Source organism: Tachypleus tridentatus, chromosome 9 (assembly GCF_004210375.1).
Source record: "Tachypleus tridentatus isolate NWPU-2018 chromosome 9, ASM421037v1, whole genome shotgun sequence".
NCBI lineage: Eukaryota > Metazoa > Arthropoda > Merostomata > Xiphosura > Limulidae > Tachypleus > Tachypleus tridentatus.
Window position 1 is genome coordinate 59,494,882 of NC_134833.1, and position 72,089 is coordinate 59,566,970.

The 72,089-nt window shown below is 32.8% G+C and overlaps 1 long non-coding RNA gene across 1 annotated transcript; it reads left to right on the forward strand.

Moving 5' to 3' along the window:
- The first annotated feature begins 23,096 nt into the window (after positions 1-23,096).
- Positions 23,097-30,289, forward strand: LOC143227085 (uncharacterized). Its single transcript, XR_013014865.1, has 5 exons — positions 23,097-23,236; positions 24,394-24,470; positions 26,150-26,253; positions 29,232-29,330; positions 30,025-30,289. It is a non-coding gene; the product is annotated as an uncharacterized LOC143227085 (long non-coding RNA).
- Positions 30,290-72,089: the final 41,800 nt, after the last annotated feature.

A 72,089-nucleotide genomic window follows, 5' to 3' on the forward strand; every position in this document is an offset into this window, starting at 1 on the left:
TATTTGAGAGTTATTTCATAAAAAAATTGTAGAAAAAATGAATTTTTTTTAAAAGCTTGTGAATTTTAGAAGTATTTAGATATGTTTTATTTACATTTTATTTTTATTGGTATTAAATGATGTAACTATATTTCTATTATAATATTACGCTGTTTATGAATAAGAAGTAACATAATTGTTATATACATCTTTGTTAAAGTATTTAACATATTTTTTACCTACTAAGTATTATGTATTATATTTAAATAGGCTAGTTGAAGTGTAATGCAAAATGTGAAAACACTTCCAATCAACTAAAAATATAAGAAATACAGTATTTCGAAATAAGTGGTTCTTTTAAAAATTTTGATATATATATATAAATTAGTTACTTATTTCAATGAGCCATACTCAGATAACAGTCAGTAACCTACGCAAAAGAAAGTTGCCATTCTCTAGATTAATTCTATATCTTAACTAAGGAAAATTTTCTCTTTTTATTAAACTATAAACGCTATATACATATACATATGCAATATTAAATTATTGTCATTATTTCACGATAATTTATAGTTTGCTTTCTTTATAGGGAAATCCATAACATTCTCACAATAAAAATGATTTTGAAGTATCTGACAAAACGTATAAGGCCTTTACACTGACGAAGATTGAAAGTTTGTTTTTGAACGAAAAACTCCAAGGTGACTCAGTGATCAGTAATCGGACTGTAACGCTAGATTTATCACAGGTACACCACCGATTTTCAAGCAACTGATGGTTCGTCACATCCTTTGATCCAGACAAAATTACGACAGCGTACTTGAAATTCATGCGACCACCAGACTCGTTCCCTGGGCGGTAACAGGTAGTATTGCATATTGCGCGCTCTTTCAGGACAGATTATATACTGACTTCACGGGATTTAATATATAAAACGAAAATCAATCCTCAGTTATTTGAGTATGTAAAAACGTTTACGGGACCTGCTAGTAAGGGTATAGCAGAAAGCTTAACAAACAAAGTTTGCCCAAGTTAATGAATGCTGTCAAAGAAGCACCTGCTGTTCATTACTATACTGACTCTGAAGTTGGAGATATTGTTCTGATTCCTAATAAGAACACGCAGGGGTATTCTTACTTTGTCAGAAGTGTACAACAGAATTATTATTACGTGACCTCTATTGTTCTGGCAAAACGCATAATTCGGCAAAACTCTGGAAACAAGGGTGTCAGAAAATTGGTAGTGCACACGTGTCAGCTGTCGTAAGGCTCTGGCACCTGAGAATACGTGTTCCGAATGTCCATTTGGTGTATTAAAAAAATCAAAAAAGAAAACCATGATCGATAATATACTGAAATGCCGAAAACTCCTACCCCTATATGCACAAGCCTGTACACTTTTAATCACCTACTGACACCTGTGGTCTTAAGATATTACAATATTTGTAATTAATTAAATTTTAAAGTAATTTGCTAATACGTATTAAGTGCGAATAAAAATGGCTTCTGACATAAACTATCTGGCCCAGCATGGCCTGGTGGTTAAGTCATTCGACCCTTAATATGAAAGTCGCAGTTTCGAAGCCCCGTCACACCAAATATGCTCGCCCTCTCAGCCATGGGGACGTTATAATATTACGATCAATTCCACTATTCGTTGGTAGAAGAGTAACCAAAGAGTTGGCGGTGGGTGGTGATGACTAGCTGCCTTCATGCAATACCAGTACTGAGATTTACTTCTCTATATATAAGAAGTAACGAGTGTCTTTACAAAGATTTAGCCATTAAGATTGGATGTCAAATTATTTAAATTGTTTAAAAATCATTTTATGTTTCAGAGTGACAGGAAGAAGATAGTTATCACAACATTTGAATATATTAAAAGTTATGATTTATATTTATAGACAAAATTTGTTTAATCAAATTGACATACAAGAATGAATGAATGTTATATGCTTAATGGACACAAAATATAAATATGTCCTCTTCACGTTTTATACATTTATAACGACTATTAGTTGACGAATGAAATACGACATTCACTGAAGAAATATTAAACGGTACATACATAGAATCTGAATCATGAACTAAAACATTGTAACTCAAATATCTAGAAAAAGACAAGATTCATTTACTCCAAGAAGGAAAATATTTTAAAATAACCAAGTTTTGTCACTATTTTAGAACGCTGATCAGTATTATGTGACTTTTCTACCATATTTGGTATTATCTAATTAGACTGGTATACGAAATGTTATTGGATTTATTCGATGTAATTGACATAATACTTAATCATTTTAATGTTATTTATATTTACAGCTTCAACGGATCATTTAACAGCTAAAATGAGAATCAGCATCTACATATTACTTATAATAACCTGAATCTGTCATGATTTCCTTTTCTTTTAAATGTGTTTAACTCTTAAATACGTTTATTTTGAAAATAAAACTGTCAAAACAATAACATTGTTGAGTTCTTAGTGATTTGTGAAATATCAGCTTGAGGTTGTGATGAAGCAAAGGGTACAGTGTGATTTTGATAAGCAACTTACTTATATGTTATTTGTTTCAGTATTTTGTTTGCAGGGAAAAAAAAAACCCAGTGGGTATATTTTATAAAATAAAAAGAAATATCTTAGATTATTTTTAAACATAAAGGTTCAATGAAGAAAACTGCCATCATTTTCAAGTACTAAAAAAAAATCAAAATAAAACATTTTCCAAATTACACGAGTTCAAAGTAGTAATTCATTCTTCAAGCTTGTTAATTTGGTATAGAAACTTTCTTCAGACAGAAAGAAACCATAGCTATAGTGGTCACGTGTTATTAAATAATTTTGTGTTTGTTGTTTAGTGCAAAGCTAAACAGTGACGTGTCTGCAATCTAACTACCGTAGGTATCGAAATCTGACATTTATTTCTATAAGAATAGTTCATTCGTTTGTTTATTTTAGAGCAAAAGTGAAACTGTATTATCTTTCATGTCCATCGCGCAGAATGTCATTCATGGTTATAGCGTTGTAAATCCATAAATTAAAGACTGTTGTATCAGTAAACCTAATAGTAGTTGCAACTTATAGTTAAACTTGTAAAACATAAACAAGATATTGACGTTACATTAAACTCCCAAGAGGGTAGAATTCAGTGTTAAATCCTTCCAAAATTTTTCTTTTCATTTATACATATCGAATATTCTAATAGTGTTACTACGATAAATAAGAAAATATTTAACTGATGATAAAAGTTGGTTGGACACTTTATCAGAAACAGCAATGTAAGTGATGAGTTGATACTGAGAGAAATGTGTACTTTGTGTCAGTGAATTTTTATTTATAGAAAAAAGTTGTGGCTCAAAACGTTAAATCTTAAATTGTTTTGAATTATTATGATAAATCAAATAAATATATACATTTCAGTCGTGGGGCGTTATAATGTGACGGTCAAACCCACTATTCGTTGGTAAAAGAGTAGCCAAAGAGTTGGCGGTGGGTGGTGATGACTAGCTGCCTTTTCTCTAGTCTTACACTGCTAAATTAGGGACGGCTAGCACAGATAGCCTTCGAGTAGCTTTGTGCGAAATTCAAAACAAATAAACAATTTAACACGTTGTGTTAAAACAAGGCCAGAAAACACATGATAAAAATAACATATTGATTGATAAATCACCCTTCATATAAAATATATGTCGAAACAATCAATATCTCACTAGAACTTAGTTATTAATTTCCTTCATTTTTACATGTTCAAAATTTTTAACTTTTAACGATATATGTTTAACTGAAATGACTAACAAATATTATACAATAGCAGAAATAAAGAAAATGTACCAGCATTTACATTTTTATATACAGTTTCATACTTGTCAAAGAAACCAGTCACACTGGTAATTATGAGACGTTTTTATACAAAATGACGTAGGTAACCTTCATTACAAAATTTCAGGGCCACTATATTTTAAAATAGTTATTTATTTACACCAAAAAGTTAATGTAAGCTGTTTAGATATTATAAATGTTTATATATATATAGTAACACTTTGTATTAAGGAATGGTTTTCGACCATTAAAGAAATATTACACAAATGTTGAAAAAGATGGAAGTATGCTCACTCCAATATGGAAAACTGACTAACTTTTTATTTTAATGATTATCAGGCTAAGATTTGTGAAATAAAGATAGCAAAGCAATGTCCTTGTTTTATCACATTGATTAGTATTTTGTAATTTTCTAAAACATTTAGTGTTGAACGATTTGAGTAATATATTAAATGATATGTTACTAATTCCTTTCTAAGAGAATTGAAATACGTTTTAAATTATTTTCATGTTATTTATATTATACAGTTTCAACGGATCACTTAAGAACTGAGGAGGATCAGCATTTATATATTACCTATAATAAAATAACCTGTCGTGGTTTCCTTATTTTTAAAATATATTTAACTCTCAATTTCCTTTATTCGAAATATAACTCTTATAAAAGAATTACATTGTTGAATTTGTAATAAATTATTTAGTGTGATATTCAGTTGTGGTTCTAGGAAAGAGATCCTCTATATCAGATTCTATAAGAAGTTGGAAATAATTTTGACATCCTGATATGAAAATATATTTTCATTTTTGAATTCAAAAGCATTAGTGTTTGGCATTAGCCATAGAACAAGGAACAACATATCCACTTCTTTCCTATAGATAATGAAACAGATGTGTCTATAGTAGAACAACTTGTGTTACTGCGATAAAAAAAACAATCAATCGCCAATATGTGGTTTCATACTAGATTACAAATAAAGAAATATTTAACTTCAAGTGTAAGGTGTATAAATATATATATTGTTGTTGTTTTCCCTAAGGAATTTTTCACATAGTTTCTCGAGGATTATCTGCTATAACCGATCATAATTAGTGATGTGAGAGACAAGGGAGAATTTAGCAAGTTAATGCTATCAACCGCCAAATCGTGTGTTATACTTTTTCAGCGAATACTGGGATTAAACATCACATTTTTAACATTTCTACAGCTGAAAGGATGAGATGTTTGTTAAAGGGACTCGAATCCGCGAACTACTTATTAAGTGCCTGAACCATAAGGTTATAATTTATAACGTATGAAATACAACCTTTGTGATGTTTATCAGTAGTGGAAATGTATCACTCAAAGTGTAACATACTAATCTGGTAACAATGACATTTCGTCCATAAAATGGCTAAACTTGAAATTAACTAAAATACACACGCTATTAAACACTATAATAAGTAGCTACTGTCGTCTGAAATACATTCATAAAATGTATGAGAATAAATAGGAAGTCAAGGGTCAAATTAAATCATTCTATAAACAGCTAGTGATGATAATGACTTAAATAAATGTATAGAAGACTTAATTAAAAATTCTATGAATATGGTTATGACAATAATTTAATTAGAAAAACTAACACCTTACAGAAAAGATCAAATAAAGGTAAACATTTTGTGTGCAAAATCGTTTTTGACGTACATATTAATTAAGTGACATAAATTACTTGTAATCAAATAAGTTTTGTTATACCTCCACTGTAGCAATCATAAACATTTTTTTCTTTCCTTTACGAGGCTGTTGTTTTCAGCGCGAAGTTAGTTTCTCACTGTGCATCGGACGGAATCTAACCCCTGTTATGGAGTTGCAACTTATGTTACCACTGATGCACCAAGAACCTACGTTCAAGAAACACTGTTATTATGTACAAAATAATAAACTTCTAAAAGCTACAACTGTACTCGTACATTATCCAGTTCAAACATACTTTACTGTTATCAGCATTTAGATGCACCCATGTGAAACTGAAATAAAGACAAAATTATATCTTTACGTATTATTCTGATATTAAATTACAGAAAACCAAACAAAGTTGAAAGTAAAATTATGTGTACAACTGAAAATAAAAATATAGAAATGTACCTTAATATATGAACGTTACGTATATGTGATAGATCGAATATACTCAAAACATTTGAGTGCTGCGACCACACATATGACTCAATGTTGACAACTGGGATTTATGTTGTAAAATAATTGTTTAAGTTTAGGTTTGTTTGTTATAAGTTACTAATATCTTTGAACTCTTCTATATCTTCACCCAAATTATTTTTTACCGATGTCATGAGTTCAAAGGTCATTCTTCTAGATGTAATTTTACAGATAATATATAATAAATGAACGTTCAAGTGCGACATCTCAACTGAACATAAATTATGAAGGAAATAAAATTCGATAAATTGTTATTGAAATACACTGCTGGCCAAAATCTCAGGTGCATGGAACTTTAATGTTTTGCAACAATAGTACAAAAAGAAGATTCAGTTAGATACACATGATCACTATTCAAATTAAATCAAGCGTTAATAAATTATCGGTATTTATGTGTTTTTGGTAAAACATAAAATACACATGTAACTGAGCTAAATTATATTAAATAATTGACTTCCTCTCTTAAAATTTCTTTTTTACAGTTGTCAAAAATGTTTGTTACTTAACAGTTATTTCATAAGAAATGTAGAAGGAAATTGAATTATGTGTAAGCAGTTTCAAAATTTTATAAGTATATAGATATGTGTTATTAACATTTTATTTTTATCGGTATTAAATGATATAAGTATTTTTCTCTTATAATATCACACTGTTAATAATTCGAAGTAACATAAACGTAATTTAGATCTTTGTTAAGTATTTTTAGTGTGATGTATTTATTGTTTAACATTTTTATTTTTCAACTAGTAGTATGTATTTATATAATTAGGTTAGTTGAAGTGTAAAGCAAGATGTGAAAGCGCTTGCAACCAACTAAAAATATTAAAAGTACAGTATTTGGAAATTAGTGGTCCTTTTAAAACTTTTGACTTGTATACATATACATATATATATATATAGGAAGGAGTTACTTATTTCAATAAGCCATATTTAACTAATGGTGCTTAACCTATGCAAAAGAAGGTTTCCAATATTCTAGTTAATTCTATATCTTAGCTATAAAAATATTTTCTCTTTTTATTAAACTATAAATACTATGATGCAATATTAAAATATCACCATTATTCCACGATAATTTATAGTTTGCTTTTCTTACAGGGAAATCCATAAGGTTCTCACAGAAAAAAAGATTTTGAAGTGTCTGACAGAACCACGGGCGAAATAAGTCATAATCGTAATAATGATTTCATAAACGTAAAGCCTGTTTGATTAGATTATTATGATAAATTATATACAAAACTTTTAATATTTTAATTTGTTTACAGTTTATTTTAAAACGTAACCTAATGCATCCTGATATTAATTTGACAGTTAAAATGTAAGAAGTTTAAAATACTTTTTAACGTTTATTGTTGAAAGAAAATGTAATAATAAACCAGTTGAATTTAATGAATTTTCACAGTTATGTCTGACCACTAAGATTTTTAAAACATAAAATATGGTTAAATTAGGTAAAGGATCAGAAATAAATCTAAAAAAAACGAGTTTATCTCTCGTTCTTAAACATTTATTTTTGACAAACGTACTGAGAGACCCGTATTTGAGCTTTCCTGTGAAAAACATAAAAATATCTATCGTGGAGAAAAAATATCGCTTGTTTGAACACATTTGGTAACAGTACTAGCCTGCCAGAGGTTAATATTATTAATCGCAAAATATCAAAGAGCGAAAGAGTAAAAAATTGTTTTGTTAAAATAAAATAAAACAAACATTTATAGGTATACTTGTTACATCTGATTTCTTTTCTCTAATTTTTCTCCATGTGGTAATCTGCTGGACTTAGAATAACAAATGACAGGTTTTTAACAACACGTTAAAGAAGTGTCAAATACTTATTAAACCTTTTTATTGACGAAGTTTGAAAGTTTGTTTTTGAACGAGAAGTTCTCAGGTGACTCAGCGGTAAGTAGTCGGACTGTAAAGGTAAATTTATCAAGGTACACCATCGATTATCAAGCAACTGATGGTCCGTCACATCCTTATATCCGGACAAAATTACGAGAGCGTACTTGAAATTTATGCGACCACCAGACTCGTTCCCTGGGCGGTAACAGATGGCATTGCATATGGCGCGCGCGCTTTTTCAGCACAGGTTATTTACTGACTTCACGGGATTTAATATATAAAACGAAAATCATTCCTCAGTTCTTTGAGTATGTAAAAACGTTTACGGGACCTGCTGGCAAGAGTATAGGAGAAAGCAAAGTTTGCCCAAGTTAATGAATGCTGTCAAAGAAGCACCTGCTGTTCATTACTATACTGACTCTGAAGTTGGAGATATTGTTCTGATTCCTAATAAGAACACGCAGGGGTATTCTTACTTTGTCAGAAGTGTACAACAGAATTATTATTACGTGACCTCTATTGTTCTGGCAAAACGCATAATTCGGCAAAACTCTGGAAACAAGGGTGTCAGAAAATTGGTAGTGCACACGTGTCGTAAGGCTCTGGCACCTGAGAATACGTGTTCCGAATGTCCGTTTGGTGTATTAAAAAAATCAGAAAAGAAAACCATGATCGATAATATACTGAAATGCCGAAAACTCCTACCCCTATATGCACAAGCCTGTACACTTTTAATCACCTACTGACACCTGTGGTCTTAAGATATTACAATATTTGTAATTAATTAAATTTTAAAGTCATTTGCTAATACGTATTAAGTGCGAATAAAAAGGGCTTATGACATAAACTATCTGGCCCAGCATGGGCTGGTGGTTAAGTCATTCGACCCTTAATATGAAAGTCGCAGTTTCGAAGCCCCGTCACACCAAATATGCTCGCCCTCTCAGCCATGGGGACGTTATAATATTACGATCAATTCCACTATTCGTTGGTAGAAGAGTAACCAAAGAGTTGGCGGTGGGTGGTGATGACTAGCTGCCTTCATGCAATACCAGTACTCAGATTTACTTCTCTATATATAAGAAGTAACGAGTGTCTTTACAAAGATTTAGCCATTAAGATTGGATGTCAAATTATTTAAATTGTTTAAAAATCATTTTATGTTTCAGAGTGACAGGAAGAAGATAGTTATAACAACATTTGAATATATTAAAAAGTTATGATTTATATTTATAGACAAAATTTGTTTAATCAAATTGACATACAAGAATGAATGAATGTTATATGCTTAATGGACACAAAAGATAAATATGTCCTCTTCACGTTTTATACATTTATAACGACTATTAGTTGACGAATGAAATACGACATTCATGAAGAAATATTAAACGGTACATACATAGAATCTGAATCATGAACTAAAACATTGTAATTCAAATATCTGGAAAAAGACAAGATTCATTTACTCCAAGAAGGAAAATATTTTAAAATAACCAAGTTTTGTCACTATTTTAGAACGCTGGTCAGTATTATGTGACTTTTCTACCATATTTGGTATTAACTAATTAGACTGGTATACGAAATGTTATTGGATTTATTCGATGTAATTGACATAATACTTAATCATTTTAATGTTATTTATATTTACAGATTCAACGGATAATTTAACAGCTAAAATGAGAATCAGCATCTACATATTACTTATAATAACCTGAATCTGTCATGATTTCCTTTTCTTTTAAATGTGTTTAACTCTTAAATACGTTTATTTTGAAAATAAAACTGTCAAAACAATAACATTGTTGAGTTCTTAGTGATTTGTGAAATATCAGCTTGAGGTTGTGATGAAGCAAAGGTTACAGTGTGATTTTGATAAGCTACTTAATTATATGTTATTTGTTTCAGTATTTTGTTTGCAGGAAAAAAAAAAACCCAGTGGGTATATTTTATAAAATAAAAAGAAATATCTTAGAGTATTTTTAAACATAAAGGTTCAATGAAAAAAACTGCCGTCATATTCAAGTACTAAAGAAAATCAAAATAAGAAATTTTCCAAATTACACGAGTTCAAAGTAGTAATTCATTCTTCAAGCTTGTTAATTTGTTATAGAAACTTTCTTCAGACGGAAAGAAACCATAGCTATAGTGGTCACGTGTTATTAAATAATTTTGTGTTTGTTGTTTAGTGCAAAGCTAAACAGTGACGTGTCTGCAATCTAACCACCGTAGGTATCGAAATCTGACATTTATTTCTATAAGAATAGTTCATTCGTTTGTTTATTTTAGAGCAAAAGTGAAACTGTATTATCTTTCATGTCCATCGCGCAGAATGTAATTCATGGTTATAGCGTTGTAAATCCATAAATTAAAGACTGTTGTATCAGTAAACCTAATAGTAGTTGCAACTTATAGTTAAAATTGTAAAACATAAACAAGATATTGACGCTACATTAAACTCCCAAGAGGGTAGAATTCAGTGTTAAATCCTTCCAAATTTTTTCTTTTCATTTATACATATCGAACATTCTAATAGTGTTACTACGATAAATAAGAAAATATTTAACTGATGATAAAAGTTGGTTGGACACTTTATCAGAAACAGCAATGTAAGTGATGAGTTGATAATGAGAGAAATGTGTACTTTGTGTCAGTGAATTTTTATTTATAGAAAAAAGTTGTGGCTCAAAACGTTAAACCTTAAATTGTTTTGAATTATTGTGATAAATCAAATAAATATATACTAGGAATAGTGAGAAACTGTAGCAACACGAAAGGAAAGAAAATAAATTTAATAGGAAATATTCATATTTTTGAGAAAGTAGTTATTAGACGCCAGATTATAGAAGTTTTATCAACACACACAAGAAATAAGCAAAATAATTAAATTATTTTCAATTACGTTTTTAAAAATACAATCACGAACTGTACTACAAAGTTCGTTATAACTCGAGTGTAGTCACCGTCTCTATCAACATCTGTAATCTTGCATGTATTTTAGTAGCTTTCTATATTTTAATTCTAGCCATCTTCAATTTGTGTTGCACATTTTGTATTCCTGTTTTTTTCTGAACTTGAATCTGAACATAATTTATACAATGATACTTTTGTTTGCATTTCAGTTTTTACACAAGAACATCTATTGCTTATAACAGTGTGGTAGTTTTAAAACATAGCAAGGACAATAACACTGCGAAAATAAACAGAAAAATTACGTTTGTACAAGAGTGTTGCACTAATCACTGTGCGAAAACGTTGCACCTTTATTTGTACAAACATTCTACATGGCCAAAATTAAAATATAGAAATCTACTTAAATATATGCAGATGATGTCAACACTGTAACAAGGACTATGGAAATAAAGATTACTGATGTTGATCTAGACGGTGACATTGCCTTATACTTTAAATTGTAAACTGATTTATTTCGTATATTTTTTGCACAAAATGTAGAAATATTAAAACTCTTTAAAACGTTCATTTATAAATTTTCTCATTCTGTCTTTTCATGAATTATTTGCCTGTCACTTGATCTCTGAATCAACCTGTATAGTTCACCTTTTTGCATTGTATTACTAATGGTATTTCATTACCAATAATACCATTGATTTATGAAAGAGAATACCATAAAATAAAAGTCAATTAATGGAGTAATTCACAGTAAAGGGCTATAACACAAAACGATATAGGTGAAGAAAAGGGTTAAAACAGACATTATGCGACTCCTTATCCCAGTTAGAAATGCAGTTATTTGAAACAGCACCGTTTCTCTACATTAAGAACACGCCGACTTGCGTGCTACATCTGACAGAACAAACACAATAAGCAATACTATATAAACACATGTGAGCTATTGTTTCTGTTAGCAAACAAATGGTACAGTTACCCACGAAACATGTTTGAATTTAAGTACTGATTAAAGTTTTGCTGACTGAAGTTAAATGATGATTAAATACTTCTACACTAGGTACAAATGTGCACACATTATCTGTATGGTCTTGTACGGAAAATAAACCGGAGTTTGGAATAATCCCAAATATTTTGTACCAGAAAAATTAAAATGTTGAAGGAATTTTAATTTTGTTTTGCCTTTTGCGCAAAGATATACGAGGGCTATTTGCGCTAGCGATCCCTAATTTTGCAGTCGGATTACGAGTCGAATGCCTTAACCACTTGGCCATACCGGGCTACGTTGAAGGAAATGTAAAGCATTATCGATCAGGTTATTATGAATCACGTGGGAATAACAGTTGTTATTTATGCACGATGTCATCAACAGGGTAATTAGAAAATAATAAATGATATATTTTCCTTCTACGTTACTCTTCAACGTAAAATAATTTTCATGATTGCTTTTTTTCATGCCAACCCAGCCGAGCTAAAGGTAGCACAAACACAAATATTTAAACAACAAAATACAGGAAATTATATACTAACAAAGGCTTAAAGAGGTACAGGATAAACAAACGCGGCATTCTTATAAACTATTCAAATAGTAAGAGCAATACTTTAGGAAACATATGAGAAAAAGCATACTTCAGTGCAACGGCAATAGTACCCTGCTAGTACAGCGGTATGTCTACAGATTTACAACACTAAAACCAAAGGGTTCGATTCCCCTCGCTGGGCTCACTAGATGGCGCGATGTGACTTTGCTATGAGAAAAACACAGACACGCAATGACAAAATACTTGACCTAGGTATATTTCTCTTTAAATGTTATTAAGAATAATCTAGAAAACTTATTAGCGGGGGCAGGTTTAGTTATATTTATGTTGAATAAGTTTAATTGTGTATGTACATGAGCAATAGATGTAACAGTAGTGAGTATAGGACTATATGTGCAATCTTACAAAGAGTAAACTGTGATGTAAGTGTACAAGATGCTACAACGAGTAAATAGACATGGCTGAAAAGGGTATATTAAAGAAAACATCAGCGTATACTTGCACATAAAGTAGCATAACGCAAGTAAAGCAACGAAAATAGGATATATTATCATAGAATCTATGAAAAGAAACAACTTGTTAAGAAAGGAGCAAGACGTATGCCTAGCACCTAACCGCCCCTCGTATAAGACACGTGATGTAAATTTAATTCCAGTGCTGTAGGTTGTTTATGAGACGGTTTATAGTGTAATGTATTATATCGTTCATTTCACGAGTTCAGTGTACCTAACCTATTTATATTTCAAGGCATCGCGTTTACTGCATATGGAAAACATTTCATTCAACGTCCTCTTGTGGCACAATGGCATCTTAGAAAACTCACACCGTGGTCGGAAGGGCAGAGATAGCCCATTATGTAAGCTTTATTCTATATTCAAAATGAACTCGTTCAACAATTTCACAATTTTTGTGGAGATGTAACCTATAAAAATGTCCGTATTCCAAACATTTGATTGAACAGTTGCTTAGGGGAAGTAGGAATAGCAGTGAAAGTGACACTGTTAAATGTCGGCCTATAAAGTTTGTGATTTGTGATTTTGTTGTAGCAAAACCACATCGGGCTATCTGCTGAGCCCAACGAGGGGATCGAACCCCTGATTTTAGCGTTGTAAATCTTGAGACATACCGCTGTACTATCGGGGGGCGCCTATAAAGATATGATACTGACATGCAAACTTCATAACTGTCTTCACATTTACAAAAAAAAAACACACTCTAAAAATTTGATGTGTATTATCATTTTTTAAAACAGATATGTTATTTTTTATGATATTTAATATTTTAATTCAAGAAAACTGTATTTGTTACCTAAATAATTTACTCTTAATCGAATAGTACGACTGTATCAGTGGATTAGCTGTATGAGCTATTTATGACTTCTGTGGAGGCTGTTTTACACACTTAAATTTTCAGTTTCTGTTAAGTTACAGTAAAGCCAGTGACTCTATATAAATAATGTCGTATTTTCCTAATGTGATCTGCGCTGTGGAGCACATATTATGAATAAATTATTTCCAGCATAATTCGTTACTCAAAATTTTCTTTCATGGGAGGGGTGTTATATATTATACTGTATTTCGTCTGAGTCTCTGATTTATTATATTACACACGTTACGTATTACTACTTCAAATAACCGGAATTATAATTTGAGCTAACTAGTTAATTAAATGTTAACATGTATTAAATTTATGTTAGCTGCCAACGAGTTTGACAAAAATATTTTTTTAATGCAAACATATTTCAATCTACAAAGATAAAACTATACAAATTATTATAACAGTTACATTAATAGTTATCACAATTGACGGTTTACTTACAAATTTTACAAACTTACCGAAAACACTGAGTATCATATCCAGTCTACAACTAAATATTTTATCGACTACCTATGTCCACGCCGAGCAAATTAATTCTGAATTGATATTGTTACGCTTCGATTAAGCTAACGACGTCTTTCCATGCTAGCCTCACGCCCTTCAGCTCTTTCTCCTGTGTCGCGACTAATCTTCAACAAAGCTCTCGACGATACTGTTAATCACCAGTACTTCATACACATCTAATACAATGTTTATTCTTTCACACACGAACGCTCTGAAAATTTCGAGATGTGGAACCTGCACAATAAACATTTAAAAATATACGTTACTGGAAAAAGAAAATTATGCACAAATAAGCGTAGATATAATAAATGTGGTAAATCCGTTATGGGGTTATTGCATCCCCGTATGGTATGTCTAGAAAAAGTAGATATGTCTGGGTTGTAAAAAGAGAAGTTTACATCTCGTATGTGTGTTTGTTTACCGACGGATCTAATGTTAACAATGGAGCATAAAAAATGAGGCAGAACACGTGCATTAACACAAGGAAACAATGTTTTATGAAAAGCTTTGCAGTGTACAAAACAACAATAAAGAACAAGACTCCTTAACATTTGCATTAAAAACAAACAGAAAAGCAGTTTAGCTATATAATACATTATGAACCTAGTTCGAAGTACTTTTTTTCTTTCTATGTTATTAATAAGAATATTAGAAGGTCAACTAGAAATAAGAAAACTGGTTCCAAAATGAAGTGAGTAAAGATGGGAGATGGAGCTTTCCACATTTTTAGTGCGAGTCTGATCCTTTACTTTCTGCATAATTATATATACAATGAACAATTAGTTTTGTTAGTGGATGTTATCCTCACCTTGTAATGTAGGCTACCATATAATAGTAAAATATGCAACACAAGGTGTTAACTCGATCAAGCTTCACAAACTAACTATAATGAACTGTACTAAAATTAATACCTGTGTTCGTATATCATGTGGGTTAAGTTATACACTAATTGTTTCATTAAATTGTAGACAGAACCAATGTTTATCTTTTTATACATCCTCAAGCTGTTTCCAACTTGTAAGTTTGTCTTCATCTTCTATTAGACATCCCTCATGTTTTTTTCCTTTCCTTTCATTATGAGACACTCACTCATGAGTCTTTTATCTTCTTAGCTCTGATCTATCTCTTTGGGATTCATGTTTTGAAAACTTAGGTTCTGGACTCTTTATTTACTTTTCCCGTTCTTTGGTGTTTTCAGGATGTTGGTTTTCACTATGAGCATCTTTTTATTACTGTTTTTCTTTCTGCACTTCTCACTTCCATTTATTTGGTATCAAATTCCAAACTACAATAATGTTTAAGAATACTTTACGTCTAGTGTGGTCCAACTTGGTTTTCTGTCCCCACTTCTGTCCCCAAATGAACAAAAATGTTTAGAAGTGAGTAGCTTTTGGAGATTTGCGACTGTAATGTAAATCACTTTCCCTCATCAGTTCCCAAATATTTATCCAATTATGTTTTCGTTATATGTTCTTAGATCACAAAAGCAAAGTTAGAAAATAAAAATAGGTCTTTTCCATTTACTTTATGCATAATCAATTAGGATGTAACTCGTTCTGTCCAGAAACAAGAAAATGTAAAAAAGAAATTGTTGCACAGTGTTGTTTACCACAGGGACAGATTGAAATTCTTCCCATTCTGTCTCAAGAGGTGGGCATCCAATGACAGAGTGGTATGTCTGCGGACACACACTGTTAAAATCCTGGTTTCGGTACCTGTATTTGGTAGAGCACAGATAGGCCATTATGTGGCTGTTTCCAAGCAATTTTTGTTATTAAAACATATTTTTTATTCATGTCAATACATGTCTTACAAATATTAAGATAATTTATTCTATATTTAAAAAAAGTATATATATGTATATATTGTTTAGATATATATGAATTACAAATTTAAAATGAAAAGTTATAAGTGAAAAAATTAAATGTTTTTGTGATACACTGACATGTCGTTTTTTTGTTACTTGTTATTATCATATAGATTTTTATAAATCATACATCAAGTTTCTATGCTTTGTTTTATTGTTCTCTATGGTCTAAACATTTACTAAACAAAAAGGAAAATTGCAGTGATATCGCATATCTACATTAAAATTATAGATTTTATATGTTTTTATGGTTGACCAAATGAAGTCTCTGTGTTAGTTCCAGCAGACTAGTGCTTTATGAAGATTGGAAGATTCAACCAATAACAGCTACAGGTTACTTACCTCTTAAGCAGAATCTTTATTTAGTGAAGGTTTAATAGTGTAAATATAAAATGATTCTTTGATTTTTATTGTCTTCCAGAATTTGTCTGTATCGATGATTCTAGTGTTTTATCAGTTTATTCTGTGTCCAGTTATCGTGGCGTAATCTGCAATGGCTGAATTTTGTGTTTTCATAAGTCTTTCACTTGTTACACTTAGTATCATCAATATTAACCTCAGATCAGTAAGTTGTTTCAGAGAACCTCTGGATGTGCTGTTACTTCTGTATGATGTATGTTTACTTTTCATGTCTGTAGTTTTATTATTCACAAGTGTTGGTTAGTCACACTATGAGGAAGTTTTACAAAAAAATATTTGAGTCACTTTGCTGAATAAGAAGGCCCAAAACACAAAAACAAAGACCCAGATTTAATTAATATGTAAATCAATAATTACAGATGTATTTTTCTCAGGTCTCATTATGAAAGCAATAATAGTAGAAACTGTCTGTTAATTTTAACACAAATTACAAGAAAACTATTTCTTGATAAGATAACAAGACTACATGAAAATATTTGAGTTTTCTTGTAGCTATGTTATTAATATACTTGTTTCATGCTTCATATTTGTTATTGTTGTCGAGTGACGAAATCTTAGTCACGGATTGGTGATGATGGTTTATATAATCCTTTTTCAAAGGAATTGTTGAAACAAATAACTAATTTATTCCTTCGCAACGGCACAAATATTACTAAAACTATTTGTAATTTGTGTACCATCCTCGAATTTATGTTTTCTTTGTGTTAGAACAAAGCCACAGTAAGCTATCTGCTGTGATCACTACGTGGAATCAAACATCTGATTTTAGCATTGTAAAACAGTAGACTTACTGCTATATCACGAAGGGGACTGCATTAACACATTTATAATCACGAATAGGCGAAGTTTTTGGACCCATTAATAAGAAATGATGATACTGTCATAGAGTTTAGAATTTTATGAGATAAATAATTAAATTTAATTAGTTAGGATATTGCGATAGTTTTGAAAATAGCCCATTGCAACTACACGCTGTTAGATGAGACCATAAATTATAATACACAAGAGTTGTCAGTGCTAGCCGTCCATAATTTAGAAGTGTAAGACTAGAGAAAAGTAGCTAATCACCATCAGCCGCCGCTAACTCTTGGGCTATTGTATTACCAACGACTATTGGGATTGATAATACGTTATAACGTCCCCACTGCTGAAAGGGCGAGTATGTTTTGTGTGATGGGATTCCAAACTGCAACCCTAAGTTTAGAAGTCGGGTGTCTGAGCCACAAACCGAAATTTTCTAAACGTATTTCAGGAACTCACGAATTTTGCTACCACGCTATCTTTTATTACTATTATTATTCGGTAATGATACCTATGACCAACTTATGAGTTGCTATTGGAACTAGGTTAAAATTGTCATTGTAATATGTTCCCGTTTCGCGATGACAAATGTAAATTATATATTTAATACATAATATACAATTATATATTAGGTACAAAATTATATTACGCAACGTTCTGTTACATTTCAATGAGGTTTCACCTAACGCGTTTTTATCGATCGTCTTAGTAAAATTTCTATTATTTTACCAGTTTTAAGCCCTACAAGGGATGACATTAAATAATATTAATATAATTTAACTCAATATTAAATATACCGCATTAAGTTTCTACTTTTTACACTTTATGTTCAGCCTGCCAAAAGCACAACTGGATGGCTGCAGTCTTATACAGCTAGAAACTGAGTTTCGATTCCCATGGTGGAAAGACAACATATAACCTTTTCTATAGCTTTGTGCTTAACGACAAAACAAAAACACTTCGTGCTTGTAACTTTCCCTAAGTCATCTCCTTAGATTCTTAAGTGTATTATGAGAGTTTGTATAAGTTTTTTTATAACTGTAGAAGCAAGTGAAAATCTTGTAATCATTGAAATTCACAAAAAATATAATTAAACTCTTTGTGGTTTGCATTTGGAAACTTAAACTTTGACTGTATTAGTCCTTAGCTAAAGACATTAAATAATAAAGACGTCCCATTGTAATCATATAGTTAAATTCTGGTATCCAAGGTATTATCAATTTAGTTAGTTTGGATCAAAGAAACATTCTTTCAAATGGTTATTTGTTGTTTTAATGTTTCTCCTCACTATAATGACGTCATAATATATATTAAGGCATAGATTAAAAATATTGCAAAGAAATTTTATTAAAGTAGTCAAACACACTATTGCTTCACTGAAATGAAAGTATGTTAAGAGTGTTTACTTTATTTTACGTGACATTTACTAAAACTTGAGTTCGTTTCGGTTTAAAATTCCTAGTTCCGCGATAGGGCTTAAATGTAAAGTTCTGAACGTTCAGCTGCTGTAATAATAGTCTAAATATGCGATCTGGCTGTAAAATTCCGTTGGAAACAAATTTATTTAAACCAATTAAACGTAATTTAATAGTTATAATACAAGAATATTTTCTACTAATATAAACATGATGGTATTTCAGGCCAGAGAAACATTAACTACAAATAAAGATAAAGTGATTATTAAATACGATAACAATAAGTTTACAGATCTACAAAACACAAACCTGGGATTTGATTCCTTCAGGTCAACGTACCCAGATAGCGTTTTGTTTAACTTTGCACCAAAAAACAAAAATAAACTAGTTTTGTGTTTTTGTGTATCAAATTCTTTACTTCTCTATAGACACTATATCATCAGGTTGTTCAGTTTTAATACTTGTCCACGATACCTACAGTCATGTGAAAAAGTTAGGACACCCTATTAAAGCTTCTGTATTCTTGTAACATTTTTCGGTATATAGATATTTATTCTCAATTTTAACAATACTGGGAGATTATAGGAATATAACAAAACAGTTAGAACTGAAGAAAAGACTTTTCAAGAGCTTCTGTAAATGTAATTGTACAAAAATGCATATTTTAAGTGAGGAAAAGTTAGGACACCCCAACATTTATTCGCACTTACAATGGCTCAACTCACACACAGGTATATCAAAGTAGGTGCACATGATTAGAAGATCGTTACTCAGCATTTTGTATGAGGCTTTCCGTATTTAAAACTCAGACATTTAGTTGGGTGTGCTTATGACTATTGAAGTGAGAATGAGCACCATAGAGAGAGAAAATGAGCTTTCTAAGGCCTTCAGAAGGAAATTTGTAGCAGCTTATGAGTATGGTGAGGAATTTAAAAAGATCTCACAATATTTTAAAATAAGCCATTCCACTGTCCGGAAAACAGTCAACAAGCGGAGGGCTTTCAAAACAACTGCCAACATGCCCATGTTTGGTTGTTCAAGCAAGTTTACAAGGAGAGCATACCGTAAGATGGTAAAAAAAGTCTCCAAAAAACCTAAAATTTCATTACGGGACCTACAACAGTAGGCTATAGCTACTGTTGAGGTGAAAGTGAATTATTTGGACACCAGAACAGAGGACATGTTTGGCGTAAATCAAATACAGCATTCCAGGAAAAGAACCTCATAGCAACTGTGAAGCATGGAGGTGGAAGTGTCATGGTTTGGGGCTGCTTTGCTGCAGCAAGACCTGGATATCTCTCAATCATAGAATCCACCATGAATTATACGGTGTATCACAGGGTGCTTGAGAAACATGTGAGACTATCTGTAAGCAAATTAAAGCTGAAGAGAAACTGGACCCTGCAACGCGACAATGGCCCAAACATACCAGTAAATCCACCTAGGAATGGCTGAAAACTAAGAAATGGCGAGTCCTGGAATGGCCGAGTCATAGCCCAGATTTCAATCTCATTGAGATGCTGTGGTATGTCCTAAAATGTGCTGTACATGCAAAAAAAAACTCAAACATCTCACAGCTGAAAGAGTTCTGCATTGACGAGTGGGGCAAAATTTCTTCAGACCGATGTCAGAGACTGGAAGATGGTTACAAGAAGCGTCTCACTGCAGTTATTTCAGCCAAAGGGGGTAACACCAGCTATTAGGGTGTAGGGTGTCCTAACTTTTCCCTCAGTTAGAATATGCAGTTTTGTAGAATTACATTTAAAGAAGATCTTCAAAAATCTTTTCATCAGTTTTAATTGTTAAGTTATATTTCTATAATCTCTCAGTATTGTTAAAATTGAGATTGAATATCTATTTATCCAAAAATGTTAAAAAATACACAGGCTTTCATAGGGTGTCCTAATTTATTCACATGACTGAAGGTATTGAAAGCGTTATTAAATCTGATGTCTCTTACTAGATAAATTGATCAGTTTGTCATATTTCTCATCAAATGATTTGGACTCAAATGAAAGTGTAGTTTTTAGTAGAGATGTTTCATGGGTATTACGTGTTATGAAGTAGGGCTTAACTCGCAAACATTGAGATGCCCCGCGCGGCCATCAATTTCTTTCAAAACTCTACATATATAACTTTAACTGATTTGTTTAATATAGTTAAAATATCCTTTTTATGACATTAACAGAAAAATTCTAACAAATTTATAAATTAACTTTTTTGGAAGAACTTGCTTGTGCCTTGTTTGGCCGGCATGGGTAAGCATGTCAAGGCGTGCGACTCGTAACCTGAGGGTAGCGCGTTCGCATCCCCGTAGCGCCAAACAATCTGACCCTTTCAGCCGTGGGGGCGTTATAATGCGACGGTCAGTCCCACTGTTCGTTGGTAAAAGAGTAGCCCAAGTGTTGGCGGTGGGTGATGATGACTAGCTGCCTTCCCTCTAGTCTTACGCTGCTAAATTAGGGACGGCTAGCACAGATAGCTCTCGAGTAGCTTTGTGCGCAATTCATAAACAAAAAACAAACAAGTACAAATTACTTGTAACTTGTAGATGACATTTAATCTGTAGAACTTTATTGAGCTAGATGAGGATTTTAACGTTTAAAAGAGAAGCTTAGATATTACTTAAGTTGTTTCAACTTTAGTGCAACATCCCACATGTCTATAATCTAACTAGTAAGTTGATCCCTGGTATTGTAGTTGACATAAAGTTATAAACACTTGGTAATATAAACTGCTAAGAAATATGTAATTTGAGTTTTTGTCAACATTTTCACAATTTAGCATAGCTGTTGTCTCCTGTTAAGGAACCATTTGTGATAAAAAGACCAATATAAATGGAGTTTTCTTGAATACATTATGTACAGTGACTATCAATTCAGTAAACTGCTCTGATATCAGTTGTTTAAATAAATCTCTTACTTGAACTGACAGTTCTAAAAATTCTCAATATTTTAAACTATGGAATCAAAGAAAAAATATTAAAAATAAATGCAACTAGATCAGTAAAGCAGATAAAATAAGTCGAGAAATATCCCACAATATAGGTGTTGTCCATTTTAATATACCTGTGCCACATTATATGAAACTTCTTACATCACAAACACTCTTTTTGTATCTCATATGCCCAGAAGAAATAATACCTTACTAACCTTGAGGTTGAAATCAAAGGGGCACTCAGAAGGGTACATACATTTGCCCTGCAGCACGGATGGTCTTCGGTCTTTAACAAATACGTAAATCTGTGCATACGTCTATCATTGTCAGTGGACAGGAACCATTTGTAGGAGGACATACGATGTATAATAGTTGCCGAACCAAACGGGCCATATTTGTATTACTAGAAAGTTAACATTTATTGGTTTCCAGTTAAGTTTGGTAAAAGAAGAAATGGGATGTTCCTAAACACCTATTATCACTAAATGCCGACTAACACTGAAGGATAACTGACAATGAAATACCAAACAAGATTTTTGGACTGGATCAGGCTCTTTACAGAGCCATGTCGTAAACATTTTCTTTCACTTTTACCTAGCACTTTAAACAAAGTCCACTGCAATCACTATGCTACAAATAAGCTGATAAACCCTGCCCCACCTAAAGACGGGAATTAAACATCATGAGTTTATTTGCTCTTCAGTAATGGAAATTTAATGCTTTTTTTCAGTATGTTTCTAGTTCAGCCTTTGAGTGGAAAATAAACATAGAAAACATGGTGAATAACTTAAAAGTAGATAAAGCCGGGAGATTTACTTTAAAATTTCATTGTCCGAACTGAAAAATCTGAACAATAACGTTCAATTTGTTTCTTCAAGTTTCCAAATCAGCTCTGAAACAATTGAGAGAATTAAAAACTATAACTCTGACCATGAGTTGTTTGGTAACCATAATAAACAGAAGCACACATTATATTTTCAATCTTTCCTGTCATTATATTTTGATTACTTGGATGAAAGAGTTTATAAAAGTTTGGATGAAAGAGTTTATGATTATTTATTTTTGTTCTAAGGGTAACCAAAACTTCATGAAGTCAGTGGTTTGTAAAAGTGGGTTTGCTCGAAATAATCAGGGAACAACATTCTACCTATGATAAAGAAATATATATATGAATGCGGACGCATTTTCACAACACTACACCATTGCCTGTATTCTAGCCTGTAATACGTATAACGTAATATAACAAAGTAAAGCTTCCACAAGGAATAAAATTGTAGCGAATAGGTTTGAGTCACGTAATCTTATTGTTAGGAGGAAGCGCCTCTCTTTGATTCAGTCACATCGTTATTCGTTAAATCCCAATCCAATTTCTCCAATCCGGAAAGAGCTACGCAATGATAGGTAAATATACCAACAAAGTTGAGATAATTTTAGGGTTAATGACAATATAGTTGAAATTATTGGCTCAAAGCTATTGGAAGAATTATATAAAAGTGGGTTTCTCAACTTGAAATATTCATCAAAAGAAGAAAGTTCTCAACATTCAACATGAAAGTGCTGTTTACAGCTCTTGTTGTGGTCGTAAGCCTGACGGTGACGAACGGCAACTCTGTAGACATGATGTGGAAATTGATGTGCAGTGAGTTCATTTTCAAAGATTATTAATGTAAAAATGTTAAGTAATTATTCTTTGGAAGTAAATGTTTTCAATTAATATCTTCATTAGATCAGGAGAAACACAAAGAATCTGAAAACTATATCGAAATATTATCAGAGCAAAGTTTTGTCATATGCACTGCTATTTAGTTAAAGTTAAGAAAAATCTAAAATTGTCGCATTTGGACCGTTGCAATTTTCTATCAATCTGAAGAGTTGAGTATCGGTTTTAAAAATTTCAACAGATACCTTCTATCTAGGTTGAACATCCACTTCTAGATCTATTTTGATGAGTACTAACTTGTATTTTTATAACTCAGCAATAAAATAACAGTTGAGATTTGCATAAAATTATGTTTCTAATTAAACCAGTAAAAATTAGAAACAAAAACTGGAAAGATTCAGATTTAACTATTAAAAATTGGTTAATCTCAAACCTAAGTAATAAAAATCACAAAAAGGAGTATGTTTCAAATATAAAACCTTTTAAAGAAAAACTAAACATTATTTGTTTTTCTTTAGTATTTGTTTGTTTGTTTTGGAATTTCGCACAAAGCTACTCGACGGATATCTGTGCTAGCCGTCCCTAACTTAGCAGTGTAAGACTAGAGGGAAGGCAGCTAGTCATCCCTCTAGAAGCAAGGCTTCTCTTTTACCAACTAATAGTAGGATAGACCATCACGTTATAACGCTCCCACTGCTGAAAGAGCGAGCATGTTTTGGCGCGACTCGGGCGCGATCCCGCGAACCTCAGATTACGAAGCGCACGTCTTAACGCGCTAGGCCATGCCAGGCCCGTCAATAAAATTTACTCAGGGATGTAATACAGAAATGATAGCTCATTTTAAAATTAAATTTTAATAAAATCATATTTCTCATAGCTGATAAACATTTTTGAATGTTACGTTTTCGACGGAAATAGCAGTTGTACCTTCGTGTGTTTCTAATAGTTTATATAATGATTCATCTCACCAACTCACATCGATACTTCAAAGAATCTGTTGTAATATATCTAGTATTATGTATCGTAAATATGCGAATCAGAAAACTTACGTTTAATAAAGTAGTTTTACTAACACTGGTTCGTAAAATTAAAATCTACCCCTCTAAATAGATCAGACATGTTTTTATTTTATGTAGGTATTAAAGACGATTCTGCAAAAGTGAATCATCTAAGAGTGTGCATGGGAGAACGTTATAAACAACTTGCAGAATGGGTAGGTATTTTTGTTATAATTAATCATATGTCATATGTCATTTTGGAAACGCCTTCTATTGGCACAGCGGTATGTCTGCGAACTCACACCGGTAAAAACCGTGTTTCGATATCCGAGGTGGGCTGTTCACAGATAAGCCATTGCGTAGCTTTGTGCTTAATTCTAAATAAACAAACAAACCAAAACATTTTGGAAATAACGTGTTGCTGACATGAATCTTTTGTCTTAACATATTTTTGGTCTTCAGTTAAAATTCTAAAAGATAATTCTATGAACCAAGGTCTCGTGTGTTAGCGATAAGTTTACGGAATTACAATACTCAGTGTTTATAGAAAATCATTTCGGAAGGTCTCGATGTTTTACACATCTTGAAAACGCAATCAGCGAAATTGAAAAATGTTAACACTATTTGTGCCATCAAAGATTATTAAGTGTTAAATATCGATTAAACAGCAGTTCATACGAGGCGTGCTGTAAAATAGAAGTTGTATGTATGTAAGTAGTATGTTTTTGTAGTAAAATTCTCCTGGTTTTTGGTACAGCACCTTTATAATGACGTCTGCAGCGCCCTTTACATTAACTTATGTAATCATTTCCCATATTGCCTGCACATGAATCCACATTAATAACATGCGTTGTACAGAAATAATTACTACAATATAGCAAGGCCCGGCATGGCCAGGTGGGTTAAGGCGTGTGATTCGTAGCCTGAGGGTCGCGGATTCGCATCCCCGTCGCACCAAACATGCTTGCCCCTTCTGCCGTGGAGGAGTTATAATGTAATGTCAATCCCACTATTGGTTGGTAAGAGTAGCCGAAGATTTGGCGGTGGGTGGTAAAGACTAGCTGCCTTTCCTCTGATGTTACACTCCTAAATTAGGGACGGCTAGCGCAGATATCCCTCGAGTAGCCTTGCGCGAAATTAAAAAAATAATAATAAAGCATATAACTTATTCTCTCACTTGAAGTTTGTATGGCCTTCATCTGGTGCACGTGCTTACGTTAAACCTTACGGATTATTTCTGATATTCTACATGTATTTGTTCGTAGTTGAACACAAAGATACACAATGGGCTATTTGTTCTCCTTCCAACATGAGTATCGAAAATCGGTTTCTTGCAGACGTATCGTTATATCACTGTGGGCTGTTTTACGTGTCTACTGTGATCCTGTTTGCTTTAAACTATCTATTTGCTGACTTTTTTATTTATTTTATTAACTCGTTGTTGAGAGGTTAAAACGAAGACAACGTGATTAATTTTAAAATATTTGTGGTTATGATATAAAGTTTGTTTGACGCATGCAATTTTCATTCTACTTGCTTTAATTTTTTATTGTGTAAATGATTACACTATAAATGTGTTGTTATATTTAGATACAGTTTAGAGATCTAAAACAATGTGGTTTTGTTTATTTTAGTTTTGTTTTCCATTCCCTGTCTTTCCATCGAAATATTGTTTTATTTCAATTCTTAAGTGGTTGTTTATGTATAAATAAATATATCAACTTCGTTATTAATAAAGAGAAAATAAATATATTTAAAGGTGGTTATAATAGAGTTCATAGGAATCATATGATTCCTGCCATATGGATATGGTTAAACAATTAACTTTCATGAAAACAAAGTTGTAGAATGTAATATTGAAGTCGAATGACCAGAAAGTATTTTTTGTCTCAAGCTTCCAGATGCAGCTAAAATTGTGAATATTCAAAATTTCCTTATGGTAATTTTGAAGAGTACGTGAGAGAAATGTGCAAAGCAGAAAGAGAAGCGGATGAGAAGGTGATGTTTATCTAATATATCATTTTATGTTCTGTCTACGTTTATATCACTAGTCTCTAAATTATCTTATTTAGTTTTGTTGTATAAGTAACTAACGCTCGAAATGTTTCCTTTTGTAATTCCAAATGTTTTGAATAGAATTTGAGGCTGACGCCACTCGATATGTTGGATACAGCGTAAGTAGATGTATCTTCAATCACGGGTTAGGGCTCATATTTAGTCTGTTTCAAGCTATCCTGTTTTAAAAACTAACTGGACAGGCTTATTTATGAATATTATTCCGCAAAACATGAGACGAAAAATTTGGATAAATTAAGTAAAGAATAATTCGATACGTCTAAATGAAAATATTTTCAGTCATTAAAGATCATTAGTGCCTGATGAAGTGCGTCTGCTCGATACTTCACACAAAATGAGCTGAAAAATGTTTTTATCTGGAAGTTTCAATTTATTATTTATTATCATTTATTATACGCTATTCGGTTGAAATCAATTTTAATTTATACTAGGATGGTATCAAGTAATTGTTAATTTAAAATTTAATTGTTTAAAAGCCTCTTTGTAGTATATTTTAAAGGCTACTACTTCCATACTAGATAATTAATTTTGACAGTTGCTTCTGTTTTTCAGGTTTATGAGGATACTGCTTTAAATGCCTTTTTAATGATTAAGTTTAAGCCTAGTTATTTATCTAACTATACTTAACTATTTATGTGTGTCGAAGGATAGATGCAACAATATGTTACTATAAGGTAACTATTAATCAAATTTGAAATTTGCACAACAATACAGAACTATGTTAATACAACGTAACTACTAGAAGTACTTGATTAAAATTTATATACACAGCATCTTAAAATGTAATACATAACTAAAATATTACTACATATATTTTGATTTGCCTAAGAATAGATGCATATGAATAAATCTATGGTATTATAAGTCAACTATTAACATAATATTAGACCCATAGGAAGCGATTGCTCCACCCACGCAATGGCGTGACCACTTTTTCATGTAATGTATAGCTACAACTTATGTATTAAAACTCACTTCCCTTAATTCAGTGACTTACGATTTAATCTCACAGTTTTAAATCTTCAAAACCTTTCTTGGGGGCGGATATATGACCCCAGACCTTCTAGAAATTATATGTTTTGCATCCTGTTAAAGTAATATTCACACATCGTATGTCTTTTAATGTTAAATTATTTTTATTGCAGTAGGAAGGAATTTTTTAGTGTTCAATCCATTCTTACATGACAGTAAGAAATATTCTGGTCCATCTGGGCTATGCAAGCTACTAAATTACCTTATAAACTAACATTTCGAAACCACTCTTTATCGGTAAATATTTATTTCGTTTTGCTTTAAATTATTTGCATCTACGAAACCTGAAGGCAAACAGTTCCAAGGGAAACCAAGCTGTAAAGAAATCAAAGGTGTCTCAGTTGTAGGTTATTTCTACCGTGAGAAAATGTATATTTGTTCCCTTAATATTACAATTGCCATAATTAAAGTTGGAAGAAAAATGAGGCATCAACAGTATCACAACTTTAAACACCTCATTCACATTCCATTTTCTGAAGAGTTATTAAGTTCAGAAATCTTAATCGCTTGGCATGCCCAAGCGTGTTAAGGCGTGCGACTCGTAATCTGAGGCTCGAGGGTTTGCATCTCCATCGCGCCAAACATGCTCGCCCTTTCAGCCGTGGCGGCATTATAACGTAACGGTCAATCCCACTATTCGTTGGTAAAAGAGTAGCCCAATAGTTGGCGGTGGGTGGTGATGACTAGCTGCCTTCCCTCTAGTCTTACAATGCTAAATTAGTGACGGCTATCACAGATAGCCCTCGAGTAGCTTTGTGCGAAATTCACAAAACAACAAGCAAACAAACAATCTTCTACCTTATTACAATCTTTCCTTAAATACACGCAGCAATAGAGGAATATGATATTATAAAGATAAAGGTAGAAGGCAGTTGCCTGATATTCACAATAGTGGTTTGATGGCCTGATATGAAGGATAACTGCATTGATTTTTTACAGATAAAAGTATGTGTGAAGAGATAAGATGTGTGTGGAGATGTAGTTGAAATTAAGATAAATTGCATAAAACTAAAAAGCATAAGGACTGTATATTAAAAATTGAAAGTTTAAATATTATTTGTACTTGAAATAAACATTAAAACTGTGCTTGTTCACATACAAGTAGAAGCAACAATAACAAAAAATAAACAAAGCAACGAGACACCAAACCAAATGGGCCGGCATGTCCAGGTGGATAAGACTCTGAGGATCACGGGTTTGAATTCCCATCACACCAAATATGCTCGTCCTTTTAGCCCTGGGGGCGTTATAACGTGACGACCAATTCCACTATTCGTTGGTAAAATAATAGCCCAATAGTTGGCGGTGAGTTGTGGTGACTACCTGCCTTCGCTCTGTTTTTACACTGTTAAATTAGGGACGATTAGTGCAGATAGCCCTCATGTAACTTTGCGCGAAAATTCAAGAAAAGCAAAATTCTGGACTCTTTCGAGTCTTCTTCTTCCTACAGCTGACCATTAAGGATGACAATAATCTTTAAATATCGTCACTCCACGCAACAGTCATAGTGTTGTCTTCTAACTATAAAATAAGGTAAAACACAATACGGTTAATTATATCATGAAAGAGAAGAAAGTGGACACTATGTAGGTCTGAATTTGGCAAAATTGATGTAAAAAGTAATATATTTCTGTGTCCCACGACTCCTTCTGCATTCTTATATTAGTTTGCTACAATGTTTGTGATAATTTTTCAGTAATAACTAACGGAATGAATAAAGTAACCATTTCCAGCTCACCCATGAAGAAGAAAGGTAAAATTCTCAGGTTATGTGATCTCTATTATTTTGTATTATTTCTGTGTTTTCTTCAAACTTTCAATTTTATAACATCTCCTATAACATTTATTGTATTTATCTCCTCATGCAGGAAGTAATAGAATGTATCGGTAATGAAATTTTAAAAGCTGGAGAGGGTCTGGACGATGTAATGTCTGATGCTGTTAAGAACTGTTTCTGAGGATGTTAGGTGAGAAAATCAAATCAATACATCAGCAATAAATGAAATGAATATCTTGAAATTTGAACATTATATGTGCTAGAGAGTGTAAACTTATCCTTTACAATGTCGTAAAAGATATTTCTAGTTCCACATAACATAACTGTGTTACAACAGTTATACAGTCGTTATAGTGACTATTTATCACAAATTTCACTTTGTATAAGGAATTCCACGACAACTAAAATGTACTGTAAATAGTATTATTAGTTAGTGTATTTTATTTTATTCTGACATTTATTTTATTTGTTGGCACAGTGGACTGGCACTAAATCATTCACATATTTTCCAAATGTGTGCCTACTTTTTAAGATGACACTCTACCTTTATTCTTTTAATACGTTATTCTTTATATAATGTCAAAATACATTTAATAGAAATCCATATTTCTCACTATATATCTATAAAACGCTCTAAACCACACAGTGACACGTTGGTATGTCTAGGGACTCACACAGCTTGAAACCGAGGTTTGATATTTGTGAGGGACAGAGCATAGATAACTCATTGTGTAACCATTACAGAACACTGACTATATGTTGTTTGTTTATATCACAATTAGTATTAAATAATTTGACTAATATATTTAATGAAATGTTGGTGGATCTGTTGAAAGTGAACTGATAACAACATTTATGTATTTCAATGTTATTTGTACTTACAGCTTCAACGGATCACTTAACAGCTGATGAGGACCAGCATCTATATATATTACTTATAATATAATAATCTGAATCTGTTATGGTTTCCTTCGTGTTCGGTTGTGTTTACTCTTAAATACCTTTTATCTCGAAAATAAAACTCCTTTAAAGCAATAAAATTGTTCAGTTTGTATTTTTTAATTAAATATATATTGTTTGTTTGGTGTGTTGTTTAGAGAAAGAAAATCCGATCTTTCTTTTTTCAATAAAATAAAAATGTTTCCTAAATATGTGTTACGCAGAATATTTCAATGAGGAAAGAAAATGCTTCCGTAAATTATGATTTTTGTAATTCGTTCTTAGAACTTTTTTATTAACGTATTTCTAAAATTTCTTAACACATGATCGAGCCAAGTTTTATAACTTAACTTTTTTTGTTTGTTGAAAAGTAAACTTTCAAACAATGAGCTATCTGCGACCTGACCATTCATGGCGTATTTAGGTCGGTGATTGGGTGCTCAGCCCCGGTGCCCATGATCTTAATGTGGACTCCTTGACAGTTTTATTCTATATAAAATCACATGGGATGTTGAACCCATAAAAGTTATTAGCCCCTGGATTTGAACAAAATTAAATCTGCCATTGTTGACAACAAAGTAATGAAACTTGAGTTCTTGCGATATTAAATTAGTCGTAATTTGTAGTTAAAATGATTACGAATAAACATAACTTTAAATATTATATTAAATAAGCTGCTGTTTTTGGAAATACTTTCAACAGGAAACAAAAACAAGAAAACAACCGAAGAAACCAACAGAAAGAAGAAAACTTTGATAATTTTATTGACATCCAACAGCCAAAGTTCCCAGAAAAAATTAAAAATTATATTTTTAGAAATACATAAAAACACTATATTCAATGATTTTTTCAAAGAATTTTCTCACAACACTATCAACATAATTTCATAAAACAGAAAACTAACAAACAATCTTACAAAAAGAGACATTAATTCCATTAAAAACAAAAAAGAAGACAAAACATAAAAATTCTAAAAGCAGATAAAGGAAACGCTATAGTCATAATGAACACAAATGAATACACCCAAACAATAAACAACATCCTATCAGACACAAACAAATTTGAACCAATACATCGAACAAAGACACACGAAACGCAACAAGACAAAATACTACTAAAAATGAAAAAGCGAACACAATTTGAAAAACACTTTAATCCTACCTATGCAAGATCGACTCTCATACACCACAAATATACGGCATTAACAAACCTCATTAACCAGATTGTCCAGTACGACCAATAATGTCCACATACGAATCGTTTATTTACAATCTTGGTAAATACATAACTTTGGCATTCTGCAAATATCTAACACCAGCTGTCTTACACAGATAAATTAGAGACGGCTAGCGCAAATATCCCTCAAGTAGCTTTGCGCGAAATTCAAAACAAACCAGACCAAGCCTTTCGTTAACGTGAGATTTATGAGAAGAACAACAGCTGCAAATAAAATTTTCATATTGAGAAAGTTTGCTGTTTTATAAAGATTTTCGGTTAGAAAAAACATTGTTATATCATAATCCAACAGCTTGGAGCCAGTAATTTTAATCAATTCTTAACTACCCTAAAATTAACACATGTTTCTTTGTTTATTTATCCATCATTGCGTTGTTCTATCCTGTTAAAATAAATAAACTCTATACAAGCAATAAAAAAGCGAAACATTGCGCAAAAACAGAATGAAAAGGCTTATGACCCCTATAATGCTAAAAATACGATCAGTATAGACATTATCACCATCGTCAATGGCATTTTCCAACGTTAATGATAAATATGGAAAAAATATGTCTAACATGGAGCTGTTGCTCATAATAATAACGAAGATCAAAAGTAAAACCTGATCAGTTGAGACTTGAGTATCACAAATGGTGCACATTTGTGGATGAGACCAAGGTAGAAGAAAAATTCGAGCAAAAAACTTCGAAAAATGTGAAGCATAAAAAAGAGAATTTTCTCTCATAGATAGTTACCTAGTATAGATGGCGAAACAGCAAGCAACTGTAGGCTTGACTTGGAAAATTTGTCGTGAATTTGATCATGCCAAATTGAGATCGAAAGGGCAAGAATTCGTGCCTTTTTCAAAGGGCCGTAGTCTAAATACAGGACAGGCTAGTTTTGACAGTACCAGAGCAGATGGAGTCAGCTACAGTGTCAGCATGTTTTTCCTTGGAATAAATATACTGCCAAGTCTCAAGAAAAACTGGATAGAAACCGATGGCTTAGAAAACTAGGCAAGTATTTCTGAATTTCTTAGATAAAATGTCGAAAGCTCTCATGAAACGGAAATAAAGCCGCTACAGAGTTAATGTAAGTATTGAAAGAGTAGTTAGTTTACTGCTTAAACTTTATAAAATCCATGACCAACTAGATAACATACAGTTTGGCAGTAAACATAGAAACTACAAAGTAAATTCTGTGATTAATGACAGAGCCACAATTCCAGATAAAAGAAAGCAATGAGTCAAAAAACTGTGACTAATGCGTAGTTTAGTTAGAACAACTTCCTCTTTTCGATCCTTACGAAAGCAAGACGGCCAAAGTCCAATATAAGGTTTCATTTGGTGAAGCTTGTTTTCGCGTTGCTCACTCCATGTCGATTGTCAGCTGGCACGGAGCTGAGCCTTGAATAGAGGACCATAGTCCATATATGGAACAGGCACAGCAGTGATAGTGCAAAACCAGATAAATTTAGCTGATGTGTCAGCGAGCTTAGTCCCGTGAATCCCAACGTGGCACAGTATCCACAAGAACTGGATAGAAGTAGACATTAAAGAGAAATGGACCAGTCGGTTCTGAATATTGGCGAGAATAGATGTGAACTAACGTGAAGCGATTTCAGGGCCAGTAAAGAACTAGGCGAGTCAGTATAAATAGTGTAGTTTGAGTATTGTTTAGCTTCTATGTGATCCAGAGCACGAGAAATGGCGTATGTTCAGCAGTCATCACAAAAGCTGTAGTAGGGATTCTGCACGCAACCACCGAATAGCAACAAATAATGGTAGAGCGCACAGAGTCACCTGATTTTGAACTATCTGTATCAATAGGAATGGAAAGAAAGTTCAAAAATGTTCATCAATAGAAGACAATACTTCCAATCAAAAATATCTGCTTTTTTCAGATGACTTAAAGAATGTTCACATTTGGGGACTGTAATAAGCCATGGTGGGATGGGCTGACCAAAGGATACAGCGGTGTTATCCAAGGACAGACCCAATTCTTGCAACTGTGTTTGTATACTTAGGCCAAAAGGAGCAATGGTAAAAAGTCTCTTCTGAAAAAGTATGGCCTACTGAGGAAGAAAAACACAATACCAGATGGGATGCTTTGGTAAGGAACGAAGTTTCGAAGCATGTATTAAAGATAGTTACAAACGGCGAAGGTGAAAAGAAGATTCATGAGACTCTATGTATAAGCCTGAACTGAGGAAGTGCAGAAAGCCCCAAGGCAGAGCCAAAGTCCTTGATGATGAATTGGATCCAGCATCGTGAAGACTGAGGGTCTCGCCGAGCCATAGACCAATGATCCATTGTCGAGTTTTGATCGAATAATAGAACGATATATCTTTAGCATAGAACATCGATCCGCTCCCAAAGTGGTGGTAGAGAGGACACGAAGGCTGTTCAGTGCTCTTGTACATTTGACCCTTAGCTGCTTGATGTGTTGTATCAAGGTCAGCTTACAGTCAAGGATTAGCTACAAGAACTTTGCCTCAGGGACCAAAGTTAGCACAACTTCACCAATATGGAGTTCAGGATAAGGGGGAATACGCAGTTGGTGGCAAAATTGCATGCAAACGGGGCGTGGCATGGCCATGTTGGTGAAGGCGTGGTGATGACTAGCTGCCTTCCTTTTAGTCTTACACTACTAAATTAGGGCAGCCAGCCCAGATAGATTTCGAGCAGCTTTGCGAGAAATTCAAAAAATAACAAAAAAGCATGCAAAGGTTTTAGATAGAGATAACTTAAAGCCGTTTGCTGTGGTCCACTTCAGTGAACGATTGAGGGCAGTCTGTAGCTACCGCTCAATATACCTCATGTTCGACGACTGACATGAGATGTGGAAGTCGTCGACATAGAGCCCGTGTGGAACATTGAGAGGGAGTTGTTCAGTGTGTTTTAATTTTTATACTGAAAAGTGTGACTCCTAAAACACAGCCCTGAGTGACTCTAAGCTTTGTAGAAAAGATCGGGAAAGTGTCGAACCCATACCAACTTGGAATCTCTTGTCGATTAATTTTTTTAAAAGGGGAAAATGGCCACTAACCCACCCTCATATATAGAGGTCTCGCAAAATGCCATACCTCCATGTATTATCATAGACTTCTCAATGTCAAAGAATATTGATATGAGATGTTGACATTTCAGAAAGGCTTCTCTAATCAACGTTTGAAGTCGAATCAGGTGGTCCATCGTAGAGAGCTGTCGTCGGAACCCACACTGGGTTGGTGAGAGGAGGTTGTTTAATTCGAGAAATCAAACAAAATAAGTATTAACCATCCTCTCTGAGGTCTTACAGAGACAGCTCTTCAAAGCAATTGGACTTAAGTTTGAAGGAATCTTGAGATCCATCCCAGGCTTAGAGAAAGGTAGGACAACAGGCTGGCGCCATGCATCATGAAAAACATTCTCCTGCCAGATCCAGTTAAACACAATCAGAAGAATAGCAAGAGAAGCAGGAGATAGATGGAGCAGCATGTCATAGTTTACATCATCAGGTCCAACCGATGTTCTGCCAGACTTACGAAGTGTCAGTTTGAGTTACTTGTGTAAAAAGATGATTGTAGTCATAGAGAAAATCAGCCCGAAAGGAAAGAGGTGATCGCTCCGCCTGAGTCTTGATGGTTAACAAGGTGGAGGAAGAAGCAGAAGTGCTAGATACCCAGCAAAAGCTTTCACTTAGAGTATCGGCGATGTTACGGATAGCAGCTACTTCCTGGCCTACAGAGAGTGAGATCGAGAGAGGGACAGGATTACATTGCCCACTGACCTTTCGAATCTTGTCCCATATGACTTTGGAATAGGAGGTAGAAGATATGCCAGTTTTGAACTTAATCCAAGATTCCTTCTGGCTTTGACAAATTACCCACCGAGTATGTGAATGGGTACGCTGGTAAGCGATGCAGTTCGAGTGGGTGTAGTATATCTACAAAAAGTATCCGAGGCCAGTTTTTCAGTCTTCCGTACTATGTGGCAGGCAGGATTCCACTACGGATGAAGGTATAGCGGAAAATGTGTGGAGGTTTTAGGAACACGTTAAGTAGCTGCCTGTATAATACAGTCAGTTACTGCTGCCACACAGTGGTCTAATGATGGCTTACAGACAGGTGCAGGATCAAGTTCAGTGAGCGCAGGGAAAGAGGGCCAGTTTGCCTGATTCAATTTCCACCAGGACAGAAAGGTCAGGTGGCATCGACCATGGCCATTCCCTTTCAAAATTGTAGGAAAATTAAAATTTTCTCTACCTCGTGGATTATTGTCAACCCTCAAAATTGTAGAATAATGAAGGGGAGCAAATGGACAACAGGAAAGACTGACTAGGTGTATGAAAATAAGTAGATGAACCGGTATTGAAAAGAGAAAGGTTGTGATCAGAGAGGACATGCTCGACAGAGCGACTCCTGCTATAAATATCAGCACTTCCCCAGAGGGGATGATGTCAATTAAAGACCCCCAGGAGTAAAAAGGAAGACGGTAACACTTCAATGAGAGCATAAAGGTCTGATTGATCATATGTCTCTCCAGGCTACAGGAAGAAAGAACAAACAGTGATGGCCTCCGAGAGTGTGTCGAAAGGCAAAGACAGGATGGGCACATGCTGATCAACTGACAGTGCCACACCTTTATGCACTCGTCCATCACACAGCCTGTTATTTCTGTACAAAGGAAACTGCCGAAAGGTAACTCTATGCTCAAGTTTCAGAAATCTTTCCTGTAAGGAAAGACATACGTGATAGTAGGAAGTAATCAGTGTTTTAATATCATCGGGATTAGAACGTAATCTCGACAGTTCTACTGTAGCAGGGTGTCCATTTTTATGTACAGGCAAATTGAGTGGAGAACACTTCTGTGTACGACCACGTCATTTTTCCTTACTGTCTTTATTTTAGGGAGGTCTATCGACCTCTATGAATCCTACCTGGGTCGATTGGGGAAGGTCTTTGCTGTTGGAAGGGGATTTCAGTGACTGAGGACACGAACAAACGACTGTTTTGCATGTTTGCGTGGGAGAAGAAGATGTAACCGAAGAAATGTCTGTGCCCAGAATCAAAGAATATAGATCTTAGAATTTGTTGAAATGTATGTAGGGTACAGAGATGGGTGTTGAAGTATATTCAACAACTTTTTAAACATGGAATTCAAAAGGCTTTTCATTTGTTTTGAGAACGATGCTTTTGGAGTCACAGAGAGATCTGTCTGCACTCCTTCAGTAGCTGTAAAACATAGTGCAGCTGCATAGTCCGAGATGAAGCGGTGGACAGTAATTTTCGGGCCTTTAGAATAAGTAATGTTATGAATGATTTTCAAATGTTGCACTTCTTTTTCTTCCAACCGTTAAGGGCAAGAACGAAAGTAGGACGGTCGAGAGTCATTGCAATTGACGCAATGAGGGTCCGTTTCACATTTATAGTCATCATGGCCCTTACTACCACAATGAGGAAACGTCAGGGAACCACGAAATAACGTCTTTGATTGACCAAACCTCTGACACTGGAAACATCGGAGAAGGTTTGGAATGTATGGCTGTTCCCTGCAATTAAGATAACCTGCCTTGATGGTGGCAGGAGTATGATATTTTAGAGATAAGTATAGAATACAGTTACCTGATATTCACAATAGTAGTTTGAAAGCTTGGTATTAAGGACAAATGCTGTGATTTGTGACAAATGAATGTATGTGTGAAGAGATAAAAAACAAACCTTTTCTAAATTAGTGACAAACAGAAAACCAGCTGATTAAATAGGTGGTTTTATTCTTAAGAATAAAGCTTTAAGTTAAAACCAACGGAATGAATGAAGTAAGTATTTCCAGGTCACTCTTAAAAATGAAAGGTAAAGTACTCAGGTTATGGGATTTCTATTATTTGGTATCAAGACTTTTTCAACCTTGATGTTTTTCTGACATCACGAATGCTCGAAGTAACGTTACTGTGAACCACAAAATTGTAGATAATGATGTATGTTTAAGATGGAAATAAAATTTACTTTAAAGAAATGTGTATTGTTTATGTTGAAACTTTCAATTTTATAACATCTCGTATTGAACTTTTTACGCAGGAGGTCAATAAATGTGTCAGTGATAAAATTTTAGCAGCTGGAAAGGATCTGGAAGTTGTAACATCTGATACCATTAACTACTATTTCTGAAGATCTCAGGTAAGAAGATTAAGATATGTCAGCAATACATTAAACTAATATGTCAAAACTTAAACATTTTATGTGATAGAAAATGTATAAACATTATTCTTTACAATAACATAAAAAATGTTTGTAGGTCCATATAACATAATTCTTGTATAATGATTATACAGACGTTATAGTAACTCTTTAGTTATTACAAATTTCACTTTGTTTAGGGAATACCATGACAACTAAGACGCACTGTAATCAGTATTTTTAATTTTATTCTGATGTTTATTTTATTTTTGTAGCACAGCAGGTTGGCTTTTTAATTATTCAAATATTTTGTAAATATATGGTTATTTATTAAGATGTCACTCCTCGTTTTTTCTTTCAACACGTTCTTTTCTTTTAAAAAAGCAAATATCACATTTTATAGAAATCGGTATTTCTCATTATCTATTTATAATATTTCCTAATTCACACAGTAACACAATGGCATTTCTAGGGACTCACGCCGCTGGAAATGAAATTTTGATACCTGTGGGGGCAAAGCATAGATAGCTCATTGTGTAATTTTGTACTCAATTCAAAATAATCAATAAAAATAGAAAAAAATACCCTTAATGTAGAGTACTATGAGTAAAAACATTTCGCTAGAAATGATTTGTTCATTTTTCTGTTTTGATTTTTGGTGTTCGAATCTTTTTTAACTTTGAAAAATGTATTTTTCAAATGAAATTAACAGCAGAATATAATATCGATGCATTTACATTTTTCTTTCTTGGCACAAAAAATTCAATTACATGTATTTTTAAAAGTTGTTAGAACTAAAACTACATGTACACAGTGTATTCACAAAAGACTAAAGTGAGCTCGCTTTATCACACCTTAGAAACTGATACATGAGAAATAAGTCAGTCAGGATAGTAATTATGTGGGATTTATATTTACGACAAGGTAATTGTTGCTTAAAAGTTTCAAACACACTCCATTTTAAAATAATAATTCTAAAAATCATACCTTTATTGGTTACTAAAGGCAACTGTATTCTGTTTAAACTCTAGTTATTCACAACTATATAAATATATAGAAATATTGTATGATGGAGTGAAATGTGACATCACTGAAGAAATATTAACCACTAAATGCAAAGAATCTGAGAGATGCTAAAACAATGAACAACGAACATCAAACAAAGATTCGACTTTTTTTTTCGGTATGGAAACTAACTTATAAGATAAATTTTTAAGCATTTTATTTCCCTGAATATCAAGCTAAGATTTATGAGCTCATGCAATCTAACGATAAGAAAGATTTGTCCCCATTATAGAACACTGACTATATGTTGTTATTTTTAATCACAATTGGTAATGAATAATTTGACTAATATATTTAATAAAATGTTAGTGGATCTGTTCTAAGTGAATTGACAACAACATTTGTACATTTCAATGTTATTAATATTTACAACTTCAACAGTTCACTTAACAGCTGATAAGGTCCAGCATCTATATATATATTACCCATAATATATTAATCTGAATCTGTTGTAGTTTCCTTCCTGTTTGGTTATGATTAACTCTTAAAAAGCTTTCATGTCGCAAATAAAACTTCAGTAAAGCAATACAACTGCTCAGTGTGTGGTTTTTAATTAAATATATGTTTTCTATTCGGTGTCTTGTTTAGAGAAAGAAAATCCGGTCTCTTTTTTCAATAAAATATTAATGTCTCCTAAATTTGTGTTACACAAAATATTTCAATTAGTAAATAAATACTTCTGGAAATTATGTTTTTGTAATTAGTTCTTAGAACTTTTTTATCAATGTATTTCTAAAAATTTCTTAACATAAGATCGACCCAAGTTCTGTTAATTAACTTCATTTGTTGTTAATTAATCATCTAAACAATAAGCTATCTGCGACCTGACCACCAGTGGCGTGTTTATGTAGGAGCTAGATTGGACTCAACCCCAACACTCATGGTTTTTATGTGGGCCTATTGACAATTTCATTCCACGTAAAATTACATGACATGTCGTGCCCACAAATATTATAAGCCCCTGGACCCACATTACCTTAATTATGCCACTACTGACCACAAAGTAATGAACTTGAGTTCTTGTAATATTAAAGTAGTCCAAAATTATAGTTAAAATGATTAAAATTAACAAAATTTTAAATATTATATTAAATAAACTACTTTTCTCGGAACTTCACACGTAAAATATAAAATAAAAGAAAAATAGGCTTAACTCATTCTAGAAAATGACCTTTTAGTTTGTATGCGTATGAAACATGTTAACAGCGCCACAATAAACTAACTGCAGCTACATCAGTATTTCACGACAACTACAACAGAGTGACTGACATGTTGTTATATGGTTCTCGAATTAGAACTGTGTAACCGTATTCATATTGACATTCATATCGCTTCTTTCTTATATTTGATTGAGAATTAATTTACTTTGCGTACAAGTAAATCAACATTCAATTGTCTCACTTATCCGGTTCGAATGTTTTGTTTATTTAGAGTTAAGGGCAAAGCTATACAGTAGGCTATTTGTACTCTGCCCACCATAGCTATCGAAACGTAGATTCTAACATCACAATGCACAGACATACCGCTGTTTCACTGAAGTTCACTACAAATGTAATAAGAAATAAAAATTCTTATGTATAAGTGATACAATAAAGTTACTAAAAAACATTTAATTTTTTGCCTGTGAATAGCAATAAAAATTACAGACATTTTTCCATTTATCAAAAGTTAATACAATCAGTTTTTTCTTGCTTTTCAAGTTAACAGTAGTAGTAAAGAGATATGGAGGGGAGCCTTAATCACTTAAAACGATTCATTAATTCTGTATAGTACGACAGAATTTAGTTTAAATATATGATTATGTTCTAAGCTTTCGCGATCACACTTTTTGGACGAGGGTGCCATCAATTATGTTGTGATGAGGGAAATTGAAGTGTTTCGGTTTGGGGACAGGGTGGTTCGCTTCACTTTTAATCCTAGTTACATTTTCCTCTAACCAAATTATACATAACTTAATATTTAAAATTTCTGAAATATTGATCATAAATCCTCATTAGTTTCATTTTTATTCATGTCAACATAAATCAATCGCATTATCTGTTGAAAATTCTTGATTATTTAGTAATTTTCTTACAGTAGACACAACAGTTGGCAAATGTATTATATATTTTTTTAATTTATAATTATTATGTATTTTGTGAGATACCATGTAATTAATTTTTTGGGAACTATATGACTGGGAATGCAGATAATCACTTGTGCTAAAGAGTTTTAAATCATTTTTTTTGGTTAGTTTTATATTTTGACTTTACCTTTTTAAGTAGGAGACTGGAAAGGAAACTGAGGAGAGACTTAGGAGCTATTGTTGATGAAAATACTTCTAAGAACTTTCAGAAAATTCTCGTAGACGTCATAGAAGAGCTTAGGAAGGAATACAGTAATAGTCAGAGTAAGGTTAAATATTGGTATATTTTACATTAAATTTGTGAATCTCATGATTTCCAGATTCTGTTAATTTTTCTGTTCATTTCCCAGAAATTCAAGAAGTCTAGATAACTAACGCCTTAGATTTCTTTGCCTATTAAATATGTTAACTATATGGTTATAAGTACACTTGTTCAATGCATGTCATGAGATTATACTGTGTTTCAAAATGCAATTAGGCAATGTGTTCTAACAAATTTATTATTAAGTTTACATATAGTTCGAAGTATTATGTTGTCTAAGTTTTAATACCTTTATTTTAAAATAAAACATAAAGAATTTTGTACACAAAACATTATCTCATTAATTTTGTAACTTGAATACTTCTTGATATACACTAACATTTTATGTAGATAGAATCTGGGTTAGTTGCTCTATATAAGTATTCTTATTTCAAGCTCCTTAGGACATGTTCAGAGAAAACAAATGGAGTTTCGTTTAACTCTTGACGGATTCCAGATTTCTAAACATAGAGTTGTGATTTTTCAGCTCAGCTTGTTGCTTATTATCCAAAAAATGCCACATTTTAAAATATGATCTCCCACTAACTATTTTAAAATTGTCATGAAAAATTCCACAAGAACTTGTGAAATTGTTCTTAGCATTGTTACTCTTTTGTCCTCCCTTGCAGCTTAATGTTGTTTCTTAGTTATAAATATATCGGGTAGATAGAGTAAGATTGGATTTGGGCTTTAGTTTTATATTTTAGTTAATTATGTGTTATTTTATATTTAATATGCACAATAAAAAAGTTTAATAATATTTTACAATATAAGCCAAAGTGCCTTGTTTCATAAAGATTAGAGTAACAATGCTAAGAACAATTTCACAAGTTCTTGTAAACATAGAGTTGTGATTTCTCAGCTCAGCTAGTTGCTTATAACCCAAAAAATGCCACATTTTAAAATATGATCTCCCACTAGCTATTTTAAAATTGTCATGAAAAATTCCACAAGAACTTGTGAAATTGTTCTTAGCATTGTTACTCTTTTGTCCTCCCTTGCAGCTTAATGTTGTTTCTTAGTTATAAATATATCGGGTAGATAGAGTAAGATTGGATTTGGGCTTTAGTTTTATATTTTAGTTAATTATGTGTTATTTTATATTTAATATACAGAATAAAAAAGTTTAATAATATTTTACAATATAAGCCAAAGTGCCTTGTTTCATAAAGATTAGAGTAGTAGGTAAATGTCAAAAAGTTCTGAAGAAAAGTGTCTCTGCCGATGAGACCCTAATATTGCCCTTCAATGCCCATTAACATGTATTGAAGTAATAATTAATAAGTGTTAAAGGATAGGAGAGAAAGATAAAAGTGAAAACCTAGAGTTAAGAATGTAATGAGAAAGATATTTTTTTAGATTAATCAATCAGAAATGAAAGGGTATGTACATTTTTTGTTTATAATTTTAAACGTTTAGTTAGACGATACATTTATGATAATATTGAAAACATTTAGTCTGTGTAGAAACAACTATAAGACACAAATAACAAATCTTTAGTTACAACACATATTAAAATAATATCATTCTTTTTGTACCAAATACTTATCTTTAACAAAATCTTACCAGTTGTTGTTAAGATGTGATAAGAAGGGTTAGTTATAGTACATATTGTTGAACTGTGTATCACAAAAATAGCTAAATGGGTTCAACCCCATTATCTATCATAAGGCTAAGGAGTTTGCAATGAATGATTTTCAAAATGTGCAGACGCTTAGAACATGAATAACACACATATATGAAGTAAAAATTGTGTAAGGCTGAGATGGCTCAGTATGTTCCAGTGCTTAAAACTCATTTCAGACACCAAATATTTGGTACAACATGTAACAAATGTTGAAATATTTCACCAGTTTTTGCTCACTATTTTTTATATATTCTTCATTCTTTAAGAGTATTTGTCTACATATTTTTATTACTGCCCTTCACCACTTTTTTTTATTTAGACTCACCCCCATGAACCTTGTGTTCCCCACAGAAAAACATTGTGGGTGAACTCCTTGGCATTAGATTAGAAAGTCTTTACAAAGCATTTCTGATCAAAAGGGTTTATGTAGTCATACTCTCAATGGTCTAGTCCTATTGTCCAAATTGTTTGTAAACAAGGTCAAAATACTGTTCTGTACTTCATTTTAATCAAAGTTTTAATGTCTATACCAGCAGATTTTAGAATAAATTTTTATTTCAAATGGCTTTCTCATCATCATGATGAATTAACTATTGAGAGTCTTGCCTGTATTTGTTTTAAAATATACTTTAATGTTTATCTTAATTATCTGAATTGAGAATTTACTGTGACAAAGACTGACACAGATCAGAATAGTACGAAAGATATAGTTTTGCCTTGACTATGAATTACACTTGTTATCCCACAAGAGAACAAGCAATTTTAATAAGTAATTAGAATGGTTTCATGAAAATTGTAAGACAGAGTATGTGAACTTAAAAAAAAGGTTTGAACTCAGTTCATTAAATTGAAATAAATAATTTGGTTAGTATATAAATATTTCTTTGATATTGAAATGTTGAATATTTCAGTGCATTCTTTCCATTAATGTTTGAAGTCTGTCTGTGAAGATGTACAGATGTTGACTACATGATATTAAAATGATTGCCCAGGAATCCAAATATTGAATAAGGAACAGCACGAATACTCATTAGATTTTCTAGAGTGATACATAGTGGAAACATTTCAATCACATTGCATTTGAATACAAAGATTGTTCTTTGTTATTTTATGTAATATTACCTGCTACATGTGGACAGCTCTTGCTGCTCTGTTCTATCTTAATGTTGCAAGATGCCACCATTTCTTCCATGAGCACAAAATTGAGAGAATGTAGTCACATGAATGTGCCTTGTAAAACTCTTCATTACCAGAAAATTGATAATTTTTGAAACATATTATGAGTTGTTCAGTTTAAAAAGCTTAGCAAACAACCTCTTCCTTTATTTGGTAGCTTGATACTACAAAGTTCTAAACTAACTAAGTTCAAATACTAATATAAATGTTCAGTTTATCTTTAGAAAATACATGCACAAATACACACTTAAGTAAATCAATAGTTTCTAACCAATTGCCATTTTTTTATAATTAACTTTAGAACTAGTAGATGGCAGCATTATGTAAGCATCACCCAACTTTGGTAGCTATACATCGTTGTATCAATGACGGCTCATCCACATGAAAGAAAAAAATAACTTTATCAAGATACACACATCAATTAGGTAAGATTTATATGTTAACAATGTTTACCTATGGAATACGTCTGTTCTAAGATGCTGTAAAGTGTGCATACAGTGCTGGCCCTAAAACTAAACAATTTTACATAATATATGCTAAATTACCTAAACTAACTGTATGAACACATTGGTTACCAGTTATAAAAATAGTGCATCACTTTCTTTTTATGTAAGTAATTAATAGGTCGTTTATATGCAATATATATCATATGACATTTAAACTTAATTTAACAATAATTTTAAGTTGTTAGTCTCCAAATTAAATATAAAATCTAAAGATGGAAATCGTGTGAGGGAAAATTTGCTATTATGATCATATTTAAAATAAAATTTGTCAGTAAGCTAGTACGAAAACCACTACTTGAAAGATTTTAAAGTATTTTTGTGGAGTTTTAAGAAAACTATAATATTAAAATTATTTTAAAGTGAAGTATTATTCGAAAGAACTTTCTAATACTTGGGATATTTTAAACTTATAAATTACTTAAACCATCATTTTTATTTCCACCTACCACACCTCTTTCTGTATCTACTATTCAAAATGTATCTTATAATTTATATCCTGTATGATACCCACTTTAGCACCTACTATTTGTCTTCTATGTTAGTATCCGTGTTTAGAAGAAGTTTATGTAACTTGCAACATCTACTTTGATATTTGTTATTGATGCAGTTTCTTTCAGTATCTGCTACATACAGTGCATTCATTAACATCTGCTATTTTTCACATATGCTTTTCTTTCTGAAATTAATTGTTTCTGATAGTTTGCAGTTTTTCACACCCATTTTTAATGTACCTTCCTAAATATTCCTACTTATTGTTTCCTTTGATATCCAATATTTAGAACACAGTTTTTAGCAACTGAACTTATCACATCTTTTTTAGTTTCAAGTGTATTTATATTAGTATGAGCTATTTTTAATTTTAATACTATTCAACAAGACAGGTTTTTAAGTCTTGTTTACTTTGGTTAGGTAATAGATAAAAATATAAAGTTTAGTACACTGATTAAATGAACATTTCAATAATATAAACACTTATTATGGTGAGCACACATGCTTTTCTAGTTAAATATTTTTAAAGATCAAAAATAAATTTTTATCTCTGGCTTTTTGTGTCTGTTAAATATTATATACACTTTACTTTTAAAAGGAGCCTAATGACTTTATTTGATTTGCTGGCCAAAGCTGTGTTGATGAGCCTTACATAGGCAAAAGTCCAGGCTACAGCAGAAGGTACTGTCAATCAAAGAATGCATTAGGATCTTTTTGTCATAGATTCTCTGTAGCTCAGATGGAATAATCATTAAGAATTTAATTCTGAAATAAATACTGGCAATTGAGTAGCTATTGATAAAAACTAACTTTTCATTTGTTGAGTTCCTACATTATGAAGCAAAACCAAAATTATATTTGTGCATGCCCACCAGGTACCCGTTACAATCAGCGAAAATTTTCAGGATGCAAAACTTTTCATAAAAATTTTTGTGCAGTGTGTTTAAAGAAATTAGTATTTAATCAAAACATTTCTTCCAGCTTTTTCAGGTTCTTTTTTTTTTCTCAATATCGCGCCAATTTAGTGGTATAAGACTAGAGGAAAGGCTTACTCTTTTACCAACGAATAATGAGATTAACCGTCAAATTATAATGCCCTCAGGGCTGAAAGGGCGAGCATGTTTGGTGCGACAGGGATTCGAACCCGTGACCCTCAGATTACGAGTAGAACACCTTAACCAACCTGGCCATGCCAGGGCCTACTCAGGTTCTAATCCTACTTGTTCATAGTTGAAGTAGGTGAAAGATAGTTTTCCAACTGCGTTATTCAGGTTCCAACATATGGAGGGCCTTTTATAAGAGAAATCAGAGAAATCTTATGATAATGCTGCACAATTTTGATATTTCTGGCTTGCACAGGTGACTGCAGAATTAGGACCCATATTGCAGTCCTGATACATTGTCTATCACTCTTAACTTCCATTTGCCAGTCTCACTGAAGAAATAAAAGAAGAGCAATAAATACAGAAGTTTAAATTAAGAGAGTGAGATATGGGTGCTGAACCCACAACATCCTACATCCATATCACCTTTCACTGCCTGCGGACAATTGGGGGAAGGTGATTGCTCTCCAAAGTAAAATTAATTGCAATAAAAAAAAAGGAAAATAAGGAAATAAAGTACAAACTTTGGGGGGTAGGTAAGTTGAAAACTTACCTTTTACAGTTAGCATCCCAGCCCCCATTATGATAGAAATGTACTAACTGATAGCACAGTAGACAAATTGAGCTCATATGAAGCATCATATCTACTTATCTAAATAACCTAGTATAGCTCCAAACCACTACCAATATATTTCTCCTATTGTAACTTTCATGCTCTAAACAAGCCTTTATATGCGGCAAGGTGAACATCCACATAAAGAAGTGCCAAGTTGTTAAATAACCTCATTAACAACTAAAAACAATTATTAGAAATTTTAAGTAAAAATTCCGTACTTTTTATTTATTTGTATTTATTTAATACATTCTTATATTTGTTAAAAACAGTTTAATAATTTATATAAAGTTTCTTTAATAAATTCCATTGACTATTAATTTTCATATTAGTATTGCAACATTACCGATAAATTTTACATTTTATTACAATATTTACAATATCTGTTAAGGAAATTTAACTATGTTTTAAGCTAATTTGTGTGGATATAAGAACCATGCTCTTTAATTATAAGTATAAAATACCAAATAATAAATTACATGGATTTTAGTTCTCTAGTGGTTCAGAATTTTGTTTGAGAACTTATAAAATTAAAATCGAGTTTAGATGCTCATGTTGGACAGAGCACAAAGAGCCTATTCTGTAGTTTTATAGAACAAATAAAATCTCTGACAGTGTGTCATTCCTATTTCTAAATTTGGGGTGGTTGTATCTCTCACTTGGATGTTTATCCTATATGTATCCTGAGCCTAAAGGATTCTTTAAGATTGATCATAGAAATTTACCAAACAGAACAATATAACCTGTTACTAGATTTAGAATGTTCTAAGGTTACCTAACATTGTTGTTGTTTATATTTCAATATTAAAAATGAGATTGTATGAACTTGAAATTCATTGTCAATGTTCTTTAAAATAATCAGAGAAAATTTTATTGTTTGCTCTCAATTTAGAATGGCACTTAAAATTCTGATCTTTCAATTGTGATGTTTATTTCCATATTATTTTATAATCTGCTTAAAACAGTTAAGAGATAATCTGAGTTTTCCGTTTTCTAACTGTGATAAAAACTAAGAAAGACACAAGGTCAACTTTTATTGAAAACAAGTGTCATCTTACCAGTCTTGTAATCTGATATCACACATTTATGGCACTGAAATTGATATCCACAGATGCTCTTTGGTACTAAAGATTGATCAGACCAATAACTGACTTACAAACTTTTATCAGCAAAACTAATGCAAGTCTTTAATCTATATATGTCGTAATTAATTGAGTGAATAAATGAGGTGCTGTGAAAATGTAATCAACCCCTCCATTAAACTAATTCCAGTTCAGCAATGAGATTGAAAGTGAAGCATGTATTCTTAAACATTGTCCAAGACAGACAGACTGATTCATATGATGTGACCTTCTTATTAAGTCCATTCCTTTCATCTCCTATTCTTACAAGAAGATGTTACGCAGTGAGGCTTGATCTGGCCTTGAATTATCATTGTCGAAAAGAAAGTTATAACTTACTATACATACATAAAACAAAACAATAACTGATGTAAGACTACATCTCTATATTATACGCCATTTATTGTTCCGTGTCATATACATAAAGCACACTCCCTATTTTTGGGTTGTGGATGCTTCGTAAGAGAAGAATAATCAAAGTGTGTATTAGGTGCTGTTATTGTGCTGTTTTACCATTATTATATCATTTAAAAATCAGGAACTACATTTAAAAATGAGCATAGTTGGTTAATTAGATCAAATAAAATATTTTTTTTACAATTACAGTTCGAATATTTGTTCAGCAAATGATTAAAAATACATTAAGATACCAAATTAAATATTTTAATTAAGTAATTAATTTTTGAGTATTTTTGCAATGATATGCTATTAAAGCTATACACCCAAAATAATGTATCTGAAGTTATTGGAAAATAAAGGGAAAAATACCAGGTATGAAATAATTATTGAAGTAATTTTGATCTTACTACAACCTTTCGTAGTGTTAAATTCAAAATTTGAATAACCAACTATATTATGAATGTATGTCAGTAAACCCGGAAAGAAACCATGGTTGATAATTATATTTTGATATCATTCATGTTTTACTTTCTACTTTTCAAAAATAAATGTGAAAGAAATCGATGCTCAATTTTCTATGTAATTTGTCACGTTTGAAAACTGATTTATTCAATCCAAGAGCTATAACTTCTAGAACAGATTGATTCAGTTTCAAACCTATTAAAAACAACGTATACATAGTTGCACATAAGAACCTAAGTTGGTATTTTCTTCATTTACTAAGATATCTAAGCTCTATCCTTCGCGGGCAGTGAAATTTTATTTTTTTGCTATACCGAAGTTATTAAATTTTATTGATAAACTAATTATTACAAAGAAATATTGGACGTTATATTCAATAGCTGCAACTATCGGAAATGCACATATACAAGTTGTGGAAATATATAAGAAGTCATTATTAAATTTAAATCCTTTTAGATTTAATCAAATCTATTAAGAAATCTACCTCGATAAACAGAGAAAACACCAGTCAGTCTAGCAACCATCGCTCTCATACTTGATTAGCAACCAGCGTGATAAATATCAAACTTCCAATGCAAGTAACGAGTTTATGACGTTTATTTGTTAAATTACTCGCAAAACTACTAAAGGGTTATTTTCGCTACCTATCTCTAATTTTGAGGCAATAACCAAGGGGGAAAACCAGCTAATGATCACCGTCATTAATGATTTACTCTTTATCACTAAATACTGGGATTGATATTGAAACTATACCATCGACAGAGCTGAAAAGACGAAAATTTTCGATCAAGTGCTTCCCAAACTGAACCTGCAGATTGGGAGTATTTATTTCAGTGTGTTGTACAAATAAATAATGAATAAGACTGTGGTACTAATGGTATCAAAAGGTTAAAGTATTTTCAAAATTTCACGCGCTTTCAAAAATACTAAAGTATCTTTTACTGATACTACGTGTATACAAAGAATAGGAGCTGAAGTGCCAAAATATTGCCAATCTTATTGTGTCATAGAATATGCCAGTCCAGCGTGGTTATAGTGAGAAAAAACATAAATACGAAAATAACAAAATAAACGTAATTATACAATAACAAAGGCTTACAGTATTCCAGGATAAACAAACAAAACATTCTTACGTAACCATTAAAATATCACCTGAAATACTTCAAGAAACATAAAAAAGAAAAATTTACTCAAGCAACTTATACAGCTGTATTACTGACAAACCTAGTCTACATTACCTTTATTTTTAAATATTATTAATAATAATAATATTAAAAGACTTCTTTGTACTAGACAAACTTATTATTTAGTACAATTTTAGTCATATTTATATTAAATACGTTTTATTGTTCATACACATATGCAAAATGGGGAACTAAATAGTGAGCAGAACTGTATTTGCATTCTTACATAAAATAAGTATGTTATAAGTGTACAAAATGGTAGCAAAAATAAATGGACAGGGTTGAATGGGTTCGTGAATTAAAATACCAACAGACGATTGCCAATACATTATTATAACGCGAAGAAAGTCGCAACTAATTATTATAGAAAAGCAAATTTGAAGTAAAGAGGAAGAGGAACGCCGAGTATCAGCCATTCCCTCGTATAGGTCATGAGCTTATTAATTTCAATACAGGTTACCAGGCTGTTTTTGAATCAGTTTTCAGTGTTGTGTATGACAACGTTGTTTGATGAGTTGGGACAATGTGCCGATATTATTTTGACTTAGTATATTTCAATATATGGCATTTATCGCCTATGATAAACATCTTATATTAACAATTTAAGTTGTGTTCTAAGCCATAATAATAAAACCTATAGACCAAATGTTTAACAATATAATTGCTTCGTAGGACGTTAAGTCTGTTATAACCGACAGGCCTTGCTCTACTAGTACTGCTAGTAGTAGTAGTACTGATAAACTGTGGGCTTATAAAACTGTGATTCTGACAGGCCTATTTCTAACAGTCCATAGATTAACAGAAAAAAAAAAACCTAAGTTAAAATTATTTCTTTAAATATAAGTTGTTGTTTTTTAAATAGTTCTCCAACATTCGGAGGCCCGGCATGGCCAAGGGTGTTAAGGAGTGCGACTCGTATTCTGAGGGTCGCGGGTTTGCATCCCCGTCGCGTCAAACATGCTCGCTCTTTCAGCCGTGGGGGCGTTATAATGTACGGTCAGTCCCACTATTCCTTGTTAAAAGAGTAGCCCGAGAGTTGGTGGTGGGTAGTGATGACTAGCTGCCTTCCCTCTAGTCTTACACTGCTAAATTAGGGACGGCTAGCACAGATAGTCCTCGAGTAGCTTTGTGCGAAATTCAAAAAGAAACAAACAAACAACATTCGGAATATATGATAATCAGATGGGACAAGGTCAAGAGAATAAGGAGGATGTGGAAGTTTTCTCCAATTTAGCTCCTCGATCTTTCCAGATGTGATCCTTGCTATATGGAGTCGTGTAACACAACACCTTTAAGATTAATCAAAGCGGGCCTCTTTTTCTCTCAGTGTAACATTCAAGCGCTTTAACTGTTGACCATAGTAGTCCAACGTAATTTGAACTCAAAGTGTATCACATCAAGAACACCCACCAAACACTTAGTAAAACTTTTCTAGAGTGGAGTCCCATTTTGGTCTGAACATTAGCTAGTTTACATGTACTGAGCTATTGTCTATGACGCTTAACACTTTTATAATTTATTCATTTTTCATCTCCAGTCACTAACCTGTCCAAAACAGGTGAGTTACGTTCATGAGAGTGCAGAGAATTGCAAAAGTCTACTCTTGTTCCATAGCTGGCTTCTGTCAAATCATGGGGGATCCATTTGCTAAGTTTTGACACCTTTCCAAGCTGTTGCAAATAACAGTGACTTGTTGAATTGGTTGAGTTAAGCTTCTGTGACAGTTCTTCAACTATTACAGCACAATCTTTATTAAGTGCAGTGAAGAGGAAGAATTGTTTAAGAGTAGACACCGAGGCAGAGTTGAGCAGTTCTAAATTAAAAATGACTGTGTCTGGAATTTGATGTGTCTGGGTCATTCGTTTATATTCTGCATACTTAAGAGACCAATTTATCAAAGGAAAACTATATATGTAGGCTTCATAATGCTGCAATGTTAACCAAATATTTTATTTTACTGGACTCAATTTTAAAAATGAGTGTAAATATATTTTATACTGCTTACTAGCGTTAATTGAAATAATCAGTTACGGTTTTTGAAAATTATTTGTCAAGTTAAGAAAGTATTTAAAGGTTGGATGTTTTATTTATGTACCTCATGTCAAATTTATTGAATAACGTTTCTGTACGCAAAAGAAAAATACGGTTAATGTACGACATTACAATGATGTTGTAAGCAGATTTAATTTATGGACGTAAATTTAAGAAAAAAACAAGTGATATATTTGTCTCTTTCAAAGAAGAATTTAGTTTACCGTAGTTCCAGTGAAAGCAGGAGTTTGGTAAAAAGATATTATCGATAAATAATTAGTCTTATCCTAAGCCATAAGATTAAACTGAAAATATATATTTCTGATATTTCTCTGTTATTGTATCTTATAAAATGAAATTAGTGTGATTATTTTAGGAATTGCATTGCATTTACAAGAAATAAAAATATAATCTTAGACTGAGATTGTTTAAGAAATTTATTTCACAGTTACTCTCGCTATTTAGTGTACAACTATATAACAAGAACTTAAATGTATTTTTAAAAATAAAGTAAACATTTATGGTATTTCCTTCTGAGTTAACTATTACCGATTTAAATCAATAGATGGCAGAAGAGCGTAAAGGTATTTGCTCTGCATGTTAAGATCCAAAGTGAAAGCGGATCCTATGTAGAATATTATACCTTTCGCATTCATAAACTCTGACGTGACAATCATGTAACTAATTATTCCAGTTTGAGCTCTTATATGGCTACGAATTGTTTTCAACTACTGGTCCAGGTAATGTTTCAGAATGTATACGAGCCAATCATAGTCCACACGGAAACATAAAACTGGTGACACTAAAAATTAATTGTTTCTAATAAATAGAACATATTAATTGATTATTAGATACAAATATATTACTTATCTTCAAAGAATTTAATATATAGTATTATTAATTTTATAACAATATGATCTGTGTTACCTAACGTATAAATTTATATAATTTTGGTTTGTTTTTATAGTCATTTTGTGGTTTATATTGTTCTTTGTGAGAGATATGTCTGTTGTGAAAATGAATATTGTATGGGATTTGGTTTGGATTTCGCGCGAAGCTACACGAGGGTTATGTGCGCTAGGCATCCTTATTTAGTAATGTTAGGCTAAAGGGAAGGCAGCTAGTCATCACCACCCATCGCCTACTTTTGGACTACTCTTTCACCAACGAATAGTGTGATTGATCGTGACATTATAACGCTCCCACGGCTGAAAGGTGATCATGTTTGGAGTGATGGATACTCGAACCGGCAACCATCGAATTAGGAGGGGGTTGACTTAACAACCTGGTTCTTGTTGTTTTGATTTCAGCACAAAGCTACATAATTGACTATCTGTGCTCTGCCCACCATGGGTATTGAAACCAGGTTTTTAGCATTGTAAGTCCGCAGACATACAGATGAGCATCTGGGGAGCTAACCACCTGGTCATGCTGGCTCTCTTATATAGAAAAGCTACATTTATGACTTTAGAAAATTATTTTTATTTGAGATTTTCTTAAGAATGTAAGTAAAAGTAAAAATTCGAATTATTTTCTGGTGTTCAGCGATATCTAAAAATATACAAACTACAATAGCATCGAAAAATGTTGTTCAAACACTTTGTTGTGAATAATCAAATATTTCGAAGTATACTAATACATTAAAAATTGTGATACAACTTTTTACATGCATATATTTAAGACAGTATATTAAGGTGTAATGCTTTAAATATGGATTACAAGTGTATAATGTTTTTATAGTTTAGTAAAAATCTTTATGTGTATAATGTCGAGAAAAACCCACTTGTAGAGAAATGTATATGGAAAAACGGCTCGTTTGGGTTGAGAAAATATTTTACGTACAAGAGCGAACATTGTAGACTAGATCTCAACATTGAAAAGAGAGAAACCACAGTAAGAAAAGACCCAATTTTGTGTTCAATGGTGGAGCAACGCCTCCTGGAGGTCCACTTGTGGCTCACACATGACATTGTGCCTCCCAAAGAAAACTTGGTCGTAGTGGCCAGTGCTTCCTGTTGTAATATGTTGTATTGTCTCCACTGTCTCAAAGGCAAAGATAAGAGGAAAAATTGGTAAAGCACTTTTGGAGACCCATCGGGAATACCACTATTTTGAGGTCTCTGATAACCTACCAACCATACTCGTTATACTTCAAGGCTTTTTGCAAGGTCGTAACGCTGTTGTATTCCTCTTTGAGTTCCACCAAAAGATATTTAAATTTTAAAATATCTAAAATTTGTATAATATAAAATTTTACCATTCAAGCAAGCAAACTTTTTCCGTCTTACCTTGAAGAGTTTTTTGGCAGTACTCGCAGATAAAATGTAGTGCCCAGGGTTTACCTTGATCCCTGAGGAGCATGGCAAAATATGCCTTCTAGGCTTTACATATTTTAGCAGATGCTGTCACAGAGTACGTTTTCGTTCTTGTCTTGATAAATTGGTCACATACATAGCAGAATGAGTCTGGAGAATGCTTGCAGCTTCTTGATGCCATCTCTGATAATTTCAGATAGGTCTATGTGCTCACTTGGGCAGCTAGAACTAAACTGAACTGGTGCTTGGTGAACCCCTGTATATATATTATAATGGAAAGTTCTAGAATATTGAAAAAGGTTCTTGAAATTTATCGTGAGTTCTACAACATTCTAGAAAGTTCTTTGAAAATTTCATTATCCAGGTCACAAAATTTTGGAAAGATAAATAGGTCTTTTCGATTTCCTTTAGGCATAAGCAATTAGGAAATAACACTTTCTGTCCAGGAAGAATGAAAAGTAAAAAATTTTACATAGTGTAATGCATTTCGATAGCGTAAAGTGATCTTCACCTTCCCCAAGTGATCTGCAGCATATCATGTCCTGGATAGTAATTATACACGGTTCAAAGGACAATCAACATGGCAATCAGAAATAAAATTTAATAATAAATATATGTATACTGTTCCAAGCTTAAAGTTACTTAGGATAAGTGAATGGGCATTTCTGATAAACCCCACAGGATATTGAAGACGTTTAAAGATCGAATAAATATTTCTAATTTCTTCATCTAAGGCCGAATGGTGACATGTTATAAAAGCTTTCAGAAATATGGAAGTCATTATCGATGTTTAAACTGTTTTGTGGTAGCACGAAAAACTGAGTGTAGGTTAGACTGTTTGCTGGTTTTGTATAGATTGAGAAGACATTGAAATATATTTCATGCATCACGGTGAGTGAAGAAAGTGGGGGAAGGCATCCGTCCCCTTTGCCCTGTGGGTCAGACGCTTATACGTGTGTGTGTGTATATATACATGTAACCGTTTTGTGACCACAACAAAATCTGTGAGCTATTGCCAAAAATTACAGTTTTAATTTAAAGAGGAAAGAACAAAAAATCCCATTAGTCTGTTTCACACTAAGTAGGTTGTGTTTAGCTATATCCCTACCAAACAATAACTTGTTACCATTGAAGGATTAAACTACTGAACTTTGAAGTGATTTTATCAAAACTGTCTTGTGCATTTTGTATCGAATTTTATGCTATTACCTTCACACCATACTACGTGTACATTATTATATATCTAACACACACACCCAATTTGTCCGCTAATTTATTTAACTCTTGCGACAACTAATTAATAGAGTGATATGTCCTATGTTGGTATTTGGCATCTCACTAAAAACTGTACATTTTGGAAATTGTAACGAATACTTCTTTGACTTACGATTACATTACTGTAAACTCTGGTCTGCTGTTGTTTCTAATAGTTTATTTCTGTTTTTGTAGTATATGGATGCTTCATATATTTACACAAATATAACTTTTAATATAGTTTTCTATCATAGTTGAATACTGTCGTTTTAATCCTGCATTCTTTACATCTACAGTAACTGTGTTAAATTAACCCTCGATAAAAAAAAAAAAAAATTAAAGTACAATTTTTATACCAAGAAGGCTAACTACTGAGGAGAAAATCGATTATTCACAGTAAGAAAACATTGTTTTCAAAATTATAATTAATTAATGAAAAATGATTAATTATAATACTCAAAAAATCTGCCTTTATACTAAAAACATTGGTATCGCACTCTCTTAACTCGTGCATTTTATAAGGCTTCTCTTTATTCATCTCTGAATAAAAATATATGTTTGATCTATAATAAGACAAAATTTTATCAGGTTACATAGTAGCTAATGTAAAAATGCTTTATTTAATATCGATAGAAAGAACAAGTTTCACTATTTTCTCCAAACAATAAATCATAATAAATGTGAATAGAAGTGCATAGCTTCAATCAAATTATTTCAGAAGTCCATGTATAACCGAGTTAAAATACTTCTTTCAAAATTTTCAAATATGACCCTCAAATCCACAGAGCTGTTGGAAATCGAGGCCAACAAACTTAAAGAAAAAATATGCATTTTGCGTTGTTAGAGTCAACCACTTATTTGAGTAGAGCTTCGAAAGATGAAAATAAGAAAAGGAGAAATAAAAACAAAAAACTTTTATGTTATTTAATATCGAAAATGTGAACACTATGAAATTAGCCGAAATACTAACTGGTGAAAAGTTTAAGATCATCCGGAAACAAAGCGTTAAACGGTAAACACGTAACGAAATTTGTGTTCAAGCGTTAGCGTTGTCAACGTTACTGACACGATAAGTATACCCCACCGGAGACATTTTCTACTGATACAGTAGAAGTGGTTCTATCATGATCTGGAATGCCTTCTCCTTCCATTGCACAATGGAACTTTAGATTATACAGGGACGTCAAACAGCAGCTGGCTACATTTGCATGTTGGAGAGAGCATCCTCATTGACTGGAGGTACTCGCTTGCATAGAAATTATTGGATCTTTCAGCACGACAACGCTGCAATCCACATGCCCGCAGGACAAAATACTTTTTATATGGCGAATAACGTGATTCTTTTAGACCATCCAGCGTGTTCTCCCGAACTGAGCCCCATTGAAAATGTTGGGGGGTGGATGGCAAGGGAAGTCTATAGTAATGGACTTCCATTCAATTCCAAACAGTGCATGATCTTCGTGAAGCCATCTTCACCACTTGGAATAACATTCCAGTCAGCTTTCTGCTGACGTTTATATCGACCATGCCAAAGCGAATGTTTAAAGTTATTTGCAATGACGGCCGTGCCACTCATTACCCTCTTGTTGGGCATTTCCTAGGTTTTGTCCAATAGATAAGAGAAATTTAGGATGTCAACCCAAACCATACAATGACAGAAAATGAGGTGAATGTAATTATGTGACTGTCCATTACATATGGTTTAAACACTCAATAGCAGTTAAAAATATGAAGCATGAAACTATGTAAAGTGCAGATGAGTTAAGGAACATTAAATTTTCAATTGTGTGAGGCACAAAAGAAAATGAACACCTTGTAGATTAAATGACGAACCATTGAGACATGATTTTTTGATAGGATTAAAAAATAAAATGTATCTTACAACGTGTTAGACAAATAGCATAAAATTTACATTTTTGCCAACCTGTAACGATACTGTTTATGCCCCTGCAGTAGACGCCCGTCATGACCAGTTGGTTAAGCAACTCGACACGTTATCCGATAACGCGAGTTCGAATCATCGTCACACCTAACATGTTCGCCCTTTCAGCCGTGAGGGCGTTATAATCTCACTTTTCGTTGGTAAAAGAGTAGCCCAAGAGTTGGCGATGGGTGGTGAAGATTAGCTGGCTACCCTCTAGTTTTGCACTGTAAAATTAGGGACGGCTAGCGCAGGTAGCCCTCGTGTAGCTTTGCGCGAATTTCAAAACGAACCAAACAGAACAAGTAATTACCAAATTACATACCTAATTTGATTCACACTTTGAAACAAACGTATTTTCAAGATGTCTTCAAAAAGTATTCAAAAATAAATAAAATGGTAGTGCGTTCGTGAATGTTTTCTTATAGCAAAACCACACTGGGCTACCTGCGGAGTCCACCGAGGGAATTCGAAATTCCTGATTATAGCGTTGTAAATCCGTATACTTAGCGCTGTAACAGCTAGTGACTTATGAGGTAGAATATAAACCTGTCCTAACCATTATTACAAATTACATCATTACTGGACATTGATTTAAAAAAAATATATCTTTGATAAATCAATATTAATTATTGGTTATCTATTACCTTTAGAAATACGAAACAAAAAAGTGAATTATACAGTGTAATTCATTGGTCAATTGACAGGCAAATAATTCATGAATTGAGAGGTAAAAGAAAATGATTATCAGTTGCATTGAATGACGTTTTTCTTCTCTTATTTGCTTATAATAAACTATCATCACAGATTCTTGAGAATGATTTCATTACTCGATAACAGTTAAACGTATGAAGCTGGAAATTATAATATTAATGACTTGTATTCACCACGTAAAATGTTGTGAAGTGTGAGTGAAGTTAGGAGCTTTATATTTTCAAGTGAACCAATAAGATGCTTGATATGGCTTGAAAAACCAAAATGTATGTTAAAACGTATAAGACAAAGAGAGTAAAGTGTATACTATTTTTCCAATAGTAATAGTTTGTTTTAACAACATTACAAATGTATGTCTCACAATTCGTTGGTAAAAGAGTAGCCCAAGAGTAGGCGGTGGGTGATGATGACTAGCTGTCTTCCCTGTAGTCTTACTCTGCTAAATTAGGGACGGCTAGTGCAGATAGCTCTTGTGTAGCTTTGCGAGAAATTTCAAACCAAACTATCTTGTAAATGAACAATTATTCCACATTTGAAAAATATGATCACAACTTGTATAATGTATCTTTTCCATTTGTTGAAGTTGAAAAGTAAATAGTGGATGAAAAAGCATTATTACGTAAAAAAAAAGACTTTCTCGTTGTTTTAAACAAATAATACAAATGTAAAATGTAGGCACCAAATTCAGCCATTAAAAACACAAAGTGAAATATATAGTTATAATAGTACCACAGTACGTGCCGAATTATTAAACAACTTTTGCTTTTACGAATATTTAAAAGGGTTCGATTTCCCTCGGTGGACACAGCAAATATTTAAATGTGGCTTTGCTATAAAAAAACACGCACACACACCACTAGATTGAAATACAGTTATGCCTAAGGTACCATTATATGTATTAAGTTTACCCTATTAAATTACAGTTGAGAACAAAAATAGTATTTGAAACGACTAGAGGGAAAGCAGCTAGATATCACCACCCACTGCCAACTCTTGGGTCACTCTTTTACCAACGAATAGTGGGATTAATCGTATCTTTATAACGCCCCCACAGTTGAAAGGGTGAGCATGTTTGGTGTGACGGGGATTTGAACCCGCGAGTTTCGAATTACGAGTCGAGTGCCTTAACCACCTGTTTATGCCAGGTCTTACAAGATAGTTCCAATTAACATAAATTAAAAGTAGAAATAAAATTATTTAGTGTAGTGTCATCATTAATAAAGATATTTAAATGGCTATAAATTTTAACAGATTTTATAGGACAATAGAAGATAATGCATTGTGATCGAATAATAATATGTTGATAAATACAAGAATCGACGTCAGTTACAGACATTCAAATTACTTAATTCAAGTACATGACTTCTGTCAATTGTAGCTTGGGCATTGCAAAAAAAAAAAAGACAATCACCCCAAAAATACACAGAATTATTTAAATTAATATTATCAACGAGCGAAACCAACGTATCCATCAATTTACTACACATTCCGGAAGGTACTCGATAAATACATTAAAAAGTATGACATTCGTAAATAGTAAAACTACATAATTCAGTATAGTTTGTAATAATAAATAAATTACTTTGCATGTTAATACAGAAAGAGTATGCACAATTTCACTACTGTAATCATAGGTTCTACCAGTAAAATTTACATTGTTAGAGGTTTGGTACATAAGAGTTCTAAATTATTCCGATGTTAAACACACTTCACAACATGTGATACCAAATAAACATGTCTTCTATATAATACACTTAAAAGTCGAATGACGTGATGGAAAAATGACAAACTGATTGACTTTTCTAGTAAGAGTCATCAAATCTGGTGACGCTTTTAAAACACTGATAACGCGGTAGAGTATTAAAACTGAACAAGGTGATGGTATAGGTATTCTGAGTGTCCAATAAAGAAATTGACAAACAAAACCTTGAAAAACAACCACTGCTGTCTAAAATGGATCTCTGAGGGATGGCAGTCTCATATACTTTCCACGAGATGATGATGTCCATACTTCTCTATTCCTAATTTCATTTTATTTTCATAGTGTAAAGACATGTAGGACTTACGGAACAACTACATTTCTGACGCTACAAAACTGCAAAAATAACAACAGAATGAGATCCACCTGGCTTTATTTAATGACATTTGTTTTAAGTAAATAAATTTTATTTTCATCTTTATACTGTATATTCTCTTGTTTTAGTTGGATCTATATACAGTTCAAAATTTTATCACTTTATCGCTTAATCACTTAAAAGTGCTTTTTACTCTATTATTGTAATAACCACTTTCTTGTTTTTTTAGGGCAAAGTTACCCAACAAGCTATGTGGTTAGATTTACTTCAAGAAATCGAACCTAACGTTTCAGTTTTGTAAACCTATAAACTTAATTTTATGAGATTTTATAATCACTGTATCTTCATTTGCAGTTATCCCTTCTCGGACCTAAAATCCCTCCATATCTATATCAACAGATTTTTTTTTCCAGAGTGGTAGTTATTAAATTATGTTAAAACACTCCCGTTTTATGGGGGTTCTCAAGTTGTTAAAAAATTAATTTTTTTCCAGCCAGCTTGTATAGCCGTCAAATGTTCAGATCCTTATATTTAAGCATTTGATGAGGATTTGGTAATATTAAATCCGAACTAACAGGCTTTTTTTAATGTAAAGTAAAACGGAATCAGAAAAAAATAATTTATTTATTTATTTATGACTGGAAATTTGGGAAACAACTTTAATAGGTAATTTTGGGTTTATTCAAAACAATTTGCGTTATTCACGTGCAAGTAATTATTATTCACGTATAAGTTAGCCTATCCTCTCGAGGTATCAGCTGACCTACCATTACAGGATATTACTGTTTACATACTTGAAAAACTTACTGTCTCTAGAGAATGTAAAAAGTCACTTAGATCTAAACCAACGACTACCTTGACTTCACAAATATAATTACATGCAGAGTAGGCCGCAAAACGACGCTACAAACAACTATAAATCGTTTCTCACATTTCACTTGTGACGAAAATAGTGTAGATAGGTTATAATATGACGGGTCAATCCCAATATTCGTTGGTAAAAGAGTAGTCCAAGAGTTGACGGTAGGTGGTGATGACTAGCTGCCTTCCGCTTTGTATTACGCTGCAGAATTAGGGACAGCTAGCGCAGATAGCCCTTGCATAGCTTTCCACGAAATTAAAAAAAACTGATAATCGTATAGCTATGTACTAAAAACACTAACACAGAAATAAAACTGATTTTATTAAAAAAGGTTAAAATTCATAAATTAGATATGGATCCAAGTAAAAATACACAATGTAAATTACAAAGACTTTTATTAAAATGAAAATTTATTTACTAAAACTGAATGTTTTGAAATAAAACAAATTGTTTTTTATTCTAATATCATGCATTAAGTTCCTGAGGTTCATAAAGATTGTTACATAGTTTGTTCATGTTTTTCATAGACACATATAATTTTTAACTCAAGATTTTAAAACCACTGTTTATAATTTATTATGTTGTCTCAATATGTAAAAAAAAGATAATTTTGATATTGATAAATATAGTGTAGATTTTGAAAATTTTACTTATATACATTGAAGTGACGTTAGATAACACCATAAATTTATCCATTTCATTAGAGATGGGGATTTCCTAAACATATTTTCTCTGAAACTCGTGAATTTTGCCACCAAATAATCAATCTCTATTTCTTTCTTTTTCCAGTAATAATGTATGTGACTAAGTTGATGTGTTGCTAAGACATCTCGATTATTCTCGTCCGACGCTAACTTGTTCCTGATTTATCATGAAAAATATCTTAGATAATGTGCTCATGTAATGAAGTCTTAGAGGACTAATCTACAACAGTACCTCGATTAAAATTGGCGACGTTATAGATACCCTTAAATCTCTCGTCTTCAGGATAGCTCGAACTATTTTTCAAATTATTACAAAACAAGAAGTTTATGAAGTATTTATCCCATTCTGGGACAGCGCTAGGCCTACGTATTTACAACACTAGAAACAGGGGTTCAATTCTCATCAATGGACACAGCAGACAGCCCGATTTGGATTTACTATAAGAAAACACAGAGACACGTCAATTATTCATGAAAGTATTCTCAAATATATAATTACTAGTAAAATTGGAAACCATTAATATTTTTGGGAGGAATTACTTAAAAAATATTCAAACCAAATCAAAATACTCATTTATATATAATCTTAAATTTAACAATTGTTGGGAAGATACGTGTAGCTGCAATTGATTAAACCAAACAAGAAGAACATAAAACAATTATACAATGATGAATCGTATTGTATTGAATACACATTAATAAATTGCCATTATTACGTTATGCTTAAATGATTTGGAATATGCAAATAAGCAAATCACTTTACACTAAAGACGTTAAAAATTAGCGGACGAACAGATTGTATCAGAAATATACATGTCTTTTCTTGTATATACTTCTCTTTCTTCGTTGTTCTTTCGTTTTTAGTGTTCTTAGTGATGCAATTTTGTTAAGACGTTTTGAAGAAGTAAGCTTTTGTTTCTATGTTTGTTTGAAGTTTACCACATTGGATATCAAAACCCAGATTCTTGCGTTATAAGTTCGCAGACATAACACTGTGCCACTTGAGGGCTTAGATTTAATCTACTGATCTATTTTTAAGTACGTGTAACAACGAGGAAACATTTTGGTTACTGTGTATTAATAGTGTGACAGTGTATCTGGAAGCTCTGTGTGCTTTAGTGAATACTAAATTTCGTGTTGTTTGTAAATTTGTATGTATGATTTGGTTAACTTTAATCATACTGAGCAGGCGTATTTTACCGCTTGATGTAAGTTTCGCAGATTTTTAAGTTTTCAATACACATCGACATAACCATCCCATATCCTTTGTCTTTTATGAAATGTCGTTATTTTTTTCTGATGTTGTTTTTTGACATGTTTTTTCACCAAAAGACAGAAAAATTCTTCGTTTCATAAATCTCCCGATTGTCTGTTTGAGAAATCGATGACTTTGGAAAGAATATGCTACTTCGAAAAGTAATGAAAAGTTATTATATATTTATATTATATAGAGAAGATAGCTGGCCACATAAATAATATTAGTTTCAACATTCTAAAGTACTTTTTTATATATTTTAAAAAAGATATTTGAAAGCTAGATAAACTATAATTGTAGAATCAGCATATTTTGAAAATCGTAAACTCAGCATATACGTTCTTTAGTACAAATAAACTTAAAAAATGTATAATAAAAGTTACTTTGGAACCCAACTAATATGATATATGTTTGTATTTTAACATTTATATGTATTAAAAAAGAATACACAAAAAACTCAAACTTAAACGCGTAAAAACTTTTGCAGAAGTCTTTAAGCAGTAACACGTGATCAGTTTAATTCAGTGGGTTTTCCCACTGTTGTTTAATAGCTTAAACTAATATATTATCAATGAATACTTCTGTGATCTTCTGTTTTCAGATCATGATCACTCCGTTATTGGTTGTTATCTACCTCAAACAGTCTAATCCGAACAAAGGCTGAAAAGATTGGTAAATATATTAATAAACTTATTACGTTTAGCATAAATAGGAAACAGCTCATATTATTGAATAAAAGATGTTGGATGATCGATATAAAAGGGTTTTAAGCTGAAATATTCACCAAGATAGAAACATTCTCAAGATGAAAGATTTATTTGAAACTCTTGTTGTATTCATAAGTCCCACTTTGACAAAAGACAGCTCAATTTACATAGGTTCGCAACTGATGTGTAATACCTGTGTTTCCAAACTTTAATTACATACATAAAATATTAAATAATAGCACTACTGAATAACTGTTCTCTTTTTTTTCACATTTGTCTTTAACCAGGAAACAAACAGAGCAACAGAATAATATTAAAAGCCATTAAAACAGAGCAGCATGTCGTACACAACTATGTTTTTATATTTAAGAAAATGATTAAAATTGTTTCATTCATGTCGATGTATTTTTCTTTGCCTCTAATGAGTTAAGAGTAATTTTAAAACTTAACCAGACAACTGGATTATACGTGAACTTGAATGATTTAACACAGACTGTAATTTTATACACAAGCATGATCTATCATACAGTATCGTGGCCGCGCTAGTACAGAGGTATGTCTACGGATTTATAATATTAAAATCAGTGGTTCTATTCCTCTCGGTGGGATCAGCAGGTAGTTCGATGTGGATTTGCTATAAGAAAGCACAAGCACACATTTTCGGGCCCAGCAGGGCATAGCGCGTTAAAGCATGCGCTTCGTAACCTGAGGGTCGCGTGTTCGCGCCCGAGTCGCGCCAATTATGCTTGCCCTTTCAGCCGTAGGGGCGTTATAATGTGCGTTCAATCCCACTATTCGTTGGTAAAAGTGTAGCCCAAGAGTTGACAGTGGGTGGTGATGACTCGCTGCCTTCCCTCTAGTCTTACACTGCTAAATTAGAGACGGCTAGCACAGATAGCCCTCGAGTAGCTTTGTGCGAAATACAAACATACAGTATCTAAAATACAGTAACTAATTTCTTCCACTTGATGAAATATTGTTACGAAAGTTGGTTCGTAGCATAACAAAAATACATTTTTGTGTACAAGTCAAACATACGTTTCTTTAATTCAGAGATTAATAAATGTGCAACTCAAAAAGTAAGTTCAGAGTGTTCCTTAAAATATTTTGAGAGAAAGGGCAGAATGAGTAGGTGTTTTTAGTATCATGATTAATTACTTTCCTTTAATCCATTGTAACCTTTGAAACAATGTTTATCACTAATATTAATATGATAGCTATAACTTCTCTTCACTAAAAGCCAAATTAATCTACAAATTGTTATTAAACTTTCATTTATATTGAGCGCACGTTTGACGCAATAAAAGAAGGTGCTAAGAATCAAGTGTTTCAGAACGACAGTATTCAAGAACAATGAAATATATTTAACAATTTTTCCTTTTCTGTATTTTAAAATTGTTAAAATAATTTAGACACTTTTAAAACTTAAATTTATTACGAACAGTTACAAAATATTTCAAATATGTAACTAATAGTCAGCCAACTTTCAGGTTTAAGAAAGAAATCCATAAACAGGAATTATTTGATCCTTAAACTACACCAGAGTAACTTAAAAACCAAGTACGAGGTGACTTCAGTTTAATTTAATTTCCCTTTTTTCTATTTATGATTTCCATTCTTTGTCATTTGCTCAATAAGGTAACACACCTTCAATTTACAAGTAGTAAATGTATCAATAAAGATATGCAAAAAATGTCTAAATAAACATATCAAGTTTATCATAAACAAAAGGGGAAAATGTATTTGTAAGTAGTCATAATACAACTTACGGCAATTACATCATATCTGACACACGAATATATGTATACAATTATGTTATGAAAGAAAGACTACAACATTAATGTTGATGTAACAGAAAGCACATTTCATCAGAAGCTTTCAGGTGGAATTGAAAAGTGTGAATTTGCAGAATTTCCTTATGAAACCTATAAAGGTACGAGCATTTCTTTGGGTACATCTTCTTCTCCTACCCCAAGATGCAAAACGATCATTCATTCATGTCCTCAGTTGCTGGAATCCTCTTCTAGCAACAAAGATCAGCTCAATCGATCCATGGCAGGATACATGGAGGTCGATAGGCCTCCCTGGAATAAAGGAAGTAAAGAAAAAAGACGTGGTCGTAAACAGAATGGTTCTCCACTCAGTACCTTTACACATAAATAAAAATAGCCTCTTTGATACAACGGAACTGTCGAGGTTTTCCTTCTACTCTGGATGACATCAAAACACTGGTCGCTTCCTACCATCCTGTATATCTTTTCTTACAGGAAACATTTCTGAAACGTGCCGATACAGTCACCTTTCGGCAGTTTTCAATGTACAGAAATGCAGGTTGTATGATGGACGAGTGCATGGAGGGGTAACACTATTGGTTGAACAGAATGTGTCCACACTGTCTTTACTACTTGACACACCCTCGGAGGCTGTAAACATCTGTGTTTCCTTGGATCATACAATCACTGTTTGTTCTGTCTACCTGTTGACTTGAGAGACCTATGATAAATCAGACCTTAATTTCTCATTGAACAGCTGCTCTCATGGGGAACTTTAATGGACACCATCTTCTCTGGGGAAGTGCTGATATTGATGATATGGGTCGCTCTATAGAGTGTTTACTCTCTGATCACAACCTTTCTCTTTTCAGTAGTGGTTTTTAAACATATTTTCATGAAGCTAGTTTTCATAACTGCTATTTATCTCTCAATTTGCCCCCCTTTACTATTCTCTCACAATTCATGGAGGGTTGACAATAACCCACGAGGCAATGATCATTTTCCTATAATTTTGAGAGAGACAGAGTGTGATCGATGTCACCCGACACGCGAGCTCCAGTGAAAGCTGGTTCAAGCAAACTGGCCCTCTTTCATTGCTCTCGTAGAACTTGATCCTGCCATCGTCTGTAAGCCATCAATAAACGACTGTGGCAGCAGTAACTGACTGTATTATACAAGCAGCTGCTCAATGTATTCCTAAAACCTCTAAACATTATTCACGATACCCTCGTTTGTGGTGAAATCCTGCCTGCCATAAGGCTTGAAAACGGGCCTTGAATACTTTTCATAGGTATCCCACATTTTCCTACTGCATCATTTTCCAGCAGGCCCGTGCACGTGCTCAGTGGGTGAGACGTGAAAGCCAGAAGGATCGACTCTTTGATTAAGTTCATAACCAGCATATCTTCTACAACCTGCTCCAATGTCATATGGGACAAGAATCGAAAGGTCACTGGAGAATATAATTCCGTCCCCTTCTCGATCTTGCTCTATCATGGCCAGGAGGTAGCTGATATCTTGAGCATTGCCGATACTCTAAGTGAAAGGTTTTATCAGGTATCTAGCACTTTTGCGTCATCCTCCACCTTCTTGCCATAAAGACTCGGGCAGAGCATACACCCATTTCCTTTCGAGCTTATTGTCTCTATGACTATAGTCGTCCCTTTACACTTCTGGAACTCAATCTGACCCTTCATCAGTCTGGCAGTACATTGGTCGGACCTGATGATGTACGTTCAGAAATGCTGCACTATCTATCTCCTGCTTCTCTTGCTATTTTCTTATTGTTTTTAACTGGATCTGGCAGGATAATGTTCTTTCTGATGCCTGACACTAGACTATTGTTCTACCTTTATATAAGCCTGGGAAGAATACCAGGATTTCTTCAAACTACCCTCCAACTGCTTTGTGCGAGCTGTATCTGTAAGACCTTAGAGATGATGGTTAATGTTTATCTTGTTTGGTTACTTGAATGAAACAGCCTCCTCTCGCCCACCCAGTGTGGGTTCTAATGAGAGTGCTCTACAATGGAGCAGCTGTTTAGACTTGAATCGTCGATGAGAGAAGCCTTTCTCATGCAACATGGAGGTGTGGCATTTTGTGAGATATCCATACATATAGGTTACATAGACATTTGCACATTTTTATTTAAAAAAAATTAATGGACAGGCGATTCCAAGTTTGTGTGGTTAGACATTTTCTCGTTCTTTTCCACATAATCTGGAGTACCTTATGGCTGTGTTTTGAGTGTCAAACTTTTCAGTATAAAGATTAATGCCATCACTGAGTAACTCCCTTTTACTATTGCAAAGGGGTTCTGTGTCAACGACTTTCAAATCTCATGTCAGTCGTCGAACATGAGGTATATGGAGCGGCAGCTACAGACTCCTTTCAATCGTTTACTGAAGTGGACCACAGCAAACGGCTTTGACTTCTCTCTGTCTCTAAGACCATTTGCATGGACTTTTGCCCCAACAGGGTATTCACTTTGATCCTGAGCTCCGTATCGGTTTTGCTGCTTCTAGACCCTGAGATAGAGTTTTGGGGCTTAGCTTTGACTGGAAGCTGACCTTTATGCCACACATCAAACAGCAATGGATCAAATGTAAAAGAGCACTGAACCTCCACTGAGTCCTCTCTTGTACCACTTGGGAAGCGGATCAATGTTTTATGATAAAGATATATCGCGCTCCTATTCGATAAAACTAGACAATTGATCACTAATCTATGGATCTGCCAGGACCTCGGCTTTAAAGACGCTGGTCCCTGTTCATCATTAGGGGTTTCAGTTCTGCATTTGGGCAATCTGCACTTCCCCAGTTCAGAGCTAATACACAGTCTCATGAACTTCCTTTGCACCTCCGCCACTCGCAATTATCTCTACTATGTGCTTCGAAACTTCATTCCTTATTAAAGCATCCCACCGGGAGTTGATCTTTCCTTCCTCGATAGACCATGCTTTTTCAGAACAAATGATCTGTTATTGTTCCTTCTAGCGTTCGTATCCAGGTACAGTTGGATAAGTTGGTTCTGTATCCACTGGACACCCCATCCCACCAAGGCTTACTACAGTCCCAAAATGTAATCTAATTTTAAGTCAACTGAGAAAAACAGACAATCCCAATTGGGAATATTATCTGTTTTTTGCTGAACATCTTTCAAACCACCCTTTCATTCCTATTTATACAGATGGTTCGAAATCAGATGACTGTGTTGGCTCTGTCATAGCTTGTTGTGGTTCAGTGGTTGTGCACAGAATCCCATTCACAAATTCTCTATTTACTGCTGAACTGTACGCATTTTCTCTTGCCCTGGATCACATAAAAGTTCAGAAGCACTCAAATTGCACTATTTATTCTGACTCGCTCAGTTCTCTACTTGACCTGGAATCGCTTCGCGTTAGTTTTCACTCAGATCTCACCGATATTCAAAACCGATTGGCTTGTTTCTCTTTAATACTTCTTCTATCCGGTTTTTCTGGATACCAGGCCACGTTGCTATTCACAGAAATGAGCTCGCCGACATCACAGCTAAATGTGTCTGCTCTGGCACTATTCACAGCTGTGCCTGTTCCATACATGGACTATTGTCCTGTATTCAAGGCTCGATTCCATGCCAGTTGGCAGTCAGCTTGGAGTAAGCAACGTGAAAACAAGCCTTTCCAAATATAACCCTGTATTTGACTTTGGCCGTCTTGCTTCTGCAAGGATCAGAAGGAGGAAGTTGTTTTAACTAGACGACGCATTGGTCACAGTTTTTAACTCATCGTTCTTTTTATCTGGGACTGATGCACTAACGTGTTGTCTGTGTAACACTCAGGTAACAGTAAGCCACATTTTAATGTCATGTCGTCGTTACGACTCTCAATGACGGCACCATTTTAAGCGTATTCTGTCCCAACGTTTATTCGTAACGTTAGACATTGTTACTGGCAATGGTGACACTGTCTACCTTAGAAATGTTTTGAATTTTTAAAGGTCTTTAATCTATTTAATGCTACTTAGGTTTTTAAATTTATATGTTAGATCATTTTTAATGTGATTCCTTTTTAAGAAACAAATTACATCTAGATTGACTTGAAACTAAAAAATGGCCGTAACGTCAGATAACTCAAAACCAATACTGTAAAGGCTACCTTCAGGTAACTAATGCTGGTTTTTGAACTTACCCGTTAGTCATAATAGCGAGTTACGGTAATTACAATTATTCTGCAGAAAGTCTTTTACAACTTATATTACTGTAGTTTTTCTCTTACTACTGTATATTAGATGTAAAATTGGATTTAATGCTATTTATATTTTTAGTTCAAAAATTAAACTTTGCTTTGTTTTGCCTTAACTTTTTCTTTCATGAATTTTGATAATTTTCTTTAATTTTATCTTTTTACTGTATGTTTGGTGCATTTTGCGGCGTTGATTTCTGCCATAAAACACAAAACCAACCAAACAATCTAGATGAATGTTGTCATGTTACTCAAAATTGTTTTTTATAGCAATTTAAATAGGGGACATTAAATAAACTTCAAAGTAATTTTGAATGACTCATAGAATTAAGGGTCGAATTTTTACAGTTGTCATCTATTAAAAGAATCTTCTTGCTGAATCAAGTGTTATCATTACTATAAATTACATTATTGAGGCCAAATTTATTTTTCTTGGTAATCTAAATTATTCTATTGAAGCTAACCTGGCACGTGAAACGTTAACATGATTATGTTTTATTTGAAATGGAAACAAATTATAGATTTTATGGTTTAGATTTATAAATTAAAAAAAAACTAGCATGGTTTCAATAATGCCCAGAAGAAAAAATGTGGAGAATCTCTCAGATCTGCTTATAATGAAACAAAATCTCTGAAATGATTTAAGTATATATTGTTTTGATTTCTTGGTACTTATCGTGAAATTCGTAATATAACCATATCTAATCCAATTTGTAAGATAAAGCAATTTTTACCATGAAATATATTTAACTTTAATTTTCAATGATGCAAGATTTGTTCTAAGAAAGTTAAATATTTGTGTGCGTTTCGTACATATTTTTTCAGATTTTTGTCCACACTTAAACCATTACATTCTAATTCTTAGATGTAGAAAAGACATTACTTATTTTTTCATCTAAGGTTTAGCTGAACATTTCCCAAGCTCTGTGCCTTATCAAAGTATTTTTAACATTGATATCTGAGATTTTTAACGGTAATTCGTACAATTATTCTCACGTATTTGTTTTTATTACGACGATTAAATGTGCATAATAAAAATCGTAAGTGTAATTTTTGCAACGTCATTCTGTTGGGTACATCTATATTTTAATCAGTAAAATATATGTTGAAACTATTTACAAAATTTCTAACAAAAATGTGAAAATATTGAATTAAAATATCACAATTGAAAGGAAAAAATATGGTTTTAAATGAATTTGGTCAATATGAAGCATTTCCGTTTTTTTACAATTAAACTGATATTTTGAAACTAATATTTTTCTCTGAAAAAATAAGGATTATATACCTTTAATGTTCTAAGGTACTTGGTTTTGCAAATAGGAGAACCTAATAGAACATAGGACGAGTAGTTAAAACCAATTGATTTCCTTTTTGCTCTGTTGGATTTCCTGTCGTGAATGAAGTTGAATAGTATTTTCAGTTCATAACTTTGTGTCTTAAAGTACATTGTACTGTCTTATAAAATAAATGCATTGATTTTGTATATATATTTGTGAAAGTATTAAAATGTATATAGTAAGTATAAATATAATGCATTTGAAACATTTGATCTTATTCATTTTTGAAAATTATAAAAGTTCACTAATAGTAACTACTAGTCTAACAGCTTCATCAAAAAAAGAGAAAACTGAAACTGCATTAGATGAGTATCGGTGAAATTTGAAATGAAAATGAGTAATTATCACGCTACTAATTGAGTTTAGATACCCTTGTTTAGCACCGCAAAGGAACTCTATTGAGAAGCTTTGTGATTAATAATAAATAAATAAATAATTTATAGTGAGTGGCCTAATGAATACAGTAGGGTTCAGCTCTCAGGGCTAAAGAAGATGTTATTATAAAATATCCAGCTGCTAGACGGAACCGAAGATTACACCATACAGGGAATAAATGGCCGAATAACGGAAAACATTTTCCAACAACTTGGAGAACATTTTATTATAAGCATAATTTGAAGAAATAGTTATAGTTATTGTACAGTTTCCTTCTCGAATAACTGCAGTGAACCAAAGAAATAAAGAATAAAGTCTTATGAGAAAAAATATCATAGATCGTTTATTTCGTCGCTATTATAAGGTTTGTTTCCACGTATTTTAACAAAATCTTCTTTTAACCAACATGGTCAGAATTAAGTATAAAATTACAATTACTATCATTTTAATTTGCATTTTTCTCTCTCTCTCTCTGGAACTTCTTTTCGTCTCTTTTGTCTTGGTCCGACCTGCTATATTCACCTTCACATCACAACTTCCAAACCTGTAAGATCACTAACAACCGATCATATCTTTTCTTGACACTTCCTTGCACACCTATTAGCACCACAAATTAGCCGTTTACTAGAGGGATGCAGACAGCTTTTAAGCATCCACAGTTGTCTTCTTTTTGAAAAGTTCACAAACTGTAATTTCTATCCAAATTCGTTCATATAAGAAGCTCTCACTCATTTTGCTGCCACTTGCATTGCACTTATCAAAGATTGGTCCTGATTTTATACCTAGTCAGTTTAGTAGTTTGTATTTTCTGACCCTGCATCGTAGGTGAAACATGGCCTGAAAGATATATTTCCAAAAAAAAATCAGTGTAGAAGAAATTCTTGGAAAAAAGATCACCTAATCTCATCTATTCATATGTGATC